At 39.7% G+C, this 72,089-nt stretch overlaps 3 protein-coding genes and 1 long non-coding RNA gene across 5 annotated transcripts; 2 read left to right on the top strand and 2 right to left on the bottom strand.

Moving 5' to 3' along the window:
• Window positions 1–19,846: 19,846 nt before the first annotated feature.
• Window positions 19,847–24,344, top strand: LOC125245850 (gastrula zinc finger protein XlCGF8.2DB-like). 2 transcript variants are annotated; one of them, XM_048156647.1, is made up of 3 exons: window positions 19,847–19,907; window positions 20,513–20,664; window positions 23,174–24,344. In XM_048156647.1, the coding sequence occupies exons 2-3, from the start codon at window positions 20,580–20,582 to the stop codon at window positions 24,133–24,135; spliced, it is 1,047 nt and encodes a 348-aa protein (XP_048012604.1). In that variant the 5' UTR covers window positions 19,847–19,907; window positions 20,513–20,579; the 3' UTR covers window positions 24,136–24,344. The 2 variants fall into 2 exon arrangements, with proteins under 2 accessions (XP_048012604.1, XP_048012603.1); XM_048156646.1 differs by lacking the exon at window positions 19,847–19,907 and adding an exon at window positions 19,958–20,255.
• LOC125245957 lies at window positions 20,603–47,155 on the bottom strand. Its single transcript, XR_007179649.1, has 3 exons — window positions 47,043–47,155; window positions 21,380–21,386; window positions 20,603–20,659 (listed from the first exon to the last, which is right to left on the bottom strand). It is a non-coding gene; the product is annotated as an uncharacterized LOC125245957 (long non-coding RNA).
• Window positions 39,206–40,740, bottom strand: LOC125245920 (putative nuclease HARBI1). The gene is made up of 3 exons (XM_048156751.1): window positions 40,063–40,740; window positions 39,624–39,985; window positions 39,206–39,380 (listed from the first exon to the last, which is right to left on the bottom strand). The coding sequence occupies exons 1-2, from the start codon at window positions 40,421–40,423 to the stop codon at window positions 39,624–39,626; spliced, it is 723 nt and encodes a 240-aa protein (XP_048012708.1). The 5' UTR covers window positions 40,424–40,740; the 3' UTR covers window positions 39,206–39,380.
• Window positions 42,532–48,707, top strand: LOC125245868 (gastrula zinc finger protein XlCGF7.1-like). The gene is made up of 3 exons (XM_048156677.1): window positions 42,532–42,594; window positions 43,197–43,406; window positions 47,041–48,707. The coding sequence occupies exon 3, from the start codon at window positions 47,046–47,048 to the stop codon at window positions 47,946–47,948; it is 903 nt and encodes a 300-aa protein (XP_048012634.1). The 5' UTR covers window positions 42,532–42,594; window positions 43,197–43,406; window positions 47,041–47,045; the 3' UTR covers window positions 47,949–48,707.
• Window positions 48,708–72,089: the final 23,382 nt, after the last annotated feature.

The raw sequence follows: 72,089 nt of genomic DNA on the forward strand, positions 1-72,089 counted from the left end.
TTTTATGACAGTGGAAACAGCGGTATACAGATAAGTAAATTATGTGAAAAATACTGTTTTTTTACACGCGAAACATGAACACATGTTATATTGCACACTATAAACACAATCAAAGCTTCAAAAAACCACGAAAAACGGGACCTTTAAAGAAGTTAATACTTGCATTTGGTTTGGTGTTGTGGTTTAAAGTTTCAGAGCGCTCAGTTTGGTGATGGTCCTTCTTCAGGAGGTTGTTTCTCCGGCGGGTTTTTCGAACGAGGGTTTAAACTGAGGAGTAATTATGACCGGAAAATAAAGAAGCGAGTTGGACTCCGGGGATGGAGCGTCGAAAGCTTGACGACAGGAAAACTTGTGCCCTGACGACAGGAAAAACTTGTGCAACCAAGAGACGCGTGTCATGGTGTTTTAAAGACAACAGACCAGAACGCCTTCATGATAACGTCCGCCAATGATAGCGCTGCAATTTTGGTGGTTTTCCACCTTCCTTTGTCCTGTCTCACGGATTAATTTGCATAATTTATGGTATGTCAAATCGGGTGTATTTTCTTCATAGTACTATTAAAAATGAACGATGCATTTGACAGAAATGCAACGTACATGAGTGAATAGCTCAGACTCACAGCTTTACGGAGAGTTCAAACTCGACACGTGTCGCCCATCATCTAAAGAAGATACACTTTATACTCTAATACTATCGTTTAACATGAAAACTACAGTCAATTCTACGCTTCTACACTAGTAATACATATATGCAACAAGCACTACAATGGCAGATACAATCATATTTGCAGGTACAATCATATTTGTGCATACAATCTTTATGTAGGTCTTTGTGTGTGTGTCTGTGGGTGCGTGCATATATTTTCTCTTTATTGCTGTTTGGAATGCGGGCCTGTCTTGTAGCAACCAGATCCGTGGTGTCCGCATCCCCTTTGAAGTCGCAAAGGGAATGTTCAGGAATCTATCGAAGCAGTCATAAAAGAGGTCTCGTGATCCGTTGGTGTGTGCCAGGCCGGAGCCAAAGTGAGATTTATGGACCAAAGTTTCTTGAATTGAGGCTTAAACACAGTTTATGGGGGGAATCTGCTCACTTTCGACACTGTGCAGATGTTACAATAGTCATATTATGCGCCAAAAAAAGCTGCTGAAGCGTGCGCGCAGCAAAGTCTCGCGTCACGAAGCCTCTCGCGACTGGCTTGAACCAGTCACATGATTCGCTCAGAGAACCGAAGCAGTTGCTTCTTCGGACGTCATCAGTCACGTGTGTTTTTCCGCACCAAAGCAAGCTTTGAAGCAGTAGTTCAAGAAAAATGCTGCTTCAAGTTCAAAGCTTGTGTCGGAGCATCGGTGTCAGACGGCCATCACTACAATAAACTTTTTTTGCACTCGCTACTGGATCTTGTGTTATTGCCTGTGTAAGATTTCTTATTGTTGTAATACTGATTTTATAATGTATAAATATAAATGGAAAAACTCAGTGGTTTTCCATATATCCAACATATATTGGACTCTCTGTCTAGGAGAGAGTCTACAAGGGTTGGATCCAATCCAAGTAATACAGGATGCACCTCACTACTCCAAGGCAAATAAGGTGCATATAATCAAGTAATCATAGCTGACAGGCAGGATGCCTGCTCTAAACATTGGTGTCTCCTCATTCTGGTGTTTTGCTCTGTAGGCCATCTAGTTGAACATCAGGAAAAGCCTTTGCTGAAGCATCACAAATAAAGGCTTTTATGTGCATCTATATGAATTTTCCATCGTGTTGTATTCCATTTTTCTTGAGCCTCCTAATATTTTCCACAAGGTCTTGGACATAGTCTTCCATAGCTCAAATCCATCAATCTTTGTCAACGTGGGCCAGAACTGGGCAGCACTATTAGATTTGAATAATGGTATTCACCATTACATCTAGCCTGCCACTCAACTACTTCATTGTGTCTATGTTTTAAAGAATTTGGAGCAAGTCATTTGTCTTGTCCAAATACCCACACTTGAGGTCCTGGCCACTTGAGAGCTTGTGTACGCGAAGTAAGTGCGCAAGACTGTCCAGTGTCTTAAAAATGCCCAAGTGCAGTGCCCTTAATGCACACTAAACCCACACTACCTTGAATACCGCTTTGGAGCAGTATTCAAGGCTAGCGTATCCCATCAGGCATTATGTTCGGGAACTCACATGCCCTGAAATCGCGAGATGTCAAGGAAAACATAGGACTGTAAGTTAAATTAATTATATATTACATATATGTTGGTAGTAAAATATAAAGTGTCGCATTTTATTGATGCAAAGATGAGTGGGCTATGTGTAATTTGTACAACATTTGCAACTGCTTTTTATCACTTAAAAAAGCGCCACAATTTTAAAATAGTGTCTTATGTTAGTTGCATAGCCACCACTGAGCAGACATTTAGAAGTGTATTTTAAAATAATAATAATAAAAAAAGCTGTAAACGCTTGCATTTTTGCAAGACTGTAAGTGTGTCCCATCGGGCAATCAAAAGTTCTACACACACTTGCGGTCTTCACGCCCACTTGAACACTTGGGCCAAACACAGGAAATACGTCATGTAAGTAGACAAGTGGTCAACTGCAAAGACCACAAGTGTGGGTATTTGGACAAGGCTATTGAGTGATTTGTGTGTCTGTTTATTGGTCACTGCTCAATATGCCAAGTCACTACATAGGTCTAATCTATTTTCATCTAGATGTGCATCGGCTATTTCAGTTGCCTCTTCCATATGAGGTCTAAAGGCAGGAACACACAAAGCCGGCGCTGTAGACTGCGACGAAAGCAGACTGCGGGGTTGGATCACGTCAGCAGCGTCTGGGTTTAAAGTTGGTTTGACACACCAAACCGACGCTCGACAGCCGGCGGCCAAGTAGCACGTTCGTTCTGCGCCTGCGTAAGATGAAATGCCTTTCCGAACCAGCAGGTGGCAGTAGCTAAACAGCCAATCAGAATGATCAGACGGCCCCACGGACTGACGAGCTCCGACGCCGATTTGACATGTCGAATCGGCCGAAAAGCCAACGAGGACCAACTTCAGCCGACGGTGTGAAACACTGAAAAAAAACTTAGTTGGCCGATGAACAAAAACTGATGGCCGACCGTCGGCTTGGTGTGTTCTTGCCTTTAGGCTACTAAAGTTTTACAGACAAGTGCAGTCATTTATGCTGTTTGATTATTATTAGTATTGACATCAGACAGTCTGCATTTACACTACATTACTTTTTTGTCCACAAAGTTTTATACCTAGAGCATGTTTTGAGACATGTTTTAAAAGTTGCTTTGATAGATCAATTTATTATTGTAGCAGGCATTGAGCAGTTGAAGCAGAATCTAGACACAGCAGCATGTTTATTTAATCCAAACAAAGAAGATAATCCAAGAAGAAAAGGTAACAAAGCAACAAGCACATTGGCACAGACCAGTGGTTCCCAAACTGGGGGGTGCAGCAAGCCTATGGGACAGTCAGCAGATTGTTGATGCGACATCTGTACAAGTAATATTTAAAACCAATTCTAAAATGGTATACCAGTAATCCAAACATTACCAAGAACAGCCTGTTCAGCACAACTTCTGTCCCAAAGACTCTTTTTAAGGCCTCTAGTTTTCTTAAATTCTTTGGTTGTGTTGGTGGATGATACTTCTCATGAGGAGGACATGGGTTGATGGGTCATATTTAAAAAGTAATTATTTTTCTTTAATTTCCTAAAGAACTGCTCCACAACCTGGCTATTCAATTTACCAGCAAATTTGGACAAATCTTGTGGAAAGCATCCAGTTTTTTTTTTTTTTTTCTTTTGAATTATCTCGGAAATTTGTCATAGAGGACATAGTGCTTTGCTAAGCCTGTAATTGGGTGGCCATAGCTGTCTGGAACTTGTTTTTTATATTAATACATGGTAAGGACATCTTCAGCTTTCCCTCCTTTGCCATCTTTATGTGGCCATCTGTTGGCTCATCTAGACTACCTTCACGTGGCGTGAAGGTTAATGTCTCCGGATAGCGAAGATTGGTGTGTGTGGCCAGTCCCCATGCTAAATCATATATGTCTACCTTTGGTATGTGTTTCCATGAAAGGAGGACATCTGCAAAGTCTCTCGGACTCTCTATGTGCAAACAGCAATTTATGATGTACACAATTCCACAAGGGCACATGACCACATCCCATCCTCCTGGAACAAACATATATGTTAGGCAGCAGTAATATAAATATAAGGCCTACAAAGGTAAAGTGGCAGTCACAAACATACCAAAACACAAGCATTTGTTTCTCACCTGAGGCACTCCAAATCTTTTTGAATACTTTATCATAAGTCTGTCTAGATTTCATCTCAGATGAAAGTCTCTCTAGGAGGTCACTTTTTAAGCCAGTGGAATCAACACCACATTCCTTGCACAGTTTCCTTATCACATATCCAATATCTACTCTAACGTTGCCCCGGAATCCATGTGGAGTGTGTTTTAATGCAACGAGTAAACAGGGCTAGAAGAATATCTTACCAAAAGAGGCCATCTCACACAGGCTAGAGAACAAAAGAAAATTAAACATAAATGTGAGTGAGACAGAGCAAGTAAAGAGAAGACTAGGGAACAGCTAAGCTTACACGTGGCTAGCTAAGTTTGAGCCAGACAGAACACCAACCTGACCATCAATAAGTATTTTATTGTCTCTCTATATAAATTATATACACCTATATAATAAGACGAACCTTTCACAAACGCTTACAGCGTTTTATTTTCTGTTGGTTACTAGGTTACCAATACCACCGTCATCCACTCGAACAACTTGATGGAAATGCACCTAATTCACATTTGTCTTTGTTTTTTTGCAAACTTTGAAAATATTTGCTTCACATTTGGATGGAAACCCAGCTACTGTCTTTATGTGGGTGCATATAGGTTTTCTCTACAAAAAGTGGGTCAGACAGAAACCGTTTGGGATCCACTATATTGTATTTAGATTGACAGTAACTTTCAACTGAAAACTAACTCAAGACAGCTTAAATACACAACTGTATAGGTTATTATATCAGAGGTGAAAACTAGCAGAATGGTAAGTTATTTAAGTTATTTCGTATTCTTCATAAAGCTTACGCTGGATGTCCTACAGCTTCCCTATTCTACTTACAGAAAAAAATGGAACTGGCACTGCGTTTGTTCCGTAAGTAGAATAGGGAAGGCGTAGGACATACAGCGTAAGCTTTTTGAAGAATACGAAAGTGCGGTTTCGGTGGAAGTACTTGGAAGGCGATCATTTTTTTTATATAAAGCATATACATTTAAAATTTTTACGAAAATGACCAATCGTTTTACTAGATTAGACCCTTATTCCTCGTCTGGTATCGTTTAAAGCCCTTTTGAACCTCTGATGTCTCTGTAGTGGTTAAACATGACATAATTCGTCTTTTGTATATCTAACAGGCAATCTTTGGTCTCATGAATATATAAATGTTTTGGCTGAGGCAAGTGACATTTCATAATTTTATATATTTAGGATATTTAACTTTACAGTTGTAAAGCGCTGATTTTGTATGCTTGACTGAATTGTTTGCTTTCTTATTGTATATTCTTATACCTTTTATAATGGCTATTACTGATCATTAAAACTGCATTTAAAAAAAGAGACAGGGTTGTGTTTTGTTATATTTCATTTTATTACAGTGAAGATAATCAAAGTATGCATATATATTAATGTGTTTAATATTTTTGAAATGTAAATGAAAAGAGGCAGGGTTGTTTATTTTGTTTTGTTATAATCCCTGATAGCACACGTACATCTCTGAGACGTCTATTTGAGGTGTGTGTTTGCTCATCTGCAATACGTAGGACGTTTCCTGTCAGATGTCAAATAAACACTCTTTAAGATGTTTATGATTTAGAATGTATGTAAAACTGACATCTTAACCCTTAAATGCATGACTGTTTCGCCAATCATTCTTACATATTCAGGTTTTTATCGACCCGAATCTATATCTAACACGGAAGGATCTCTACCTGTCGCGATAATATAAAACTCTTCTGATATTAAAGATACTGTAGAAAAACAATTACAGAAGAATAAAATAAATCGTATTTTGTTACCTTTTGGAGCTTGAAAGGGCTCCGTTTGAGCAGATGTTTTATGCCATCTTCACTGTCCTCGTCAGAGCTCATTTCCCAGTAAATTTAGCAAATAATGGGCTAGTTTTATGTTTGAGGTCACGAATATGAGCCCATTCGCGATCTCAAACGTATTCTCAAAACTATATAATTTTCAACATCTTCAAAATCAATATTTCGATCGCTAACAGCTTCACCAGATTCATCCAGTAACAGTTACAGTCATATTTGATTGCATTCAGTACTTGCTCTGCAGTAAATTGCTGAGCCATTTCATGTTTTTCTTATTATTATGTTTTCTGTCTAAATGAGTCATCACTTCAGCATTGTGTGTCAGATATTGCCACCTGGTGGAATAAAGGTGAATTGCACTTATTCCGTCATCTAAGATTCAATTATTGTTGTGCAGAAAAAAATATACATACACTCATACACACCTCGGGTCGTTTGCGACCCTATACAATTTTTACAAAAAATTAATACAAAAATAGGCATTCTTTTATAATTTTTTGATTTTTTTCTTGTTATATTCTTTATAATGAATTGATTGAGGAATACCAAGAAGGTTGATGTCTAACTTTAAAAAATGAACGAGGAGGAGGGTAGTGAATGACGTCCCGGGTCACTAAAGACCTGAGGTATGCATTTAAGGGTTAAAGATGTCTATCTGATGTTTGTAAACAACAGATGCTTTCCAGATGAAGTGATCTTTAACAGACATCTTGCAGACATGCGTGTGCTATCTGCAGACACTGAAGATAATAAATGAACGCGTACCTGAACCACATTTGTGAGGCTATATGTTTTTTTTGTTTATTTGTTTTTAAATAAAACAAAAAGAGGCAGAGTGGTGTTTTATAACACATTTCCTTTTATTGTTGCCTAAAATATATATACAGAGATAAGAAGCCAGAGCGAGAGTAACTTTATCAAGTAGCCTACGCTGCTGTGCCATATTTGAAGAATCACCGGACTTGTGTCCTCCCGTTCACGGGAGTTCGTTCTCCTGACTCGAACTTGCCAAGTCCAACTACCAAGGACACAAGTCCGAACTTTGCAAACTTGGTATTGAGTAATGCCTCTTGTGTACATGATTCCTGGAAAAGTCCTGAAGTGAGTTCACTCACACTGTTGCACTTCTGTTTTTTGAGCGCGAGGCTGACGGACGTACTTTACTCTTGTTGAGTTGAAAGCTCTAGGAGGAGTTTGTTAAAATTGCACAAATTTTGTAAAGTTAATTAAAAATATCTGACTTCCTGTTCAGTTTCAGATTTTGCTCCAAGAGACTTTTTTGTAGGTATTGGGCTGTTATATGTGTGTATCGAACTTCATACCTGTACGTGAAATATAGCGTAAGGGGCACTTCTTTGAAATTTTGTAGGTGGCACTGTCGAGCCATTTTGCCACGTCTAATTCTGAGACCCATAACAGATATAAATTTTAACCACTTCTGACGCATGTGCAAAGTTTCCTCAGTTTGAGCACGTTTAGGCCCTCAAAAATGCGATCCATTTTGGAGAAGAAGAGGAAGAATAATTAAAGCTGCAAGCAGCGATGAAAGGGCCCTCGCACCCGGGCTCACCGCCACCCGTTAGCCTTAGGAAATCAGTTGACAGTGGATTACATGCATGTAAGTGAGAAAATACAGAATTATGGCAAAGTCATTTTAAAGTGGCACACTTCCTGCTGCCAGCAAGTGGCGCTTTTGCCATGTAGAATGTGTTCAGGTCAGGACTATTATCAAACATGTGAAGTTTGGAGCATATCGGACATCATATACCTGAGTTACAACAACTTCCTGTTTCGTTAATCGCATACATTAGCACTTAGCCAAATGTTGCATGATTTAACATGTTTACCAAACACACAATCTTAACTTAATTTAAATCAAACAATGATTTTACAAGATATGGGACACTTTCTGCTTCCCTTTTTTGTCCTTATTTTTTACTCTCACCATGGCAACACCATTCAAAACATCCATCATCCGTTTGCAAATTAACATCTTCAATGTCTTAGCACCAAGTTAAAAAAAGTTTGGTGTAAATTGTATAAACCCTGTAGGAGTAGTAGTATAAAATTCATAGCATGATTTAAATCCACATTCACATCAAAATGTGTTTATATTTGATAATTATCTAATTATAAATCTAATTATAGAACACTATGTTGTCAGTAGCCAACAAATGAACTGGCTTGATTAGCTAAACACAGAAGGACAGTGACAGGTCTCCATGAAAAAGGTTAAAGAACTGATCAAGGCTGTCAAATAGACACACACTCACACACACATAGAGAGAAACTGAAGGAGTGAGGGGGGACAGAGAGAGACAATGTGTGAGATTCAGAAGAAATATTTTGAAGAAAACAAATATAATCATCTGAAATATAGTACATTCATTTAGAAATTTATCCAGGTTCAATTACCAAACATACAATCTTAATTTAATTTAAATCAAACAATGATTTTACAAGATATGAGTCACTGTCTGTTTGCTGTTTTTGTCCATATTTTAAACCTTGGCCATGGTAACACCATTCGAGATATCCTATAATCGTTCACAATTTAGCATCTTAATTATCTTGTCATCAGAAAGTTTGGTGGCGATTGCATGAATCCCCTAAGAGGAGTAGTTAAAATTTCAGTGGTTGTTTATTCAAAAAATACACATTCAAAACAAAATAGCTGGCTTCCTGTTGGTCTGAACTAATGACTGTAAATTAGAAAGTTGTCCGGCTTAATGAGAACAATATGTGTGACACTTCCTGCTGCCAGTTGGTGGCGCTATAACTTTGAGTACGAAAGTTGTTCGGCCCGATGAGGTCTATATATGTACTGAGTTTCATACCATTCAAGGGGGCGCTGTCGAGCCCCCCTGCCATGCCCGGGTACCAGCTTCTGCCCGTCCAAGTCACTACATAGGTCTAATCTGCTTTCATCTAGGTGTGCATTGGCTATTTCAGTTGCCTCTTCATTATGAGGGCTTAGGCTGCACAGCGAATGATGTTTCTCTTTTTCTCAAAATGAATGCTGTTTGATTATTATTAGTAATGACCACAGACAGTCTCTTAGGCTGCATTTACACTGCATGACTTTTTACAATGATACATGATCTGTTTACAATCCCTTTAGACAGAACTTTTTTTTTTTGTCCACAAAGGTTCAAACTTAGAGCATGTTTTAAGACATGTTTTAAAAGTTACTGTGATAACCATCTTATTGTTGCAGCAGGCATTGACCAGTTGAAGCAGAATCTAGACACAGCAGCATGTTTATTTAATCCAAACAAAGAAGTGTGGTAGATTTTCCCCTACGCACCTGAATTAAGTTTACCTGTTCACCTGGGGCGTCTCCTAATCGACACCCAAGCGTCTACTGGCAACACCCAATAATATTTCGGTCAATATCTTGACCCTTTTAAACCTAGTGTAACCTAACTTGTTGCAAAGCAATAACCAGATAGACTCCAGACTATGCCTTAGAATATGCTTTGTTCACGGCCGGAGGATTTTGTATCAATCAAAGAGAATCCCACCAGCAAATAGAATACAACAGTTTATATAGGATAGGAGAATGGCAAAGCATTATACAATATGACTGGTTCTTCATATGTCAAACCCTCATGTTACTAGGTAAAGCAAGATCTGCCCAAATCATGTGTTTATTAGTTTATTAGTTACTCAATATCATGGGGCTATTATATTTAGAATTATATTTAGTTGTCTAGCTGTCCCTAAGTGTCATTTCCACTTTTCTTATGTTTGGACATGATTCAGACACACACTGACTTAGGCCCATGCAAGGTCATTGAGGACATTTAGGTTTTAAAAGCATATAAATGTTATTCCTGCAAGGAAAAAGAAATGTTAGATATGATTAATTAAAAAATTCCATCACAGAAGATAATCCAAGAAGAAGGTAACATCCAAATGGTAACAAAGCAACAAAATGGCAAGCACATTGGCATAGACCAGATGTTCCCAAACTGGGGGATGCAGCAAAGCTAAGGGATAGTGTACAGTCAGCAGATTGCGATATCTGTACAAGTAATATTTAAAACCAATTCTAAAATGATATGGCAGTGATCCAAACATTACCAAGAACAGCCTGGTGGTTTGATGTTCAGCACAACTTCTGTCCCGAAGACTCAAGGCCTCTAGTCTTCTCAAATTCTTCTGTTGTGGTGGTGGATGATACTTCTCATGACGAGGACATACTGTCTTTATGTGGGTGCATATAGGTGTGGGGCTTGAAAATAGTTTTCTCTACAAAAGGTGGGTCCGACAGAAACCATTTGGGATCCACTGTCATAGACAATAACTGACAACCTAAAACTAACTCAAGAGGGCTTAAATACACAACTAAACAACTCAACGAGATGCAGGTGGATGTTAGTAACTTTGGAAGCAAACTAGTAACTGGAACAAAGGAAACAGGAACTTGGACAAATGAAAACAGGAACACTAAGGGTGTTTCTCACATGTAAGGCTGCATCCTAGGAAGGGTGTATTTCTCGGCTGCTACGGCATTAATCGTTGCTGAAAGGCATCTCAATCAGAAGGATCCTTGAAAGGCAGCCTTTGTTTCACATCCATCATTCAGTTGAATTTGAAGGATGCATGGGATGTATCCTTCACGACCTTCAATCCCACATCACAATCCTTTGTACACTTTCCAATTCACAAAATAAACTCACGGAAACGAGTCATAGATGTTATCTTTTGTTGTGGTGTAAATTACTCACTTAACACTAAACTGCCAATATTGTAAGACAATGGGAGACTGATTCATTGTATTGCATTATTATAAAGCCTGGTAATATATAGATTTGTAATACAAAGATTTTTCCAACATTAAGATTTATATGTATTTTCATGCCATGATGGTGGGGGCGGGAACATGTGTGACATAGACAAGCGCACTTACTAGGACCATCTCATTCTAGCGTTTAATGCTGAGGAGGACTTGAGCCTACAAGCCTCTGATAGACTGAACTAAGAAGGATGCAGCCTTTGTAGGATGCAGCCTTCTGTTTGAGCAGCACCCACTTTCTTCATGTCTTAGCTCCACCCCCTTAGGAATCTAGGAAAGGATACACCTCTGTATCATGACTCCTCAGGAAGCTTCCTCACTCCTCATTCCTCACCTCCTAGCAGTGCAATCAGTTTCTGGAGTCACGGTCTGGAGGACATGGGAGAGGAAACAAGGAAGCATTTGTGTATTGAGAAGCACCTAACCTGTCTAAGTAGGAAATATACAGAAATTGAAAGTCTTACAGTTTTTACTGCAAAAATTCTAAATTAAATAGATTAATCCTTAAAGCTACAAGTTATTAACGTCCTCTTTTTCTTTTGTTTATTAGGCTGCCACTTTAAGATCTGCCGCTGCTACACATAACGTGGATCTGACACGCATTCTATTTTCTCACAACTCTCTGTGTTCATTCAATACTTTATTTAACTTATTTAAGACTGTGTTACTCATCAAATACTCATCAAAATGGGCATTTTGGCATAATTATGTTTTTGTTGGAGGTGCTCCAGGACAGGTTTGAAAACCACTGCATTTGAGACATGTTTTAAAATTTAGTTTTGAGGTGGATTTTAATTGTCTTTTTGGTAACTTCATGACGTAATTGATGACAGAATTATGATGTTGCATGCTCGTAGTTTCTTTTTAATGATATACAGTGTGGGTTGCCTCATGTGCATCTGCAATTGAAGAATCATTTGTGTACAGCCTACATTACAAACTGTCCTGGTTGAAGTGTAGCCTTAATGCAACTGGTCAAATCGGCATTGTTTTGAGCAAATGAATTGCATTCCTGCTGAAAAACAAGTGTTTTGGTGCCAAAATTTTGCACGCCTTCTTATTAACATCACTATGGATGATCAAGTTGTTGCATTTGGTGTGGCATTGCTCTACCTGTGGAGAAAACGTCGGTGATCGGTGTGGATGCATGACATTCTCCAAGCCTGTCAGCAGCTTGGGGAATATCACCGGCTGGTGCAGGAGCTGCGGCTGGACAGGGATCAGTTTGACAGCCTGCTGTCAAAAGTGGGGCTGCGAATTGCGAAGCAAGACACCAACTATCGGCATGCAATTAATGTGGCTGAGCACCTCACAATTTGTCTGTGGTGAGTTCATGATTTTTTTCTTTGTTTTAATTGGAGTTGAAATTCTTGGCCACTGGAGACTCCTACCGCACCATAGTTTTCAGCTATCGTGTGGGAGTGAGCACCCTAGCAGGGATTGTTGGAGAGGTCACCAGGGCAATATGGGATGCCTTGGTGCAGGAGGTCGTGCCAGTTCCCACCACTGAGGATTGGCGAAGCATCGCCACTGACTTCCTCCATCAGTGGGACTTGCCCAACTGCCTTGTGTCCATCGATGCCAAACATGTTGTGATCAGGGCCCCAGACAGCTTGGGTTCCCTGTTCTTCAACTATAAGGGGACCTAGTCAGTTGTGCTCCTGGCAGTGGTAGATGCCCAGTACTGCTTCCTGGTAGTGGATGTCGGCAGCTATGGGAGGACGAGCAATGGAGGTGCGCTGGCTAACTCCACCTTGGGCTGGGCACTCAGAGATGGGACCCTTGGCCTGCCACAGGAAGCTCTGCTGCCAGGTTCAGAGCATCTGGGACCACAGCCTCATATGTTTGTGGTTGATGAGGCCTTTCCACTGTGCCAAGACCTCATGTGGCCTTTCCCAGGACACAATCTCTCTGGCAGGCAAAGAGTTTTTAACTACAGGCTATCACGGGCTAGGCTGATTGTTGAGAATACCTTTGGAATTCTCATAGCTCAGTGGCGTATGTACATGGGAGTCATCATCCCAAATCAGCCCTGCCAACATGGATGCCTGTGTGAAGGCTACCTGTGTCCTGTACAACTTCCTGAGGAGGTCCACTAACATCATCAGGACGCCCATACTATCGGCTGGAGATGGGGAAGCTGCTGGCCTACAGGAGGTCACCCGAGTGGGCAGCAACAATGCCACACGGGAGGCCATCCGTGTCCGGGAGAAATTTATGACATATTTCTCCACAGAGGGAGCTGTCCCCTGGCAACCAGTGGCATAAGCCATTGCTTTTAATAGCTCTTTTAAGAGCCATCAATTAATCAAAGAAAGCATAATTTCTTGTTAGGACTGGTTTGCCCATTGCAGTCTGTCATGTGCCATGGTGGATAAACAGAACGGTGGAATGCAGAACGGTAGACTTTAATAATAATCCAGGAAACAATGAAAACACCATCAACACAAACGTACAATACAGACGAGAACCGACAAAGACTGAGGGAGAACACAGGGAATATATATAGGGCAAACAGAGGGGCAAACAAGGCTAATTAACAGAACACAGCTGGGACTCAATGACAGTGACCTGAAGTCCTTCAGGAGGCTTTTAAAAAAATAAACTGTCACTGTCCTGAGGAGCACTAGCTCTCCTACTTACAGCCTACAAAGCTGTTAGCACCCTCTCATCAAACTCTGTGTTGCTGTGTGCTCTTTTCCTTCTCTGCAAGTGTCCTGTCTGTCCCTGAACACACAACATGAGGAATTAATGACAGTGATTGGTGCTCTGAGTCTTGTGACCTGTCGAGTGATAAAGGGCCTAAGTATGTCACATAAATGACGGAATGTGGACTTTCTTATTCTGAAGTTCAGTAGCCATTCTGTACCTGTCCAATGGGCACTTATTTTGTCCCACCACACAGATGGCCGTGGTTGAACTCACACACTCCTAAAAGTCCAAATAATTTAAAAAAATTAGTATTTATAATATGATTGGTTGTATATATTGAATGAAAATCTGAATATATTGAATGAAACTTGAATATATTGAATGAAAGTCTGAATATATGGAATGAAACTTAAATTCAATGAAAACTGGCATCATCAAAGCGGCATCTTGTGTATTCATTTGTGATTGTTCAGATGTTGAACTATGAACAATTTTAAGTAATAACGAATTAATAAACATGCTGGTGAATGCGTGTGAGGGCCAAAATACTGACAACCGGACTTAATACGCTTATAATGATGAAGAAATAAGTTTGCTGTTTAATCGCGGTAGACTTAATGCGGTACACCTCACAGGCCAACAAGTTCCTGCTTGTCCGGCAACAGAAAGAAATATGATGAGGCCTTTCCACTATGCCTAGACCTCATGCTGCCTTTCCCAGGACACAATGTAGGCTTCAGATGAAATTTTCTTCTAAAATTAAAGTGAAATAACTGAACCTAAACATAGGAGCCTGAAATGCTAATTTTAGAAGAAAATTTCAGATGACATCTGAAGTCTTCATACACACACACAAACAAACATATAATACACAATGTCAAAACAAACACCTATTGCGAGCATCAGGAACACGCCATCCCCTGGATATCTGCTAAATTATGCCATGCAATGAACATAAACACAGTTGTCGTTCACTATGCTGTACATAAAAGCATCAAAATAGCAAAAAAATAAAAACTATATTACATTGGCGATTCCCTCAAACCTCCTGTGGTACTGAGTTAACTCAGCTTTAAACGCTGATCTGCTCAAAAACAACAAACTTTAAGAAAAAATTCGACATACCCAATAAAAGGACAAAATCCTACCGTTGAAGATTAACCCAGGGTTTACCACTAAACCCTCTAATACAGCTGTGATGATATAGGAAAACAAACAAATACACTCGTTTCCCCTAAATTTTTACAAATCCAAACATATTTTCTAATCCTGTCATCTGTATATTTAAACAAAAATATTCATAATCTTGAAATATAATTTCATATAAAAATACAAAATTAGTCCATATTTGACTCCTCCTATGCAGACTGAAAGAATGTGTTATCTTTTTTAGGAAAATCAGAGATATTGATCATGACATTCTTAATCATACTATTGGTGACTTTCCTTGGCCTCTAGTGACCAATATAATGCTGTTCTTACATCTATTTTGGATGAGTTTGCCCTTTAAAAAAATGTGTTGTTTCTTTAAAGAGATCATCTACATGGTATACATCCGAGATACGTGAAATGAGGGTTATAGGCAGGCAGTTAGAGCAGAAAAAATACAAAAAAGCCCCACCTGCCCATCCACATCGTTCTATACAGGAGGAAAAAACCAAGGAGGTTGAGAACACGGTTGAGGAGCAACCTGAAGAGGAGGTCGTGGAAAGGATTGAACTGGCATCTTTACCTGCAAGTTCACATTCTCGGTGGACAGACTTGGAGGTGTCATATATAGATGTGAATCCTAATCTGAGCCATCGCCTGGACTACGAATTGTACCTGAGTAAATTAAAGTGATTTTCTTAATGATGTATGGTATATACATTCCTAATGTTTTCTTCAATAGCACAGAGAAAATGGAATTATTTCTCCATCTTTTTATACAGTGATATAGAGGTGTCTAACTTTGTGGACTTTGTCCGCAAAAACAATGATCACATTAGTATTATAATTTATGTTGCCAGATATTACTGGATTATTTGATTTAGAGCTGTTCTGAAACAATTTTACACATTTCTAAAACTAATTTTATCGCTCAGTATACAAACAGATCCAGCAGATATCAATATGATGCCCTCTGACAATGTTTAATGTGCGTTTTACATTACATTATTAACATTATATTTGTTTTCATTGTTTTCAAATAATCAGCTTGGACTGAAGCAGTTGAAGATTGTGTAGTTTTTTTAACAACATAATATAACAGTTAATATGTACAATACAATGTGGGATGGGTTTGTTTGAAGCAATAGTCATTTGAGAAATCTATAACGTCATTTTACGAAAGCTAATGTAAACGTTCTGTAATTTATTGAATCTTTTTTGTTGTTGCTCAGTTGTGAAAGTTCCATCACATTTACAGTGGTCTATTTAGCAGTGTCCATCTCTTTTGAGCTTTTTAAAAATGTATATAATTGATGTGATCCAGGTTTTGGGAAGAGGATTTTGTGGAGCATCACACTGGACAGCAGCAAAACAATCGGCCAAGAAATCAAGCAGCAAAGTGGATGAGGAGGGATTAACCCATTTGTGCCCAATTTTTTCTGAATGGTTTCATGCATATAGTCCTGTTAATAGTGTCCTATGTGAACATGTTCTGCATTTATTTTTCCCAGGTTTTTGTTTTTTTTTTCTTAAAAAACGTTTGAATGTGGGCAAATATGTTGTATGCACCCCTCAATGTAAAATTTGAATAGGAGGAGAACATTTATGCATCTAACTCAAAATAACTGCTTTCAACAGATCAACAGATCAATCAAAGTCGAAGAACATTCAATGTGAACACAAAAAAGTTGCATCTAGCATATAATTTCTTGAATATGAGAAATAAAACATGCAAAACATCTAGAAAAAAACTTACAAATGGAAAATGACAACCATACACTGCGGCAACTATAGTTGCCGGTGGGCTAAAATGGGTTAAAGATTGCTGCCTGTCGCCATGGCACTCTCATAATGGCCTTAAATATGTTTTGAGGAGAAATTTTTGCTTACCCCCTATTTCTTAAGAAAAAACTTACAGACATGTCACAAGGGAGCATCAAATTCTTCTGTTCAGATGAAGCCTGCAAGTACTTCCCATTTCTCCAACGTGTATCTAAGCACTGAGCTGGACAATGCATCCTTTTCTGTCTGAGATGGATGCCAAAGCATGCTCTTGGAAATGTGAGGTATATTACCATGTGTTTTAAGTGTGTAATAATAAGAAAAAACACAACAAGTGGTGAGGGAGTGGAGCAGGTGAACAGCTTCTTATCTTGAATTGCTGTTACAAACAAATACATGTCAGAATCAGGTGTTAGGTATGATTAAAGCAGACAGACTTTTGTTATATGCATAACTAATTACATTTTCTTATATTTATGTATAGGCAGAGCAGACATGATTACAATGCAAGCCATTTTCTGGAATAAGCGGATAATTCTCAATTTGGGACAAGCTCTAGTTAATAGGTATTTAAAGATTTATCTTTATTCTCGGTCACATATTGCAGTTAGGATTTGTATATATTTCCAATTGATTCCTATCTAAATTAAAGGTGTAGTAAACGATTTCTGAGAAACACTGCTGAAAGTGAATCAGAGTAGCACAACATACTTGTAGCCAATCAGCAGTAGGAGGCGTGTCCACTCATGTTGTGGGAGGAGAGAGAGTGAGATCTGAAAAAAAGACTGTAGACAGAGAAATGGCTGAGAGACATTACAAAAGAGAGATGGTCACTGGAAAAAGAGCAACGAAGGGAGGGATGTTTGTTTGGGTTCATTTTAAATATCAACAGTGTTTCTCAGAAATTACTTACTGCACCTTTAAATGCTGGACTTTTAAAGTTGGTTTTCTTTTTTGTAAACTCAGAAGTGCAAGAAGATCAGAAGATCAAGCTATCACTGTCACTATGATGATTGTTCATCAATGGGTTTAGATGTACAGCAAGGTGCAGACGGTATTATTTTGATTTGCTTCATCCAGCAACATGAAATACCACAGCCTGAAATGACAGACAGCAATGCTGAGCAAGAAATACGGGTTTGATGACTTCAAAGATTTGTCTTCAGCATCCTCAGCCAAGGACACACCAATTACACTGTTTAATCTGTCATCAACCTCACCAGACACTGAAGATATTCAGGAAAAGGGGGCAACAAAGGAACAAGACATGAGGATCTCAATTTTATCTCTCTCAGAGTGATGGATCCGAAATGGTTTATATTCATTTATGCATGTTCATTTATTCATATTCTATGTACTCATTTATCATTAATCATTTTTAAATCTTTTTATCATCATTTATTGGTTATGAATTTTAATGTTACTTATGATTTCAAGTATTCATATCATCTTACTCGGGTTACTCGCATATAATCACTTACAGTATATTCAAGAAGAACCATATATTTACTCCATATTATGCTCTTTTGTTGTTTTGATCTCTATTGTGTTATTTCACCTGTTGAACTGTATGACTTTGATGTTCCAAGTGAACTTTTAAGTTTCTGGGTAAAAGAGGGTTTGTTATTTTTGTGGTTGAGTTGGGTTTCTGCCAAAATTTTACCAAAGCGTAAATGTTCTAGCATGGATCACATGATGTACTTTTTCTGCAATAATATTGTGTATCTTTGTATTCAAATGAAAGGGAATTTTTCGTCAAATGTTAACTTGTTATTGTATTATTCCGAAGAAGGTGTTACCCCACCCATTTAGATACTATTTTGGGTGTTTATGCTCTGTTTGATAATGTCAATTGTCACGAGATCACGAAATTATCCAATGATTGTCAGAATAGCAGGAAACCATCAAATGTCATGAATTTCTTTAAAAACTCCGAGCCATGGAAAGGTTCATTTTGACCTTTCTTATCTATCCAAAACAAGACCTCGGAATGTGATGTAAGTTTTTCCAATCTTGGGGTATAAAACTTGGCTCATTCTCTCGATTGGTACCCTTCTTTTCCTGCTATCTTGATTGCATCTTGCTGTCTCGTTGGCGCCATTTCTAATGATTTTCTTGCAAATTACTATACTCAGATTTCGGAATATTCTTATCATAAATGTTCGATTTCAGATTTTAATTTTTACCTTTTGGTTTTATTATACATTTTCATTATTGATTGGAATTTGCGTGTGAGGTTAATTTTAATTGGAAATGAATAAATAATTTTCTTCAACGTCATCCCGGCCTGGACTTCATTTTCTCTAGTTTTTGCATCACAGAGTTAAGCTCCTTTTTCTCTCAAGTAGCAGCCATCAACTACTTTAGCAATGAGGATTACGATGCTATATTATAAGTGAGATGCTTCTCATAAAAGATCCTGTTGAGAAAATGCAAGCAAAGCAGTCCATCATGAGGATTTTGTATGATGCTCAAGACAAAAGCATGTCAAACACCCGGCAGATGTCAACCTACTCCTACCCTGCATCACACTTACTAAATCTGATTGGATTTCAATTGGATATGCACAAAAATCAGATTTGGATTGACAATCTGAACGTAGCTAAAATGATCCCCGTCCACACGAATCAGTGAAAACAAGCACTGTATTGTGCATGACAAGCCAGTAGTTGTCAATGCCACTCTGTTAAGAACCACTATGCACCTGTAGACTGAACATGTGATACACATGGACATGACATCACCGTTTTCACAGATCTTGCGTTTGTGGAAGAGACTCGCACACCAGCTCAGAACACAGAGAAAAAACAGCGCACATTTCGCTGAAGTCTAGTCTATGCAAGAATATTGATCAATGCGTTTGCATGTATACATATACATGTGGAAATAAATAAATGTGGACAATTGTAAAATACAATTATATATAAGGAAATAAAATTATAAATTCTCATTTTGAATTACATTTATACTCGACATTTTATTGCAGCTTTTTATTTATATTCTACTGATTCTTTTAAGATCATAATATTCTACCTTTTTTAAAGGTATTTAGACTCTAATTGACTTTATATGTCTACATTTTAATATTAGAAAAAAAAAAACACTAACTCAAATTCACTTTAATATTGACACATGTATAAAACATTCTTTTTGAACTCCTTTTAATAGGTTTATCACATATTTGCATTTTAATATTAGGATATGTTATGCTTTCTGAACCCAAGACGTAGTCTCATGCTCTTTTCAGCACATCATGGACAACAATAATTTAATTAGGCATTTCACCAAGATTTCAAATTTTAATTCCTCTGCCTTACTTGTCAGGACTTTTATTTTAATCTGGCGATATGACGTCACAAGGGGACGCCGCGCTTCTGCCTCTGTTTTCATTCTGCTGAAGAAAGGTTTGTAATTTTAAGCGTTTTAAAGTATTTAAATCAATGCACGGCGTTCAGATAATTGTACAGTATTAACAAGTGGTGTAAAATGGAATAATTGTTATTGAAAGTATCTTTTTAATGCATTATCTAAAGTAGTAACAGCAAAGATGCGTCTCATCTCGCTCCCTAAACACGAATTCGGTCATTGGCAAGTAGTGATGAGAGAAACGGAGCTTTTGAAACTCCGAGTCAATTGAATCAAATGTTTAGCTAAATGAATCAGTGATTCGAATCGCCGCACGCTGACGAGACCTGATGGTCAAAACATAAACATGACATGACCTGAAACATGAAAGTCTTTAGGATCTATAAGTCAGTAAATATCACCTATAAATACTTAATGCCTAAATATTGAGTGTCTGTATAGGTTGTGTTCTTTTATAAATTTGTAATGCTAGTTATAATTTTTTTATTTTTTTTAAGGAGTGCTAAGTTCATTAAGTATCACTCTGACTGACTCTGCCATACCAGTGCACTAAACTACTGAACTAGGCAGTTGACTGAGGCGAACCAGAGATTTAGTTTGGATTCATTTTTCTTTCTGTTAATTATTCTCTTAATCATGACAGAGAGTCCATACACACAGAAAAACTCCTGGTGAAGCAACTGAGATCCACATGACGCACTATTATAAAGATGGCGTTTATTAAAGAAGAAAGTGAAGACGTGAAGATTGAAGAAACATTTAGTGTGAAACAAGAAGATACTGAGGAACACTCAGGTTGGTTTCATTCTCAAAGCTGAACTCAGTCATTTTATGCTTATAAAAATGTTGAGCTTTACAGAAATTAATATTTTTGAAGAATGTCATATGAGGGTGTAACATTAAACCCAATATCTACTTCTGAAATGAAACAAGTAAAACCATTTATTTCTATCACTTAATTATGCAACAGGAACAAAACATGGATGTTCAAGTAACTAAAATTCATATGGTAAAAACTGTTACTTTACAGGAAAATTAAAAAAACATAATATTAAGTAATAGCAGCAATAGCAGTAAATATTCAACGTCTCAAACCATAAACTAGTCAGTATTTTTTCCTGTCTTATCTCAAAAGCGCTCACTGTTTTAAACCAGTATCTTGTAAAAAACACTTTGATTCCAGGTGGCCTGATTGAAAACACCTGTGGGCTTAGGAAATAAGATATATATATATATATATATATATATATATATATATATATATATAAAGGAAATTAGATAATTATTTGGGTGGCAATGGGAGCCAATGTTTATTATTATTATTATTATTATTATTATTATTATTTATTTATTTTATTTATTTATTTTTTAGAAAAATGCAATTAATGCTTTTTTCCCCTCACCTTTTTGTGCAATGCACATGGAAGGTAACAATATTCAGATCCTTAGCCATCTGGATGAGCGGTATGTTATTTAGTGTTGCTATTGATGGCGGTCATTATCGAGGAACAACAGACCTCGAAAATATGACTGACCAATCAGAATCAAGAATTTTTAGAGAGCTGTGTAATACGAGTATTTGAAGGGGTCATGAACTGCATTGTTTTATTGTATTATAATGTTTCCTGGGGTGCAGTTATAATGATAGTATGCTTTTTGGGCGGGGCTAACATTGCAACGATGAAGTAGGCGTTGATTTCTTCTGCGGAGGTGAGGTTTCACCAGTCTGTCATTGATGGGCACATTCTAGGATCAGTCTTTCGATGGGTCTGGTGTCAATAAAAGCTTTTATTGGACTAACAAGGAACTTTTTAATTCTGAAATTTACAGGATATTCTTATAGTACAATGACCACTTATAAATCAAAAGCTCAAGGAAAGGTTGATTTTTTCCTTTTTTAGTGTCTCTTTACTTTGTACTTTATTCTATTATACTAAAATAATATTGCCTCTTTGTTTCCATTGGGCAGCAATACATTCATTTTTATACAAATATTTCTAAAATCATTTGAAAATAAAACATTTAATCATTTTGGAATTAACTTAAATTTTTTTTTTGCATTTTTTACTGCAAGTCAATCAGTCGAACTGTAAACAAACTGTAATCTATGAATCCTAAATGGATTTTCTTATCCTGTGACACACAAGCACACATTCATCCCTCACTGTAAACCCAAATTAGTTGGATTAACTCAAAAAATTGTTAACAAATAGCATGAGCTAACATTTACTGAACAAATACAACAACTTAAAACATGTAACTTACTTGCTCTCAAACCAAGCCGTGTGCGCACTTATCACCATGATGGTAACTTTCTAAAAACCCACATTAACAGAAACTTTTCTAAATTAGCATAACAAAACATTAATCACTACTAAATCTCCCTTATCCATTAATTTTGCACAAAAAACATTATATAACACTATATATACACAAATTTAGCATTTACTCTCCCTTTTGAGTGCCATGGGCAAAGCATGCTGGGAAATAGAAATCCCAGCCCAGTTTCAGTTAAACTTGTTAGTCTAAATTAAAAGAAATGAGTTCATACAACTCAAAAAAATTAAAATGTATCAGTTCTGTGAACTCAAAAGAAAAAGAAAGTGCTAAATACTCATAACAGTTAAATTTAACTGAACTAATTTGTTAAATTTAAGTTTTTCCTACTCAAAACAATTAAGTATTTTGAATATTAGGGTTTACAGTGCTCACTAGGTGGTGCTATAATAAAGCAATTTAGGTTTTGTATCATAACTGGAACCCTAAGACCTACAAACTGAATCCTTGAGTCAAGCCCTACAAAATGTATATCTTTTAATTTTTAAATTTTTGAGAAAAAAAATAAGTGAATGATACTTTCTGAAGTTGCTCATTCACGAATTGACTCCTCTCCTGAATGCAACAACATCCATGCACAAAAACTGCACCTACAACTGAAAATCGGTTTACACTTTATTTTAGGTGTGCGCGGAGGCTTTGCCCTCTTTTAGGTGGAAATCATTTCCGGTTCATTTCTCCTGTTCAGTTAGTCGAGGTCAGACGAGTGAAAATATGAACACACTGGAAAACTGCTTTATAGTAGAAAATGAAGTTGTAATTCTAATTTAAATGAGACACTGACACTGTGTTTCATGTTTAATTTGGTAAATCCGCTTGATTTTAAACAATCTATTGTATACTAAAGTGCTGAATTGCAGAGCTCGTTCTAACATAGAATGTGGAACTCCAGGAACGTGGTTGGGAACCCCTGTATTAAACCCAGGTTAACTTTTATTTCTGTTTTGTTGTTGTATTTTTGCCTTAGATTTGATGCAGCTGAAAGAAGAGAGTGAAGTACTGGATGAAATGGAAGAGAAAGATCAGTATGAGAATACTGGAAAAAAAACTTTTAGTTGCCCGAAGACCAAAAAGACTTCCTCACGAAAAAAACCTGTGAAAAAGACCGGATCTAGAAGTCGTTACACGTGCCCTCAGTGTGGAAAGTGTTTTGATCAACATGGAAACCTTAAAGTCCACATGAGAGTTCACACTGGAGAGAAGCCTTTCTCCTGCCAACAGTGTGGAAAGAGTTTCAGTCAAAAAGGAGGCCTTAATATCCATTTGAGAATTCACACTGGAGAGAGTCCTTACACATGCAAACAGTGTGGAAAATGTTTCACTCAAATGGGAAGCCTTAAAGTCCACATGAGAATTCACACTGGAGAGAAGTCTTTCAACTGCCAACATTGTGAAAAAAAATTCATTCGAAAAGGAGGCCTTAAAAGCCACATGCGACTTCACACTGGAGAGAAGCCGTATACTTGCACACTGTGTGAAAATAGTTTTACACATAAAAAAAGCCTGGATTCCCACATGACAAGTCACACTGGAGAGAGCTCATACTCCTGCACAGTGTGTGAGAAGAGCTTCTCACGAAAAGAAAGTATTAAGAATCACATGAAAATTCACACTGGAGAAAAGGCATTTGTATGTGGTCAGTGTGGAAAGAGTTTCACACATAAACCCACACTTGACTACCACATGAGAAGTCACACTGGAGAGAAGCCTTTTACCTGCAAATTTTGTGAGAAGAGCTTCTCACAAAAAGGAAATCTTACGGCCCACATGAGAAGTCACACAGGAGAAAAGCCGTTCATATGTGGTCAATGTGGAAAAAGTTTCAGAAGTAAAGTAAACCTTAATTTACACATGAGGGTTCACTCGAGAGAACTGTTAAATGTCATTAGTGTGGAGGGAGTTTCACAAAAGGAAAATGTATCTGTGTGAATTTAAAGACACTATGTAATTTTTCGCCCCTAGAGATAACTTATTCAAAACAAAGGCGTAGCTTTATGACGCCTTGATTTCGTAGAATCATGGGAGGTGTTGTCTTCACGTCTACATCCGGTGAAAAAGAATCCACCATCCTAGTTTTCTGTTGATGAATGTATCCAAACTGTTGCTCACCTGTCTAATAAAACATATAATATATTAAAGCGTCTTTGTTGTTTCAATGGTTTCTACAAAATAAATCAAGGGTAACCCGGGTATGATATCATTGATAGGCGACGGACGGACACAGTCCGTGTCCTGGTTAAAATTGCTGATTTCTCTGGATTTAAACATTCTTGGAAACATTTGGGATAATGGAAGTACACAAGTCAACCAAAATATATAACATTGTGTTAATGAGATGCGACAAACATTTTTTTTGAAGAGTGATATTTCAGTTCTTTTGGAGGAGGTGGCAATAATAATAAAATACAGCTATTCTCAAAGCTGAAAAACAGCATTACAAATGCTGACAAAAATAAAACCTGGGCAGAAATCACACAAAAAATAAATGCTGCTGGCTATGGGTACGAGCGGAGCCCAGAAGAAGTCAGGAACAAGTAGAAGGACTTTGCAAGTGTGACGAAACGGAGGGCTGCGGCACGTAGAAGGGAAGCTAAAAAGACTGGTGGGAGTATAAATTCAGTTCCTACTCTGACTGGTGAATGTTTTGGCCATCCTGGGGCCTGAGGCATTGGAAGGGATCCCTGGAGGCACAGATGCATGTGCGTCAAATAAGCCTTTGCCTTCAAAGGTGAGCTCTCCAACATCAGGCCCCCACCACCCTGGTTCTCCAACATCATGCCCCCACCACCCTGGCCCTCCAACATTTAGGGCCTTCAACATCAGCAATGGGCCCTGGTCCTGAGCTCTTGCTCCCTCCCCCTGACTCACCTCTGTCTGAGGCCTCCTCATGTGTAGAGCAATGTCCTCCAGAAAACCAGCCATTAATCTCCCACCAAAGGAGAAACAGGATGTTGTGGCTGCAGTGAGAAGCTGCTTCAGTCAGAGAGGAGGAAAATATGTGAACTCCAGGGAATCAGGAAAGAATTGAGGGCCCTGAGTGAAGCAACAAGACCGACATCATCAGGAGGTTATGGCTTATAGGAGGGCTAAGCTCCTGCATCAACAGGCCAGCAAGCCCTCTTTTACCTTGTTTTTACCAACTGACAATAAGTGCAAATTGTAATATTTACTTAATATGCATCAATAGCATGTGTACTAAGGACTCTCCTAATAAAACAGTGTGTATCAACATTGTGCTCAACAATGGCAGCTTTACAAAGAATCCTACAACTTGAGCACAGGCGGCGACGCAGACGTTAGTCAGTGTATATAAATGTGTAGATAACAAATTTTACCCCCCTTGACTCTGACTCTGAATTTGATGATGTCATAAGAAAATTCCAAGAACCAAGATTCTTGGATTACATCAGATACTGAAACCACACCTTCAGAGGGCCACAAGAAGAAACTACACCTTAAGTCCAGCAGTGCAGTTGTTAGTTACACTGCGTTATCATGCTATTGGAAGTTTTATGGAGGTGGTGGGTACAGCAAGTCTTCAGCCACCAGAACAGTGACAGCAATAACACCTTTGCTGTTACAGCTGATGAACAACATCCTAATTTTCCCCAAAACTCCTGAAGAAATCTAGCTGGCCAATCAACAGTTCTATAGTGTTGCCAACATCCCCAGAGTGATTGGCATCCTTGATGGCACCCTTATCCCAGCGTCAAGCCCTGTGGTAAATGAGCCCTTGTACATTTGCAGGAATAGCTATCCAGCCATTATTGTTCAAGTGGTGTGTGATCACCAGGAGATGTTCACTAACACTGTGGCAAAATGGCCTGGAAGCACACACAACTCTTTTGTATGGGCCAAATCTGCAATATGCCAGATTGCTGAAGAGGGTGGCTTTGGTGATAGCTGACAATGGATATCTTCTTCACCCATACCTCTTGACACCTGTGCAGCATCCAGCCACCATTGCAGAGGAAAGATTTAATCAGGCCCATGAAAGGACAAGCTCTATAGTGGAGAGGGCTATAGGACTGTGGAAACAAAGTCAAGTCAAAGTCATTAAAATGGATTCAGGTCTTTAGAAAGTGGCAGTCTCAGACACAGTGGATGTCTGAGAAGCAATAGCTGTATCAGATCCAGTGGCAGTTGAGAGGCAGTGACAGTTTCCAATGCAGTGGAAGTTGAGAGGCAGTTTGAGCACTTTTATCATGCTGAATTTCTGACACTGTCAGAAAATGATCGTAGGCTATCTCTGGACGCAATACCGGGAAAACAGCCATCTTTGAAACTCTCTCACTGTACGACATAGGACCACCGATAAAGAGCCACAATCACAGAAATCGATTATTTCACGATGGCAGTCTTTCGTCTGGGACAGCCAAAAATTGTGCAGTGTATCCCGGGGTTAACAGTGATCAGCATAGCTAGATCCAGGGACGTGGGAACTATATTGTGAGAGGGGGGCGGGATTCACGTCTGTGGGCGTTACGCACAGCTCAGTGTGGCCCAGGCACGGCGCCAGGATTCCAGTTTTGGATGGGCCAGACCAATTGTCGGTGGGCCTTAAATTAAAAATGTTAAATTAAAAAAAAAAAAAACGTTATCCAATCACTGCTTAACCTAATAAAAAAATATTGACTAACATAGCCTACTGTTATATTATCTGTGCGTATACATAATATCGATTTTAATAGCTTGATGCTCTTTAAATATTTTGTTGCATTGTTAAAAGTTTCGGTGCATAGGACAGACCTATCTGTGATCGCTCTCCATGGTTCTGACCAAAGAAGAGCGCTTTGGAATCTCCATTACGCATGAAACGCATCATACCTGGGCTGCGTTTCCCGATAACATTGTCTCTTAGCGCGCTACGAAGACTCTTAAGGTATAACTTAACTAAAGGTATACTACCACTACTACCCTTTATCATTGCTAGGCATCTTCAGGGCTATCATCCACTCGCGAGGCATAGGTGCTGAAAGGCAGAGGTGCTGGCGCCCTCCTAGCAACGGCGCTATTTTTGGTAAAACATGATTTTGACGACTTCATTAAGTTTTGTTTTATAGAAAACTCTTTTTAAAAGATATTCGTTTTGTATAAATTGTATCTTAATTTTGATCAATGTTCTATCAATCAATTGCCCGTATTTAACACTCTGAGGTCTGAGGGTATCGCCGGCGATACCACCGCGTTTTTTTTCTTACCAGTGTGAAAGAGACTCAAAATACTCTGTTAATGTTGCACATACAATTAAGAGTTATACACCATTTTAATCTGTCAGACCTGCAAACGCGCTGCCCTTCATCTGCATGCCGCCCTTCATCTGCATGCCATGCGGGCTAGAATTGCAAAACATTATTGGATAATTCTTATAATTGAGATTTCTCTGGGCCAATCGGAATCTTAGCACTTTTCTCTTGGCCAATCGGAATCTTAGCACTTGCGTCAGAATCTTGAAGCACACAGCGCCAACTGAGAGATTGTCATTGAATGGCTACACGCGAGTCTGATGCAAAGAAGCTTATTGACAGTTAAATTCAAGGTAAGTCAAGCTTTTTGGAGCAAAAATAACAGCTATTTGTTTGCTTGATTCAATTAACGTCTGCTACTGCTTTTGCATATTGTATTGTCATCATACCTATGACGTTAGCTAGGCTTATCGTTAGCCGGGTGCTCTGCCCTGAGTTCCAAGATATAACGTTACGGCTACTACTCGAATTCTTAGCTAACGTTACCCTGAATATTAAGTTGTTGTGCGTCCGCATGAGTGCGAAGGTGTCATTCATGATGTAAGTAAGAAGTTAAATGTGACTTTACACAATAGCTGATGTGAGAGTAAGTGTAACATTAAAGGACAACTCCGGGGAATTTTTAAGTTAATTTTGATCGTTACACCTTTGCGAGTACTGTCTATAGAAAAAAACGAGCTGGATTGGTGCTTGCGACACGGAGATATTCCAGTTAATGCCCAGAGCTCCACTCAGCTAAAACGGCAGTTTTGGGGGCATTAACATAACGAGTGTTTTTGTGCCTCTTAACAGACGCAAAATGCAATTAAAATGTCTGTCTAACATGTACAGGGCCCTTACATGACAACGAGATGCGTTTAGCCACTTAGATTGTTAAAATTTACCTCAATAGTAGCGATGTGATGTCCGCTCGCGAACGAATCGTTCTTCTGAACCGGTCGAACCGGCTCACCAAATCGGACTGAATCGTTCTAAACGGTTCGCGTCTGGAGTCAGCGCTGATCCACAATATATTTCAGGATATTAGTTTATTTCTGGTCTGAGGGACTGTCACTCATGTCAGAAAGTGAGTAATTTTAGTAACTTGTGGATCAGCGCTGACTTCAGACGCGAACCGTTTAGAACGATTCAGTCCGATTTGGTGAGCCAGAGTCTGCCAACTTTCAGAGAAGGAGATGATGCTGTCAGCTGGTGGGCAGCTGTCTTTGAAACAGGAAGGTACCCAGGTCTCAGCATGGCAGTAAAGGCAGCGTTGTCTGTGTTCCATGGGCCACTAGTGGAGTCTTCATTCAGTCTTATGTCTGAAATCATTGACTTGAGAAGTGGCAGCATGAACATTTCCACTCTGAGTGCCATCCAAACTGTGAAACACGCTTTGCTGACCCGGAAGCAGACAGCATTGCAGATGTTTAAAAGAGAAGACCTGAAGTATGGGCCAGTGGACCAAAGGATGTGCCACAACATCATGTCAGCCGGAACCAAGGACAAAGCTCTGAGGAAGCAGGCAACCCTAAAGGAGATAGAACGAAGGAGGGAGTTTGACTGCCAGCCATCCTCAAGTGCTGCCGCAGCAAGAAGAGCCAAGGCAGAAGAGGAGGCGCTGGCCAGAAAGCGACATGCAGCCAGGTGCAAGAGAGCTTGTGAAACACTCATCCAAGCTAAGAGACAAAAAAAATAAATGTTTTTCATGTCTGTCAGTCTTTTATTTTTTATTTGTGTCATGCGTCACAACACTACCTTGCGTTTCAATGTTGTAAATAAAATCATTTTAAAAACATTAAATGTGTCATTATCTTTAAGTCGCACTCAGAAATGTGTAATTTGCATATTAAAATCACAAAAAAATCAAGCTTGGGGCACCCCCCACCCCCGCGACACTGTCACCTTTTTTACTCTGAGGAGTTTGCAGGTCTGATCTGTGGAATATCTTCTTTTATTTGTGTACACTCAGAGTAAAAACAAAATGTTGTGCTTTTTGTAAAATAAAGAAAACTAACATGATGCATGATCTCTCGTCTCCCTCTGAAGGAAGTCCAATCTGATAGTTCTCAGAAAATGAACTGTAACTTAGTGAATACTAATCACAAAAAATTAGACTTATGTCTAAAAAAACGTTGAAATGTCAGGTTTTAAATCGAAAGCAAACATTCTGTGTTTATGTAATCTGTATGAAAAGAGAGCCATGTCAGAAATCCGTGATTCAGCTCATTATCCGCTAATGCGGCCACGCCCACGGAGCCAGCGCTATTCAGACGCAAATTCTGAGTCAATACATGCATTCATCGTCTCAATCGTGTATTTATTGTCTTGAAAAGTGTTTTGAATAGCCATAGTTAGCGATCTCTGGCCTCTGTTAGTTCGGTTAGTTCCTAGATTGCCTATTCTTCTTTAGTGCTCAGGCATTTGTGGACTAAAGGTGTACAGAGCGCCCTCCAGCTGCAAGTATGAATTAAAAACACAGTATCCAGCACTCAATGTAATGACAATAAATTCTGAATAAATATTACTCTTCTGTATAGAAAATTGACAAACATATGAGAATCCATCAGTATTTCTCCAAATGTGCATGCTTTTAAGCTAAAAGCCTATATGAAATGCCATAGAGGTAACATAATTGTTCAGACACTTTGCATCACAGAAATACATTATATTTTAAAGAATATAATAGAATACCATTATTTTAAATTGTAATAATATTTCACAGTATTGTTGTTTTTTCTGTATGTTTGATATACACCATCACAGAGGGTTTTTTCACAGCCTACCTGACTGAAAGGCCTCATTAATATGCAAGTCATTTCAGGTAATTATTATGTGATTCTTTTGTCTTCTCAGGTGAGAATCACCCATTATACATGAGGATTCACGCCTCCACGCATACTGTGTTTCTTGACCAAAGATGTTTTAGAAAATTTAAATCTCTCTATTGTTTTATATGAACAAGCAGGCAGCATAATTTTTTACCTCATTTTGAAGCAAAAACTCTAGTCTACAACCTCAAATACCCAGAAGTCTTGTGAACAAAGATGTAATATATATTTTTTGGCTTTATTTCAGTGACTTAAGTTTTTTGTTTTTTCAATAACCACGCATAAACGTTATTCCTTCAAAAACACAAACATGTACATACATGTTCCTCACATATTATTGTAGCCTAGTTTGTGCTGAATACAGTGTAATGACACTTTTTCCATTAATATGTTTATGAACAACTGAAAAAAGAACAAATGTCAGGGCATGTCAGAACTTCTCCAGGGTCCCAAAAATCCTCAGACCCCCTGAGGGTTAATAAATAAGAAGCAAATATATAGCAGACAATGTAATAACCTTAGTGTAATTGACAGAATTACTAAAAAATATTTTGCTACCTAAAAGTTAAAGATTTTTTGTGTCACACATGCATGCATGTCTATTTCCCTCATATTAAATATAAAACGCATGTGGACTGATATGTTTCCAATGTCTGGACTCCTTTATTAATGGAGTATATAAACAGATGGTTCAATATATTGGTGTTAAATGCATTTTCTGAGAATTTATATTTCAAGTTTTTACTGCAAATGTCGAAATGCACGCTCTTTGGTCCATCAGTGCTTGAGTCACTGATCACATTAGAATAAAATATCTCATAATAAAATACAAAATTGGCTGATTTATGAATGTATATGCATAGTTCTCATCAGTCGGAAATACAGATAAACGCTTTGATTTGTTGTATTTTTGATCCTGAAAGAAAACAGAACAACAAAAGAGAGAATCATAGGCCTACATGGAGTCTGTACGTGTTATGCTTCTTACGCGGACTTTTGGGACTCAGTTTTGAACTGGTGTCAAGGCGCAATGAATGAAATGCACAAATGGTAATTAAATAGAACGCCTGAAATGAACGAGGGCGAGCTGTTTTATTTTCACAACATTTTGGAACATGAAAATTCATACCGGTAATATCAAGCCACTAAACGAACATATAGAGCCCTATATTGAAATAGCATTGACAGTTAAAACATTTAAAGCTATGAACATGCTAGTAGACACATACGCTACTCAAAAAGTGCATTAAACCAAAAAAATTAATTCATTTCCAAAGGTGGATCTTCTTTCAGTTGTTCGACTTATACATTTTTTATCAGAGTCGCTATGGCATGAAATATCTGATATTCCGATTGTCAAATACATGCAAGTGGATGTGTATTGTTGTTTAAACACCTTTATAACGATCGCGTTAGTTGAGCTATGCAGTTGTTCATTGTTTTCAGTTGTTCATAAACATATAAATGACAAAAGTGTCATTACACTGTATTCAGCACAAACTAGGCTACAATAATATGTGAGGAACATGTATGTACATGTTTGTATTTTTGAAGGAATAATGTTTATGGTTTATGTTCGTGGTTATTGAAAAAACAAAAAACTTAAGTCACTGAAATAAGGCCAAAAAAAGTATATTAAATCTGTGTTCACAAGACTTCTGGGTATTGGAGGTTGTAGACTAGAGTTTTTGCTTCAGAATTATGTAAAAATTATGCTGCCTACTCCTTCATATAAAACAATATATTGATTTAGTTTTTGTAAGACACTTTTTGTCAAGAAACACAGTATGCGTGGAGACGTGAATCTGCATGAATAATGGGCCATTTACACCTGAGAAGACAAAAGAATCACATAATAATGACCTGAAATGACTTGCATATTAATGAGGCCTTTCAGTCAGGTAGGCTGTGAAAAAAACCCTCCTTAATAATGTCTCAGCTCATCATAAACAGCAATACTGTGAAATATTATTACAATTTAAAATAATGGTATTCTATTATATTCTTTAAAATATAATGTATTTCTGTGATGCAAAGTGTCTGAACAATTATGTTACCTCTATGGCATTTCATATAGGCTTTTAGCTTAAAAGCATGCACATTTGGAGAAATATTGATGGATTCTTATATGTTTATGTCAATTTTCTATACTGAGATGTAATATTTATTGTCATCACTATGAGTGCTGGATACTGTGTTTTCAATTCATACTTGCAGCCGGAGGGCGCTCTGTACACCTTTAGGCCACAAATTCATATAAAGAAGAAAAGGAACTAGGAACTAACGGCATGTCTTCTAGAGATCGCTAACCATGGCTTTAACATCCAAATAAACACTTTTCAAGACAATAAATACACAATTGAGATGATGTATACATGTATTGCCTCTGAATTTGCCTCTGAATAGCGCTGGCTCCGTGGGCATGGCCGCATTAGCGGGTAATGAGCTGAATCTCGGACTTCTGACATGGCTCTCTTTTCATACAGATTACATAAACACAGAATGTTTGTTTTCGATTTGACTTGCAAGATTTAAAACATGACATTTCAACATTTCTTTAGACATAAGTGTCATTTTTTTTGTCATTAGTATTCATAAGTTAGTTCATTTTCTGAGAACTATCAGATTGGACTTCGTTCAGAGGGAGAGGAGAGATCACGCATCATGTTAGTTTTCTTTATTTTACAAAAAGCACAAGATTGTGTTTTTACTCTGAGTGTACACAAATAAAAGAAGACATTCTATAGTTTCAATTGATATATTACTTATGTCTCTATGACAAGAAATGACGGAGTATTTTAAGTCTGTTTTGCTGCAATGTGAAAAAAATCCTGCAAAACGCGCCGGCGCGTTTTTGGACCTCAGGGAGTTAAAGAAAAGACTTCTAGTCCATCTAGGCATCTATTTCACTAATAACCCCTCTGATCTTCCATTGACAGTTGGAGTGTGTGCAGGGCCTTCAGCATGAACCACACAGTGTTGCATCCCATTCAGCAGAATGAATATGCCCTTATCACGATGTGTGCCAGGTTCACTTTATTTTCACATTCCCATAATTTTTGTGGATACCCCTTATTTTTATAATAAGAGTTAATAATAAAGTTATTTCATTGTATTATATTTAAATTTATTGAGTCCCTAAGACAACAGTGTGAAATAACTATGTGGCACTATCACAATTAAAACTGTTCAGTTTAGACACAGTTTAGAAAAAGATCTGAGTTGGTTCTTGTAAAGATTGAACCCAAGTGTGAACACAAAATAACTATTTCTGTTGGCATCAATGTGTGGTCTCTCTTTATGCCTGGTTGTTTTAAGAGAAGAAACATGAGATGTTTTCATATGAGATGAAATGTTTACATATCACTGTTTAAATAATTTCAATATATGACAAAATAATCACAATAGAATTTGGGGGACAAATTGTGCAGATCTAGTGTATATGTACCCTGAAAACATAGCTGCAGAATGAACAGGCTGCAATGTCACGTTTGCAGTACTTGAATATGCCGTGTGTGCATGAGGTGCTAGCACGATTGAACAGCGGAAACATAAAAATTATTGGTCATACAGATATCATTAAGTCAGATTGTAACATGGAGTCAGAAGTCATGGGATCCATGTGCAGCTTTATTGTAGATAATCGAAGTATAACAGACAGAGGTAAAACACCGGCAACAGCAGTAGGCAAGGCAGAATAGTAACAAAGAGACAGGCACAGGGTCGGGGCTGGCAGCAAACAGAACAGGTAATATATCCAGATAAACAGGCAGAAGGTCAATTGGGCAGGCAGCAGAACGTCAAAACAGGATTGACGAACCAAAGTCATACACAAAGAAACAATACACTCAGAACGCTCAGAAATATCAGCCATGGCAAAACAAGACTTCGTAGTGTGTGAGTGTGTATTATAGTCCATGGGATGAAGATCAGGTGAGCGAGTAATCAGCGCCAGGCAGTGGGTGATGGGAAATGAAGTCCAAATAGAATTAGTACTCTGGTGAGGGAGCCCTCAGGTGGCGATTGAAGGGAGGCAGAATTCGTGACACAGATAGGCTATCATTCATCATGTCATCTGTTTCCTTTCCGTGGAGTTGGAGCCTTACAAAAATAAACCAAACTCAGCAGCATATAGCCTACTGCTTGTCACAGTTTTTTTTCCTTTCATTTTGTTAATCTGTCAATTAATTCAAATATATTTAGCGTATTTATTCCTTTTATTTATGGACTATGTTTTATATATATATTTATCCTTTCTGGGCATCTGAAAGTGTTATTTATCTTGCTGGCTATAGTTGCCTCAATGAGCCATCGGATTTCATCAAAAATATTTTAATTTGTGTTCTGAAGATGAGCGAAGGTCTAAAGCCGAGTTCAGACTGCACGATTTTAGCCCCGATTTTGGCTCGCCGACAGGTTTTGAGAAATCGCAGACAAATGCCTGAAATCACAGGCAAATCGGTGCTCATTCACGCGAGTGACAATCACACAAAGCAAAGACGCGATCTGAGAGAATCACAGACGAGTCGCCGACGCCGGTGAGATATTTGGCACGCTAAATATCTGGACCTGTCGGCGATTCAAAATCCTGCTGTGTGAAAAGTGTTCTGACTGAAAACTACATTGGCGATGACCGACAGCCAATGAGAGAGCAAGATACAGAGCAGCGGGGAGTTCGGGGAGGAGTTATAGACCAAAATATCAGCAAGCATGGCTTCGTACATAAACATTACAATTCTATCAAACAGAACCAAAGCACAAATATTTTCACATCTCCCCAAACATTTCCTCCTCCATATTCTTCTTTTCTTTATGTTGTTTTTGCTGCAAATCAACGCACAGGCAATTCGTATTTCAAGCTTCTTGCGGACTACTATTTTTAAAGCAGAACTAAGTAACTTTTTTTACCTTCATAAAAAGTTTTCTAAGTCCTTACGATGGTTAATTGACTTGTAGTGGTGTGTTTGAGGCATGCACTAACCCCATCTGGCACATCTACGCCAGAATACAGCACTTGCAAGTTGAGCTGCATCGACCCGACGCAATCTCGCCTCATGTTCACGTTCACGCGATGACAAAATGCTTTATGGTAATTCAAAAACAATGTATATATTATGGCTTTATAAGACAATTTCGAAGTTACCCATCTCCATCGAAGTGTACTGTATTTACAAATTACCCACCTCCTCTTTCTTGTATTTTCAAAACTACTGCGCTGGTGAGCGTTGTAGTCATTGTAGTCCAGAGCTGCGCTTGGAGTATTTACAACAGTGTGATTCACTGAAGGAAACTGTAGGGGGAGCTTCGCAAATCTTACTGATTTCCGCTTTAATAATAATCCCACCGTTTGTCTCAATCAGCTCCCTAATTCAGTAGTCAGGGCACTGATCAGGGTATCAGCCACATTCACTTTCATACTGATTCACGACCTAGGGAGCTAGGGAGCTGATTGAGACACAGGGCCAGTCTCACGTGAGAACTCCGGTCTTAAGCGCGTGATAGCGCGTTGTTTCTTTGTCATGTCTCACGTGTGTTTGGTTGTGAAATGTAGTTTGCGTGCCAGACAGAGTTGTCGGTGATTCTTCCTATTGTAAAGTCATGCAGTGTAAAACCTTCTGTCGCCGATCCATCGTGCAGTATGAACACAGCAGCGACTGAACTGTGAAAAGAACAGTGACCCGACTACTTTGAAAATCGTGCAGTCTGAACTCGGCTTTACCCTTTAAATCATACTGGCGACCCATGGTCGCAACCCAGGGTTTGAAAACCTGTGATCTAAAACACTACATCATACACATTATGTATAATTAGATATGTGTATTTAAATGTTTAAAACATTGTGCGATGTGATACATGACTGAGTACAAACTATATAAATGAAATGAAGACCCAAATAGTCTCTGTGCATAATTTCTACTAATGTTTCTGTCTATTTAAACATTCCATAATATGATTTTGTCAATGCAACAAAAAAATAGCTCAGCGCCAGCGGTTATGTTTTGTGTAGATCTTACAAAGCTGTTTTGGCTTATGATTTCGGGTTCAGGTCGGGTTCGGGTTAAGTCACAGTTTGTTGTTTTTGGTCAGAAAGGATGTGGGATTCTTATGACAACCTGTTATTGCTTCCTGGAAAAAAAAAAAATCTTTGTGAAAAACCTTGGCTTTTTGGAGAAAGTTGTTCATGCCTTTGTGTCTTCTCATTTGGATCACTGTAACGCTTTGCACTTGGGTGTGAGTCCTTTCTCCCTTTCTCTCCTGCAGCTGGTTCAGAACTCAGCTGCTAGGCTTTTAACTGGTACCAAAAAAGAGACCATATTACTCCTGCATTGATTTCATTACATTGGTTACTGATTCGATATAGAATCCAGTATAATGTGTTGTTATATGTTTTCAAATCTCTCCATGGCTTGGCACCAGAGTATATTTCTGATTTAATTAGTTTACATAAATCTTTGAGATCGCAAATGATCAGCTTTGTCTGACGGTTCCTTGATCATGCTTGAAATGTAAAATGTAAAGTGTTGAAATGTAAAGGCTTGTGTTCCTGGTCAAAAATCTTTAAAAGTCAAACTTAATGTTGTTCATTCCTGAAAAACTTCCACTCCTGTAAATTCTATTCTACTCTGCTATATATAGCATACCTGTTATCATGACCCTGGTGTTGTGCATGTCTTCTCTGGACATTTGTTGTGTTTCATTTCCTAGTGCCATGTTTGTAGTTCATTGTAGGTTTTCATGTCGATTAGTCTCCCCAGGTGTATCTTGTTTACTTGTTACCTTGTTAAGCCTGTTTGCCCCTGTGTGTATGTATAGCTCTTGTGTTTCGCTAGTTGTTGTTTTGTGGTGGATCATGTTCATGTTTTTGGTCAGATGTTTCTGTCTGTTCAGGTGGAGTTTTGTTATTAAAAGTGTGCTTGCAAGTGGATTCTCTTTCTGCCTCATCTCTCAGCGAATGTTACAGAACAACTAGCCACAATGAATCAAGCTACACAGATAATGCGTCTCCAACAGGGAGACCGCCCAATCGAGGAATGTGTAAAGGACTTTATTGATTTGACATACAAAACCACAATAGACAGTATGCCCAATTATATTTTTTTCAGGGTAGACTATCTGAGCCACTCAGTTTGATCATGCCTTTGCATGATCCTAAGTGAACTCTGGAATATTACATTGACATTGCATTACAACTGAGCAGTTCAGCTTTTACGGTTTGTGTCGTCGAGGAGGAACGCATCATTCACGTTGTACCTACCATGAGTCCCAATTGTCATGGCAGCCACACCAGGGTCTTCAGCCAACATGGCTGACATGCCTGAGCCTCTTCACATTGTGGACACCATGCCAGAGCCTCCAGCCGTCATAGATGTCTCGCCAAAAAACATTTTGGAAACAGAGCAGTTTGGGGTCACCGATGGTGAGCTGCAGGACTGATGGCAGATGAAGGAAAACCACTTAAAATCCTCATTATGAGTCCTAATCATAAATACAGTGCATTTTCACAATAACAGTTTAAATTAAAAAAAAAAATATTTGGAAACTCATGTTTTAATTTTGATATACACATTTACATTAATATTACAAGAAAATGTTGATCCAGACACGAAAAGACCTCCAGCAAATCAAAGAAGCCCTTTTTCAAGCCAAAGATGACAACAAAGGGAATCCCCAGTCAAAGACACCAACACAAATGCAAGTAACTTCCAGATCTTAGCTGAATTGGTGCATTGATAAAATGTAATAACATTAGGATTACATTAATGATTGATGGTTCATTCAGGTCAGGTTTTACAAAGTGCATACATTGCTAGAAACTTGGGATTTCATCATTTCATTCTCTTAAAACTCATTCTTTTCTCACTACCTTTCTTTCTGCAACTCGTGTGAATGTGTGTGCATGTGTTTAAGTATTAGATATTAGTTTGTGTTAGAATAATCAATAAAGTCTCATTTATATGGTGCTACAACTACTTACCTCAAGCTCCATTTGAAAAATTGGCATTTCACTAGCCATGACTGTGCCCATTTTCTCCTCTTTCAATCACTTCCTCCTCTTTTTTCAGTGCACATAAAAACTACAACAACCAAACAGCCAATGTGTGATTCATCTTGATCTATTTGTTTAACACCAGTATGCTGATGATGTATTCTTACTTTGCTGCGTTCCAGGGGTCTCATTTATCAACAGTGCGTAGAAAAGGTTCTATATTTTGTGTTACGAATGAAATTTAGAATGTGCCTAAGTACAAGAAAATCCACATTTATCAAACGTGCGCACGCAGTTCTTACGCACATGAGTAAGCAATCATTGTTGATAAATACCACATGTGTGTAAGTACCATGCTCGTTCACGTTCATGGTCATTAGCATTTGGAAACGCCTCCAATTAACCATATATGGTGACAACACTTCCCTTTAAAAATTACGTGATTGTGTTTTTTCCTCACCGCAATAATGGCAAAGAGAGCAAAGAAGAGGAACTTCACAAACACAGAATTAGAGATACTTGTAAACGAAGTTGAATCCAACCAACAGATATTGTTTAGTTCATTCACTGCAGGAGGAATTACAAATAAAAGAAAAAATGCTGCATGGGAGAATGTCACCAATGCAGTTAATTCCGTTGGGTCTGAGGAGAGAACTGTCCCAGAAATAAAAAAAAAATGGTTTGACATTAAAGTATTGGCTAAAAAACGTGTCACAGCACACAGACGAGAAATGTCCGCAACTGGAGGAGGACAGACAACAACGGAACTTTCCCCATTGGACAACCGCATAGCCTGCATCATCAGAGACACAGCTCTGTCCGGGATTACTAAGGATGGTGACACTGATGCTCTTGAGACAGAACAAACCGGGCCATCTAACACCCAAAGTGAAGGTAAAACAAACCAACTGGAATAGGATATTGTATTTGCATACATTTTATTTCAATTTGTAAACTTTTTTTTTTTTTTTTTTTTTTTAATGAAATCATTCATAGATAAACTCAGTTAAATTAATGTGAACATGTTTGTCCTTAATAGCGACACCCGTTGTGCCTGAGGAGCTTGAGGAGCCGGGCCCATCCATTGCCCCTTCCATGCGCCGTGCGCCAAGAGTGCTGAGTGAGGCGGTGCTACAAAATCAAGAGGAAACAACAAAATCCATTAATGACCTAAAGGATCAACTGAGCAACATAACGAATGTATTGATTCAAATCAACGAGTCTCTGAAACAGATTGCCTCTTGCGCAAATACAATTGCTAATAAACGATAAACCGCTGACTAATGTGATTTCAGTTATTTGTTTCCAAGAAGCTGCAAAACACAAAACGAAATCACTGTAATGTTTCTGCACTCGAGCAAAGGCCAGACTTACTTAAAATGTCTGTATGATCCTCTGTCTTGTCTGAATGCCAGCGGCATTAAGAGGTGGCAGGGGCACTGCATCGGGCATAGGGCCGTCTGGTCTTGGGGGTTCCTGCAGGGGGATGCCCTGTCTGATGGCCAAGTTGTGTAGCACACTGCAAGCCATGATGATTTTGCACGCTTTTTCTGGCTGATACTGCAGTGTCCCTCCCATGCTTGACAGACACAGCCATCGTCCTTTCAGCAGGCCTATTGCGTGCTCAACTGTGCTCCTTGAGCGCGCATGGGCACGGTTGTACGCCTGTTCCTGCTCGGTCCTCGGGTTGGTTAGGGGGGTCATTAGCCATGGCTTTAGCGGGTAACCTTGATCACCTAATGATGAAATAGTTTTAAGTAATTGTACATAGCCCCACAATAGCATTTTAAACATGTTGTAGCCTTAAATTCACCAATGAGCCAGCCATCCTCAACAGCGCCTTCTTGGAGACGCACACCCACAGAGCTATTCTGCAGAATGAACGAGTTGTGTGTTCCTCCAGGCCACCGCGCAACGACGTTTAATAACAACAAATTTGCATCACAAATTATTTGCACGTTAACAGAATGAAACCCTTTTCTATTTACATAATTAAATTCGTTGGTTGATGGTGCTTTTATGGCGATGTGGGTGCAGTCTATGGCTCCAATTATGTTTGGGAATCTTGCAATAGCATGAAAGTCCCGTTTTATTGCGGCTTGTTGAGGATTTCGATAAGGGAACTGGATGTAGGTTGGGGCCAAGGAAATAATTGCATCCAACACTGCCGGCATGATCCTACTCACTGATGGCTGGGATATACCACATATGTCTCCAACCTCACGCTGAAATGTGCCAGTAGCTAAAAACCCAAGGGTGGACAGGAGTTGGATGTGCACGGGAATGGCTTTCGTGTGATTTGTTTCTCTCTCCAACACTGGTCCTAAATCACGACACAAATCCAGCAGTACATTTTTGGGAAAGCGGTACCTACTTAGAAGCCACTCTGTGCTCTCGCCAAGCAGATCAGCGCGATCTTGAAAACGCGCTCTCTGCGGAGCGCATTGTTTGCCAAGTCTTCCAATAACGCAAGATAAGCCATTGCACTGAGACAAACATATTTCACAGCTGTCTTTTATAGGGTTTGACACCAATTAAGCATTGTGTTTAAAACTAGACAAATTATAAATTGAGTGTTTTTTAACTAGGAAACACAGGACATATGTGGATTGCTTAATGCTTACTGTGACACTCTTAAATGCTTTTTATGTGTAGTGTCGCTATTCTACCACTAGATTATCTGCGTAAGCATGCTCAGAGGTGTGCTTATATTTACACACATTTCTACGCATAAGTACAACTTGGTGAATCCCACACTTTGCATGAAACTGTTCTTACGCACTCACTACGCACAAATCTGTCCGTACGCACCATTGATAAATGAGGGCCCAGGTGAAGTTGGACATGGGAATATCCCAAATTAAATGTCCAATTTCAGACCTCAGTGAGTTCCAGTCAATCAGATGTCACTTTCACATGTTGACCACATGATGTCGCCACGACACAACAAGAGAGAGAGTGTTTTAGTGTCAATTATGGCAAAAACAGAATAGAAATGACATAAATCGCTTTGAAAACAGCTGACGAATAACATTACTTAAACTTGATGTTTGTTTTTACATTTATTCTCATTGGAAGCAGGAATTGCCGACATCTTGGAAGTGACTCACTGAGGTCAGGGTTGATCGATGTACCCCGAGTTCACATGCAGAATGTCTGACTTTGAGAGGTGTTCCAGACGTTATTTCTAGGGTTGCCACCCGTCCCGTGAAATACGGAATCGTCCCGTATTTACAGCCAAAATGACGCGTCCCGTATCAAATCAATACGGGACGCGATTTGTCCCGTATTTTACATAGGTCCACATTATGCAGCATCCCATGCAAATCACCCCACCTGCATTGTGTGAAGACACGTCCTATTCTGCCCCTGATTGGGTAATACTCGCTGCCATCATGGTTTGATTGGTTTGTTTCAGGTTCACGGGCCGTGAATCACGGCCAATCAGAGTCAGAGGAGGGCGGGCCGCCGGAATGGAATAAATAAATACATAAATATATTTACTTACCAATAATAAAAATGTTGTTAAGTGTTTTACTTAAATAAGAAATGTTTGTAGATATTATATCATTTCCAGTTATTTAGGTGTGGTTTCACTGTTTGGATGGTGTTACTGCAAACAATGACAAATATTTTAGCCAAAATCTTGTTCACAACAAATGACAATTTACAATTTGTTTATGGAAGTTATGGATCTGTTAATTTAATAAGTTAATAAAATATGGTTCACATCTCACAAGTTCCTCCAAAAGCTTATTTTTTGTGGTCTCAGTCACACTTTGTTGGCCTATGTTTATTATTGTCATAGCTGTGTATTCAATATGACCACTTAAGTTGTGATAGTGAGAGACTGATTGCATCTGTTCACACTGATTTCAATAGCAGATATCTTACTATAATGTCCATTGGTATCAATCTTAATATTTTTATGAAAATATGTTTTAAGTTATGATATACCACCACTGGCACGCCATCGGGACTGTGGTCATCGTGGCCCCGAGGAGTGAGGCCCCCACTGCGGCAGGCGTCCCTTATTTTTCTGTATTGAAGGTGGCAACCCTAGTTATTTCCAAGAAGGAAGTGAGGGAAAAATCCACATTCCGAGCTGTCTGGAACGCTGCATAACTTCGTAGCCTACAGTTCAATAGTTGTCATCATTGTACAGTCTATGTCATACCCTTTATAAATGGTTAAATAGTTCAGAAACTATGTCAATTCCTCTGACATCTTACTACATATTCTATGCATTGTGATTTTAGCGTGTGAACAGGGCTTTTATTTTGGTGTGGTGACGTCATATGCCTGCGCCCCGCATGTGCATCTGTTTTGATTCAGCTGAAGAAAGGTGTGTTTTAAAACATTTTAAGTATTTAAATCGATACAAACCATTAAATCAATTGTATAGTTTTTACAAACGAAGCAAAATTAATTATGTATCTGAGAATTTCGCTTTAATGCGTTAGCTAACATTAACTAACGTTATTTTTGTAAGTAAAGCGTATCCACACACGAGTAACAGAAAAGGTGCGTCTCATTTCGCTCCCTATATGAATCAGTTTATTGTAACACGAACTTTTCGAAACTCCGAGTCAAATGAATTAAATGTTTTGCGAAATGATTCAGTGATTCGAATCATATGCCTGACGAGGATTCAAAACGGTGTAAATGCAACGAGAACACAAACATGTAACTTCTAATATTTATTTGTGTAATCTATTAAATATAGCATACAATCATTAAATAGTAAATCATACATATGAATTATCTGTATAGTTTGTGTTCTTTTATTCACCAGTGTTTTTGAGTAATCAGGTCATTAATTCTCACTGACTGAATCCCTTGCCAGTACACTGATTACTGAAATAGAGAGCTGATTGAGACACACCCAGAGATTTAGTTTGAATTTATTTGTATTTTTATTAAACATGATGATATGTCTTAACACAGAAAAACTCCTTGAGAAGCAATTCTTGTGACACTATTATAAAGATGGCATTTAATAAAGTGGAGAGTGAAGACATGAGGATTGAAGAAGCATTCAGAGTGAAACACGAAGACACTGAGACACAAACAAAGATGTCGTTTATTAAAGAGGAGAGTGAAGATATGAAGATTGAAGAAACATTCAGTGTGAAACAAGAACTGAGGAACAAACAGGTTGGTTTCATTCTCTAAGTTGAATTCAGTCATTTTATCCTTATTAAAAATGTCCAGCTCTACAGAAATGAATGATATATTTGAAGAGTGTCAGATAGGTGTCTGAATTAAAGTAGCTTTATTTTACATGGAGCTGGTCACCTCATGTGGACAGACAAGCTGATGCCGATATCTAAGTGAGCTGTGTGGCCAATGGCCTATGGGAATCGTATTATTTCAAACAAAGACATGATAACACTAATTTTACATGACAGTGGGCAACTGAATATAGCGCAGCACAGTTGGAAATCTTATCGGCCGACATTTTAAAAATGCTAAATATGTTGAGATCACGTGACAAATACGAGTGTTGCCTTCAAGTGTGTCTGAGAAGATCCCACTTCAAAGTTAAGCATTCATGATTTTGACACGTCATGTCATTAAATTAGTAAAAGTAATTTTCTGTAACATTTACAGAACTAAAAACTAGAGATGCACTGATACTAAATTTCTCCGCCGATACAGATAGCCAATTATTCGGAATATCTGCCAATAGTTTGATTTTCTTTAGAAAAAAATCTTTCCCAAAATAATGCTGCAAATTATACAGAGAACCTTCTTATTTTATAAATTACTATAATATTAGAGGTTAAAATTGACTACAGAGCTCAAGCTTTTATATTCAACTGCTATTTATCTTCAGATATAACAGTTGCACTCAAATAAATTGAAAATGTTTGTATACACCTCAGTTGCACAAGGCAGTTTTCATAAACACTTGTCTTCAAGGCAGATTTATTCAAACATACATAAATAATTAACAGTAAATAAGCTCCTCTCTATTGTTTAATCATAGTTAACTAAAACTGTGAACATTGGATAACTGTTCTTAGGTTAATGCAATGTTAAGTGACATTGTTCACAAGCTTATTGACATCTTGAGACATGATTCATTTCGGTAAGTTGTACCGGATCTGTCAACTTATCTTTAAGGATTTTTTCAATCACATTCAACCACAGTTACGCTAGCTGTCTCTGCTAGACTGTTTGTTCTGCCTCTGGATATACGATATAGTCCAATCAGCGTCAAGTCACGCTCTGTGGAGTACCGGCTCTAATTTTAGTAAATCGTGGCCATGCTTTAACTATATTAAAGTGAGAAAAATGAATAAGTTTTGAGAACGAACCTTACCCGGGCACATTTGACTTCCAAAGTCTAGTTCATTTGACTTGTGTGATTGCTCCTGGACACTTCAAGAGGTGGATTGTGCATGGGTTGATCGGACTCGGGTACACATGCAGCGTGATCAGAGGAGCACACAATGGCTACTACTTGTCTGTGCGCTACTATCATCATTATGACAATGATCAGGGTCACCAAGTTTGCACAACAAAACCCGCATAATTGCTACTCAAAACTAGCCCAGTCGCGTTTCGGGGGTAAAATATTAATTTTTTTGACGGGGTTCCTCCGGTAAAATTTGCATTCCATGAACTTGGCAGCATTGACAATTTTATTATAACTTGGATAGTACACTTTTCAGTTCATTCAAGTATATTTTAAAGGCAGGAACACACCAAGCCGACGCTGACGAACTAGTGGCGACGAAAGCAGACTGCGGGGTTGGCTCACGTCGGCAACGTCTGGGTCCAAAGTTGACCTGACACACCAAACCAACGCTCGACAGCCAAGTAGCACGTCCGTTCTGCACCTGCGTAAGATGAAATGCCTTTCCGTACCAGCAGGTGGCAGTAGCTGAACAGCCAATCAGAATGATCCGATGGACCGCCGAGCTTCGACGCCGATTCAACATGTCGAATCGGCTGAAAAAAATCCAACGAGGACCAACTTCAGCCGACGGTACGGAACACTCTGAGAAAACTTAGTCAGCCGACCATCAGCTTAGTGTGTTCCTGCCTTAAGTTTTGAATGGGTCTCACCTTATTGATGTACAGGAATTGTATTTGAGTAAATTTACGAGTACCTCCGTAATAAATGTGGAGCATGATTAAGTGAAAATCACTGCACTGTTTAAGTAATCAATCTATTTGGGAGTCTATTAGTGAGAACATGTTTCTTCCTGTTTTCTTCAAAGCAAAAAGTTAAATCAAATAGCATAATCATTGTACAAGGCAACCATGCCTAGTGTGAGTCAGTGAAATAATCTAGCTCTCTAGATGCTCATTTCCCTTTCAAGTGGAATTCAACACTGCTGGTATCTGATCCACACATAAGCAGCAACGTCATTGGACCATTTGACATCCAGAAAGGTAGTTGAAATCATGGTTAAAATAGTCAGTGGACTACAGTGGTTCAACCTTAATGTTAGGAAGTGACGAGAATGCTTTTTGTGCACAGAAAACCTCCCAAAAATAACAACTTTATTCAACAATTTGAACTGTTGTCATACGTAGTGAACTAGTGCAGGCTTCCTTGTTTACATCTGAACGCCAACTCAGTATTGGTCGAAGCTGAACACGTGAGCACCAGGACGCATGCATCCGGCACAGGATCCGGCTAATAATGAGCCGGCATTTGGACATTTTTAACAAACTTTCTGGACATCAAATGGTGCAGTGACATTGCTGCCTATGTGTGGATCAGATACCCTCGGATTTCATCTAAAATATCTTGATTTATGTTCTGAAGATGAACAAAGGTCTTACGGGTGTGGAATGACATGAGGGTGAGTACTGACAGAAATTGAGTTGTTTTGAACGATGTATAACACTTAATTGTTAGACTGGGTAAACCCAGCCTGATCTGCCGGCAATTTGATTTCGCCCGGCAACTCAGTCTGGAAACCCGTACATTCATTTCTACTGCTTCTGTTACACTTTTGCGGGAACCAATCACAGACAGGCTTATCCACCTTGCTCGCTATTGGCAGGTATAACACGATGACGATAGAGAAGCGATGGCAAGCACGACCGTCAATCCAATTCCTTTTAACCTCTCGACGATGCTGAATGACTTCTTTAGTTTAGCAAACAAATCACTCGAGTGGGTGTAAATACCACTCACTTTCATGTTTGTTTTTTTTGCACAACCTGCAAAAATCGCTCTATGCCATTGCTGCTTCTGCAAACCGCTGATCAATGCTACAAACTAATACAAACTAAACCTGTCTGGAGTTTTCACGTCGCTCTGCAAAGTACGTCACCCGGATCGTTGATCTGATTGGTTGAAGGACTATCCAATTGCCTGAATAATGCTCGTTATAGAAAATATATACAGACTCCCCAGACCAATGTTCAATTTTAAATTGATCTTGGTCTGGTGATTGCCAGACAACTTAATTGTATGACCAAAGAGTATTTTGAGTCTCTTTTGCACTGATAAGAAAAAAAGCGAGGTGGGGATTAAACTGAACAGCCAATCAGAGTGATCTCTCTCACTGACTGCCCTGACGCCAATTCAAATGCTGAATTGGGTGAGCTGCCGACATGTGGAACACGCCACAAAAACTACCTAACGGACGCTCACCAATGGCCAGATGTTGGTTGACGGTAACTGTCTGCTTAGTGTGTTACGGAGGTTCTGAAATTGCAGGAAATAAATCTTTACAGAGTAGGTTTTAGTGCTCTATGTTGGTTTTGCCATTGCTTTGTGCCATTAAACTGCTGTTAATTTGCATGTCTTTTTTCACTTTAGACTTGATGGCATTGAAAGAGGAGAGTCAAGAACTGAATGCAATGGAAGAGAAACGACACTATGAGAAACATCATGATGTCAGGACTGGGGATAAATCTGTACAGTCTGAAAAGACATCCTCAAGAAAAAGAGCTCAGAAGATCGAATCTAACACTTCTTTTACTTGCTGTCAATGTGGAATGAGTTTCAATCACAAACAAAACCTTGAAATCCACATGAGAGTTCACACTGGCGAGAAGCCTTTCACATGCCAACAGTGTGGAAAGAGTTTCACTCAAAAACAGAACCTTACAGTCCACATGAGAGTTCACACTGGAGAGAAGCCTTATACTTGCTCTCAGTGTGGACAGAGTTTTATGCATAAAAAGAATCTTGATATCCACATGAGAAATCACACTGGTGAGAAGCCGTTTACATGTGATCAGTGTGGAAAAAGTTTCTCACGTGAAGTAACCCTTAATTGCCACATAAGAATTCATACCGGAAAGAATTGTTTTATATGTAATTACTGTGGAAAGAGTTTCACTCAAAAAGGAAACCTTAATATACACATAAGAGTTCACACTGGAGAGAAGCATTACACATGCTCTCAGTGCGGAATGAATTTCACATATAAACCAACCCTTGATTCCCATATGATGCTTCACACTGGAGAGAGTCCTTACCCTTGCAAACTGTGTGGGAAGGGCTTCTCTCAAAAACAAAATCTTAAGACTCACATGAGAACTCACACTGGTGAGAAGCCATTCACGTGTGATCAGTGTGGAAAGAGATTTGCACGTAAAATAACTCTAAATTACCACATGAGGATTCACTCAAGAGAGAACTGTTTTATATGTCATCAGTGTGGAAAGAGTTTCCCAGACATGGAACGCCTTAACATGCACATAATAATTCACTCTGGATAGAAGTGTTTCAAGTGTCATCACTGTGGAATAAGGATTAGTGCTAAAGTAAATGCTGATTTATACTTCTGCATCGAGCGTACGCCGTAGGCTGTGCGTACTATATGTAGCCTACGACGTAGCCTGACGTGCACCTCTTCAAATATGTAACAACGCGCCAATTCTACCGCATGCGCTGTGATTGGTCTGTTAGATCCCCTCCTTCAGGTCAAAAAACTGGCGCGGCGCAATCTGAGAAGAGCGAGCATTTTCAACTTCCATGGGAAAAAAACGCTCTGTTTCAGGGGACACATGCAGTCATACTGCAATAAAAGTTGTTACCTATTTGCCGCTTCTATTTGTAAGCTTCTCTGGCGTATATGACAAGCTGCTGCTTCTTTGGCTTTTGCCTTGATCCTCAACATTACTGCGGACACTGCCTACCGCACGTTAATGCGGACAACGACGCAGAGGTATTAATGAAAACGGACACATAGCCTACGGCACAGAGGCTCCAGTGTAGGTCCAATGCAGAAGTATAAATCAGCCTTAAGCCTGAAGATATTCAAGGGTGGTTTTACACATATCCTCCATTCATAAAGACTTTAACTTCTAATCAGGGCTGTGCACAGACATTTTGGAGGGCAGGGGCTCAAGCAAAAAAAAGCGAGCACCCCTCTCATAACTGCTATAAATATTACATAAAATATGAAGCTTGTTAAATACTGTAGAACATCTTTTCATTACTTATATATTTAAATAAATAAATGTCTTTTGTTGTCACACTGGAATTGTTAAATGAGCAAAATCTATGTTGTGGACTATAGAAAGTACTATTTATTATTACTATTGTTATACTAATACTATTTAGATGTATTTACACTGCAGTTACAGTTGCATGAATAATGTTATGAGATTGTTTTAAACTTGTGAATAATTGTGAAATGTTGGGAAAATCAAAATGTTTACACCTGGTATTAAGATTTTGGTTGATCAAATCACAAGTGGACAATGCTAAATATACAGTACAGTCCAAAAGTTTGGAACCACTAAGATTTTTAATGTTTTTAAAAGAAGTTTCGTCTGCTCACCAAGGCTACATTTATTTAATTAAAAATACAGTAAAAAACAGTAATATAGTGAAATATTATTACAATTTAAAATAACTGTTTTCTATTTGAATATATTTCACAAAGTAATTTATTCTTGTGATGGCAAAGCTGAATTTTCAGCATCATTACTCCAGTCTTCAGTGTCACATGATCCTTCAGAAATCATTCTAATATGCTGATCTGCTGCTCAAGAAACATTTGTACAAAATATTTGTGTAAAATATTTTTTTTCAGGATTATTTGATGAATAGAAAGTTCAAAAGAACAGTGTTTATCTGAAATCTAATCTTTTGTAACATTATAAATGTCTTTACTGCCACTTTTGATTGATTTAATGCATCCTTGCTGAATAAAAGTATTCATTTCTTTAATTTCTTTTCAAAAAAATAAAAATAAAAATTCTTACTGACCCCAAACTTTTGAACGGTAGTGTATAATGCTACAGAAGCTTTGTATTTCAGATAAATGCTGTTCTTTTGAACTTTCTATTCAAGAAATCCTGAAAAAAAAAAGTACACAACTGTTTTCAACATTGAAAATAATCATAAATGTTTATTGAGCAGCAAATCAGCATATTAGAATGATTTCTGAAGGATCATGTGACACTGAAGACTGGAGTAACGATGCTGAAAATTCAGCTTTGCATCACAGGAATAAATTTCTTTGTCAAATATATTTAAATAGTACACAGTTATTTTAAATTGTAATAATATTTCACAATATTACTGTTTTTTACTGTATTTTTAATTAAATAAATGTAGCCTTGGTGAGCAGACGAAACTTCTTTTAAAAACATTAAAAATCTTAGTGGTTCCAAACTTTTGGACTGTACTGTAGGTTTAAAAGGGGTCAAAAACATTGAGATTTCAACCACTTCCAGAGATAGTTGAAAACGCATTTGACCGCCACAAAAGACCCGCCTACTGACCTAATGCGTTTCCCAAAGCGAACTGTGGTCGCAAGTTCCGTTGTTACCAATAGAGTTCAATGGGACTTGCGACCATAGCTGGCTAACGATGCTTTCGGGAAACGCACACCAGATGGGATTTAAACTTTGTTGGCTGAAGACCCAACTTTGAAGACCACAAAATGTACCAAGCAGAATGTTTTCACCATGTCTCGATTTCTAACACGCACTCGCAGAGTCATCTTGCGGCTGTTACAGCAGAAACAAAAGCTGCTGCTCTTCGTATGATTTTCCATCTTCACCAGGTGCATTCATATGTAGGGCCCTATTTTAACTAAGCACATGGCACAGGTGCACTTAGAGCACATCAAATCCACTTTTGCTAGTTTAATGACTGAAAAAATGGTTGGCGCATGGTCCAAAAGGTAGAACCTACCTAGTCTCTTAATGAGTCATGGGTGTGTTTTGGGTGTAACGAGCAATAAACCAATCAGAGTTTCATCTCTCATTCCCTTTAAAAGCCAGAAGCGCTTGCACTATGGCAGATTACTATTACTACATGGTGGAATTTGCAAGCGGAAAGACTGAACGCTTCCCGAGAGAGGAAACGGATCTGCTTGTGCGCAAGATTAAAGCATGCGAGCAGACCATCTATGGGACAAGCTCATCACAAGAATGGGTATACAATGCCAAAAAAGATACAGTGAAGTCAGGAGATGGGGAAAACAAAAGCTTGTTGCTAACAAAAAACAGCAAGTGGCCACAAGAGGAGGATCACATACAGCCACTCAGGATATAGCGTCAGCAGAGGACATCGCTCTACCCTCTACCCTCAGCGCTGAAAGCATTGCAGGATTTAGGGGCCCAGAGGTGGACGTCCATACAATGAAAAGAAAAAAAATCAGTGTACAAAACATTCTGGCTTCTTATGAAAGTATTTTTTTTTTTTTTTTTTTTTTTTTTTTTTTACAATAGGGGTGTCCAACCCTGCTCCTGGAGAGCTAACATCCTGCAGAGTTCAGCTCCAACCCCAATCAAACACACCTGAACTAGCTAATCAAGGTGTTCAGGGTTGCTTGATAATTACAGACATGTGATTGCCACAAAGAATGATCCAATCTTCTGTGGGCTGTATTGCAATGTCTCCCCTGAATCAGACATGTCTTTCATGGATAGCCATTGTCCCCTAACAGCCACCCGTCCAGGGGTTGGTCACCCTCAAAGACTGCAGTAATTTCAGAATAAAAGAGTCATGGCTTGATCCAGGATAATTTGCAAATACATGTGTAACCTTACGTTGCATCGGATATTGATGGAATGGGTTACCTTACGATTCACATATATCAGAGCATTCTCTGACAGTAAACGTAGTTGTATGTGTGTGCAATCTACTGCACCCAGAACCCCAGGGAACCCAAAGTTGGCCCAAAACTCTGCTAACCAAGTATATAAAGCTCAACTTTTTTTGCTTTGTTTCCAGTTCTCATTGACATTACCTGTCAACTTTAATTCTTCTGGTGGACAGAAAGAATTCATCACCTTTCATTCTCCTGGTACCATGTATTGACAAGGCTTACACACCATGTACTCTTATCAGAATAGGTTTAACATGTTGCCCGAACTAGGCTGACCTGTTGTATTATACTACCATTTAGTAGTTATCGTAGTATGCAAAAACCCATATCGATACAAAGCAAGATAAATGGGCAGTTCAAATACAAATGCAAAATGAAAGTAAAACGCCAGCAGTTCCTCACGGACAACTGCCGGCCACGCAAACATAACAAAACATAAAATAAAGTCCAGGCCTGGTCCTCTCTCATCCGTCACTGTTGTCGCTCCCCTTTTAAGCTTCCGGAGCTCCTCCATTAGAGATTCGAGGCCATTGCAACACGCAGCTGATGCTTGTTATCACTCGGCCTCATGGTTATCATTCCCTCACGGCTCTTGCCAGGCCCTCCTCGTCACAATTATTTAGTATGTTTATTAATCCATTTCCTTCATGGCTGGTCCCCACAATGTAGGTGATCTCAGGTTTTACTATCCTTGTGGAGACCACAATCAAAATTTTACTGTTACTAATGTGTTTGCATGTTATTCTTTGAAAACATAGTGAGTAATAAAATGAAAGAAGCTGTAGGTGAGGCTGTGGTTGCTGCGACGGGGAAGACGGGCACCTACCTGAATTTATGCAAAGAACTACAGTGGAAAGATTTACAAAGCTTTCAGAGTTTTGCTCAGGTTGTCCCTAATCAGTATCTACTTAAAAAAAAAGGCAAAATACAAATTTCAGAGATGCCATTTCACTCAGTGAATGCCTTATAATAACTATCTGCCTCTGGCAACAGGTATTAGCCTTCCATCAGTTTAAGTAATTCTACAATATATCGTTTGAAATTTTCAGTATTGCAATTCTAAAAGCATTTTCTTTATCGTTTTATTCACAGAGGAATAATTTTGCAGGATGCTCAACTTTAAAGGTGCCCTAGAATTAAAAATTTAATTTACCTTGGCATAGTTGAATAACAAGAGTTCAGTACATGGAAATGACATACAGTGAGTCTCAAACTCCATTGTTTCCTCCTTCTTATATAAATCTCATTTGTTTAAAAGACCTCCGAAGAACAGGCGAATCTCAACATAACACCGACTGTTACGTAACAGTTGGGATCATTAATATGTACGCCCCCAATATTTGCATATGCCAGCTCATGTTCAAGGCATTAGACAAAGGCAGCCAGTATTAACGTCTGGATTTGTGCACAGCTGAATCATCAGACTATGTAAGCAAGCAAGGACCCTAGCGAAAAATGGCAGATGGAGCAATAATAACTGACATGATCCATGATAACATGATATTTTTCACGAGTTCACATTTACATATAATTAAGTACAGTAAGGGTTATGCATATTTGGCGTGCTGTCCGGGGGGAGGGCTTCGAGCTCGGAAATTTTGGCCCGAACCCAGAGTACTCCCCCCCCCCTTCGTTGAGATAGAAGTAGATAGAACTGAAGTGAGGAGAAGGGGTGGAGGAGGGATGCTGATGAACTGTCAGACGAACAGAGGTAAGTCTGCTGTATTTATACCTCTTGTCCTGATTGCATTGATTAACTGAATGCTCTCCACCTGAGCTAGTTAGGTTAATTATCTGCACCTGTTCCTCCCGAACCTTGTTTAATAAAACATCATTTCACGAGTTCACATTTACATATAATTAAGTACAGTAAGGGTTATGCATATTTGGCGTGCTGTCCGGGGGGGGGGGGCTCCGAGCTCGGAAATTTTGGCCCGAACCCAGAGTACTCCCCCAGATGCAAAAGAGCAAAGGACAGCCGCTAGACCAAATAGCCCCCCAAAGTCTTAAGATTGGCGAGCTGGCGTTTCGAGAAGCCTGGTTGTTGAACCAAGAGGGCCCATGTTGTCTCTGATGGGGGCAGCTTGCAGCGCCGGGCCTTGATGGACGTTGTTAACTGATGGACGGAGGGAGGAGTGGTGAGGTTCAACAACCGGCCTAAATGGCCTATAGAGCCTCCAACGGGAGCGGCTTGTGGAATCGGGTGAACAGGCCCTGTTGGCCGCCTGCGGATGAAATAGTTTAGAATGCATGGCAATACTCAACTGGGAGGGTTAACGTTGCATCCGCTGGGAGATCAATACTCGCTGGATGGATAAAGAAAAGCATATTTTCACCTGGGAGGGTTAACGTTACATCCGCTGGGAGATCAATACTCGCTGGATGGATAAAGAAAAGCATATTTTCACCTGGGAGGGTTAACGTTGCATCCGCTGGGAGATCAATACTCGCTGGATGGATAAAGAAAAGCATATACCTCGGAGAAAGAAAAGCATATTTTCACCTGGGAGGGTTAACGTTGCATCCGCTGGGAGATCAATACTCGCTGGATGGAGAAAGAAAAGCATATTTTCACCTGGGAGGGTTAACGTTGCATCCGCTGGGAGATCAATACTCGCTGGATGGAGAAAGAAAAGCATATTTTCACCTGGGAGGGTTAACGTTGCATCCGCTGGGAGATCAATACTCTCTGGATGGAGAAAGAAAAGCATTTTTCACCTGGGAGGGTTAACGTTGCATCCGCTGGGAGATCAATACTTTGGATTTTTTTTTTTTTTTTTTTTTTTTTTTTTTAACCAATGAGGGTTTGATGGGCTTTTTTGATGTGGAACTGGTTGGTTCTGATGTAACTTTGGAAGGCGTCCGATGACCATCTTCCAAGAGCTTGGATCTGCTGCTGGGAGAGGCCTTTTTGGGCTGCCGAGGTTGCTGCCCCAATGCGGAAAGAGTGGCTGGAGTAGTTTTTTGCTGGGATGCCTGACTGTTGAAGAACGGATTTGAGGTGCTTTTGGAACCAAAAGCGAGTGACAGGTTTGTTGGAGTCGTCTATGAAAAGGGGTTCGTAGGGGGATTTAGCCTGAGAGCTTCTTAGTTGGAGGTACGCGAAAATGGACTGGAATGGTTGGATTGGTGAGGAAATGTTGAAAATATAGATGAAGTGTCCTTTTTTAGCTTGATCTGTCTTGCTTTGTTTAATTAAATATGAGATTGTATTGTTATCGAGAACAGACAAGTCTGCAATGGTGGGGTGGATTTTTGGATCGAATTTGGAAGTGATTGTGAGTTCCGTGCATCTTAGAAAACCTAAGAAGGCCAGAATAAACATAGCGTCAAATGTGCGGGCGGTATTGAGAGGCTGGTAGCTTGAGCGGAGGGTATTGATGCATTTTGTGAGAATGTCTAGTGTTATGGGTTGTCTGGGGTCGGGACGGGTGGGCTGGGAACGTTGAATCCCTTTGATTAGGAGAGAGGTTTGTGAATTATTAATCTCAGTGGAGGGAGTGCCAAACATCAATTTGTGAAAAAATTGGATGCCGCTCAAGTAGCCTTTGATAGACCCAACTTGGAACCCTTTGACAATGTTGAGATATGAGATGAAAGAGGTGATTGAGAGGAGAGAGAAATCGGGAAACGGCGTGTTATATGACAAATGGAATGCTTTAAAACATCTCCAAGCTGTCACATAGGATTGCAGTGTCCTCGGGGAGACTGCTTGGAGGATTGTGTCGAGCGACGCGTCAAGGAGGGGTTTTAACGGGTGGGTTACGGGAATATGAGTTCTGAAAAGTGAGGTACTGGAGTTGGAAATTGGTCTGCCTCTGGAGCCAGCATCCTGAATTTCTGAAACAGAAAGCGAGACAGAGAGTCAGCAATTTTGTTTTCTGACCCGGGCACATGTTTAGCAATTATGATAAATTGGTCACATGCTGAGATCCAGATTAGACGTCTTAAAAAAGGCATCAAAGCGAGTGAATTGGAACGGCCTTTATTAATGCACTGGACTGTTGCTTCGTTGTCACAATGCACTAAAATACTGTTAGCCGTCCATTCTTTCCCCCACAGGAAGGCTGCTACTACGAGAGGATAGAGCTCAAATAGCGCTGAGGACTGTGGTATGTCCTGAAATTGAGGGGCCATGGTGACGCGAACCAGCGTCCTTGGTAAAAACCTCCAAAGCCTATTGAGGGGGCTGCATCTGTGAACAGCTGGATATCCACAGGGGAAGAGACAAGATTATTATAGAAAAAAGATAGGCCATTCCACTGTTATCCATAACCTGATTTCATCGCGGCACGCCTGTGTTAAGGAAATTAAGTCCTTTAGCGCGTGAACCGAGGAGGCGAGTGAGAGGAGATGCGCGATGAACGGGCGGCCTTGTGGGATGATGCGCATGGCGAAGTTTAAGTGGCCGAGCAGGGACAGGAGTTCGCGTTTTGAACAATTTGAACTGTCTAGAAGGGTAGAAGAGACGAGGATTATCCTATCGATTTTTTCCTTGGGCAGGGAAGCTTGGTATTTGACTGAATCCAAATTAATTCCAAGGAATTCGATGGATGTGGCGGGACCCATCGTTTTTTCCTGGGCGATGGGAATTCCGAGCTCAGAAAAAACGTTTTGAACCGTAAGGATATGGGCCGCTGGAATGGCGTTGGGGGGCGAAATGATTAAAAAATCGTCTAGCAGGTGAATGAGGTGAGGAATTGCGTAATTGTTCGACAGAATCCAGCAGACCGCTTCTGATAACATGTCGAAAATTTTGGGGCTGCTTTTGCATCCAAACGTTAAGCGAACAGCGAAATAGAATTTCTCGTGCCAGCGCACCCCGAATAAGTGCCATGAATCAGGATGAATGGGCATCACTTTAAAAGCAGACGTGATGTCGATTTTTGCGAGCCAAGCACCCCGACCTACGATTTTTATCATTTCGATTGCATGATCTATATCATGGTATTTGAGAGAGAACTCGTCGAGTGGAATCAAGCTATTTATGCTTGGGAACAGGGAATTATGTGGAGCTGAGAGATCAATTATGAGGCGTTTCTTACCTGAAAATTTTCTCGTAGCCACTCCAATAGGGCTGATGTGAAAAATGTTGAATGGAGGGTTGTCAAAAGGGCCGATCATGAAACCTGACTCGACTTCTTTTCTAATCAGGTTGTTTACGGTGTCAGGCTCAGCGAGAGCAGATTGGAGATTATTACAGATGATGTTTTGGGAAAGCGTGCTTTCCACGCCAGGATTAAAACCATGTTTGAGACCAGATAGCAGATAATCAGTGAATTCGGCGTCCGGGTGGTTCGCAAGTTCAAAAGATAGGCGAGAAATATTCACAGGAGTCGATAAGTAATTTTTTGGTTTTTTATTATCCGCTTTAGACACGGGACATACAGGACGGGCATGAGCACCGCCACAAAAATTGCAGATGTGCAAATACCGACATCTTTGTCTGGTGCATATGCCAATATTAAAGTTATTGCAGGGCTGTCTGTTATCTGAAGATGATGTTCTGCGTCTGAAGTCAGAGTTGTATGGGTTGATGATTGCTGGTCTTGGAACATAGCTGGTGGATTTGACGGAGGCTGTGTCTGGGCAATGTGGAATGGAAGGGTTAATCTGTGGGCATGCGACGGTAGAATGAGCTACTGACCTGCAAACAGCGCATGAAACATTCCTGCAGCCGAGGAAAACACTGCTGTGCAGGTCAGGGTCGAGTGCACCCCAGTAAGGGCACTGGTTCCACTGGGCGACCCTGACCGCGCATTTAGCAGAGAAGAGCTTGTGGTAGGTGTAGAAATGACCTCCCCCATAGGACAACGCGAGCTCAGCCATGAGCGATAGGTAGTCATTCAGTTCGCGTCGCCTATGGGGGAATGCTGAACAAATAATTTCTGTGAAACGGCTGAAAGCAATAGCAAATTCGGAAAAAGAAAGTAAACGTGATGTATGAATGTTTTGGTTTTTTAACGTGACAGAAAAATCCCCGTAGTCTATCTGGCGGTTAGAGTCACCTACTGGAAGCTGAGAAAGAAGGTTAGCCAGATCTATGTCCGCACCTGCCAAGATCTGTGCTCGGATGTTGTGGGCCACTGGAGGTGGTTCCGCGGCGACTGCGTTTGATGGGACGGGCATCGGAGTTGCTGTGAACAGAGAATATTGTGATTTAGAATGTAGAAGAAGATTGTAGGGGAGAGAAGCCGGGGCTGCGACTGTTGGCGGAGGCAGCCTCACGCTTGAGTCGGCCTGTGGGGCTTGAGGAGGAAATTGGAGAGAAGAAAAAGAGGGAAATTGAGGGAAAGACTGAGATGTGTAGGCCTGCGATGCAAGCGGAGGCAGCCTCATGCTTGCTTGTGCTGCTGGAGCTGCAGGCCACTGAAAAAGGGGGGGGTTTGCGGCAATCGCAGGAAGGTGATGGGATGCTTGAGCCGTTAACGGAGGCAATCTCACGCTGGCATCAACTACGGGAGCTAAAGGCCACTGCAAAGGAAAGGGGTTAGAAACAGTAGGAGGACAAAACTGCGAGGCTGAAAGAGGGCCGGCGGGCCTGGCTGCGTGTACGTTGGCGGGAAGAGCCGCGGTGAAATGCTGCTCCGAAGAGGGAGGTGCACAATGCCTTGATGCTGCGGAATCTGGGACGCGGCCCAGGCTCGCTGAAGGCCCGGCACCATGGCCCGACACACGCAGAGCGCCGGACCTTGTGCGGGAGGGAGATGGTGGAGTTGGATGAGGCGATTTCTGGGCATCACGGGATTTAGTTTGCCTGTTGGATGCCTTGGAGGCTGGAGTGGACTTAGGTGAGAGGTTGGCTGATTGCAAGGTGACATACAGCTTGTATAAATCTGCCTTGTTCATTCTGCGTGACGGTTGCACATCAGAATTAATCAGCGCTTGCCTCAAACTCAAAACTGTCCACTTCCCAATAGGTGGAATCATTGGCACGGCCGAATGATAGGAGGACGCCGGAGAGAGAACTGGGATTCTCTCCGGTGGAGGCGAGGGTAGACGTCGGCGTCTAGGTGAGCGGGAGGCTGATTGTGCTGACCGGCGGCCACGCGAAGAAGCCTGGGGTTCAGGTGTGATGTCGGGTAGAGGAGAAGTGGTCCTGGGGCCGGCAGTTGGCGGCGCGGGATCCGGAGAGAAGTCGGACTCGTTGACGGATGGGAAAAGCTGGAGCTGAGACATTGTAGCAAGACGGTCAAACCAAAATGCTGATGAACTGTCAGACGAACAGAGGTAAGTCTGCTGTATTTATACCTCTTGTCCTGATTGCATTGATTAACTGAATGCTCTCCACCTGAGCTAGTTAGGTTAATTATCTGCACCTGTTCCTCCCGAACCTTGTTTAATAAAACATCATTTAGTGATATTTGTAAATTGTCTTTCTAAATGTTTCGTTAGCATGTTGCTAATGTACTGTTAAATGTGGTTAAAGTTGCCATTGTTTCTTACCATATTCACGGAGACGAGAGACCCGTCACTGTTTTCATTTTTAAACACTTGCAGTCTGTATAATTCATAAACACAACTTCATTCTTTATAAATCTCTCCAACAGTGTGTAATGTTAGCTTTAGCCACGGAGCATACTATCAAACTCATTCAGAATCAAATGTAAACATCCAAATAAATACAATACTCACATAATCCGATGTATGCATGCAGCATGCATGACGAACACTTTGTAAAGATCCATTTTGGGGGTTATATTAGCTATGTGAACTTTGTTTATGCAATGATAGAGTCGAGAGCTCAGGAGGGGTCGGAGGGGGTGGAGAGCGCAAGCAATTAAAGGGGCTGCATCCTGAATCGGCGCATTTCTAATTATGCCCCAAAATAGGCAATTAAAAACATAACACCATAGACTTATATTACATCTTGTAAAAAAACGTTCGATGGCACCTTTAAGTGAGCTTATTCCCAAAATGTGTACAGCCATCTATCAGGTTCTCAAAGAAAGACATCTTAAGGTAGGCACTCCAATCCTCACCATTTTGGTTTAATTGATATGTCGATACAATTACCTTATTGCAAAGAATATGTCGGTGTCCATTCTGTTCTTCTTGCTTTAAGTGAAGTACACACATCGTTATGGGAACTGTCCGGTCCGGTGGTGATAAACAGTGCTGTCAGTGCTATAAAGTATAATAAAAGGGCCAGTGCTACCCTTACAAAAATTAACATTGGTATTACTGCAAATTAAAAAAAACGGAAAAAAAAAATTGTTTTAGTAACACCATGGTAACCACAAATTAATAATGATTTATATTAATTCATGGTTTTCCAGTGCCCTACAACAGCAGATGAGTGGATGAAAGTATCCAAATGATTTTAAACCAATGCAAAATTTCCCACTTGCTTAGGGGCTTTGGGGTGAAATCAATTAGTCTACTGGTAAGTTTCCCTTCAGTTCTTGGTAAGTATGGCCTGGAGATAATTTTGTAAGTTTAATAACTTAGCTGGGATTTCAGCTAGTCTTTACATTGCACTGGTATTATGCAAATAATAACTGGATAGTTTAAAATAAAACAATGTTGAAGGATCATGATATGTTTGTTTTATTCTACTGTACCCTATAAGCCCATCTTAATAAAACAATGGTTTTAGAAAACAATTTCAAATTTAGCTTTTGCAGTACTGCGTTATATGTAGCTGTACTGTCTAGACCGTGCAAGAGGCTGTTGTCACAGTTATGTTCAGTTTAGTTCAGATTAATTATGGATTTTAGTTTGTGTTTCTTCAGTTCCTGTTTTCCTTTGTTTGTTTTCTGACCACTCGTTAGTTACTACGGTCACCATTATTTTGAGTTCTGCGTTTCAACTGCGTTTGATTAATTACCTTGTTTAGCCTTGTTCTGTCTATTTAAGTCAGAGGTCTTCAAACCCTGCTCTTGGGGATCCACTGTCCAGCAAAATTTATTTAAAATCCTGCTTCAGCAGACTTGCCTGTGATTTTCAAGTGAACTTGATTAGCTGGTTCAGGTGTGTTTGATTAGGGCTGAAGCTAAACTCTGCAGGATAGTGGATCCCCAGGAGCAGGGTTGAAGACCTCCGATTTAATTTCCTCCTTCACAGTCAATCATTGTCTGGTCGCATTTACGTTAATGTGTGTTTCTCTACACGTTTGGATACTTCTCATATGGATTATTGTTATTAAACTTTGTGTTGGAGAAGATTATCATCTTCTTGCCTTCTTCTGCAACGCACTGTGACAGCTGTAACATATCTATGACAAGTCTGATTTGCCTGTTTGTCTATTTGTTAAACACTGTCATATCTTTGTTTGCATGGTTTTCTTCTACGTAAGGGGACCTGCTACACCCTTTACAACCATACAACGGATGGACAATGACTGGAAAATTGTGATCACTGGAAGAGGGTTCTGTCAAATAAGTCTCTCTTACAACGGCTTTGTTGCTAAGAACTTATTTATTTAACGAGTACCACAGACACCGACTCCACTTCTTTATCTCAGGCCACTAGTCTCCTAGTCCCTCCCCCGGACTTCTTCCTCATAGGTTGTCACACAACATACGTCATTATTCACTCTCTATGACACCTCCCCCTTTAACTTTTTCTAAGGAAAAGCATTATTATAACCCTGCTTCTTTATTTACTAACTAGCATTTGCCCGCTATTCCTTTTAACTATAATGAACATTTTAAACATTTCACATTTTTCTTTTATCAAATAAGCATTCAACATCACATTCACTTAAGATGCATAACTCACATCTACTACACCTAAACGTGCATTAGAATTTACTTAACTACAAATTTAGTTTAACAGTAGGCTTTATCACTCTGCCGGACCTGGTCACAGTCACTCCTTGCGTTTCACACGGTGTCTGCGACTCTGGCTGCTCCGCGTTGGTGGTGATCCGCTTTTCAAGCTCCTGCGGACTCTTCACTGTTGTTTCACAGTTATTATCAGCCTTTAGACATTCCGCAGGCACTGTCTGTAGATGTCTACGATTTCGCCTCATCTCACCTTCCCCTTTTGGAGCCTGCACCACAAATGAGCGCGGCGCACTCTCTTGCGTTCTGACCTGCACTGGACCTTTCCACGTCTTTTCCCCGTCCAGTTTCACCAGCACTGCATCACCTGGCTTCAACACAGGTAAGTCACGCACCCCATGTCTCCGATTAAAGTAGAAGGCTTGTTGTGTTTTAGCTAAAGCGTCTCTTTCTCTCACCAACATTCTACTAGGCCACTTTGGCTGCAGGTTTTTCTTCAATGTAGGCAGTGTTGTACGAATTTTCCTGCCCATCAACAATTCGGCAGGGCTAACCCCTGTAGATGAATGTGGTGTTGCTCGGTAACACATTAAAGCAAGGTGGGGGTCATCCTGTCTAAGGATGCGTTTGGCTACTTGGACCGCGCGTTCGGCATGCCCATTTGCTTGCGGGTTATGTGGGCTCGATGTGACGTGTTCAAAGTCATATTTCCTCTTAAAAACAGTCCATTCTTCACTAGTAAATTGCGGACCGTTATCGCTCATAATCTGCTCCGGTATTCCAAACCTCGCAAATGTAGCTTGCAATCTGTTTATCACCTGCGCTGTCGTTATCTTTGGCAGATGAAGGATCTATATGAAGCGTGAGTAGTAATCCGAAACAATCAGATACATCTGGCCCTTGTTTTCGCAAATGTCTATAGCCAGGCGCGCTGGAATGTAACGTCCCATATAGTTTATCATCCCCAAGACCCGTTTCAGTTCACTCACATTTCGTGGGGCTTGCAGCTCCGAGATAGCCCTTACTTTCCCCGGGTCAGGCCTGACTCCTCTCTCGTCTATAACATGTCCCAGGAAATAAAGCTCCTTCTGCCTGAAGGTACATTTCTCTTTGTTGAGCTTGAGCCCTGCGCGCTCGATCCTCTCCAGAACGCGCCTCAGATGCTCGTCGTGCTGTTCCTGGGTTTCGCCGTGAACGATTAAATCGTCCATGTAGACTGCAACTCCCTCTAAACCCCCTAAGAGTTCGTTCATTTTGCGCTGAAATATTTCTGGCGCTATGCTAATACCAAAGGGCAAGCGCTTGAAACAGTATCTGGCAAACGGCGTTATGAATGTAGTGAGCAGACTGCTCTCACTATGTAGGGGTATCTGCCAAAAGCCGCTTGCGGCGTCCAACGAAGAGAATATTTTGGACCCTGCGAGTTTGGCAAGAATTTCATCAGTCGTGGGTAGGATGAATCGTTCCCTTTTTACATTTTCGTTCAACTTTTTCAAGTCTACGCAGATGCGCACTTTCCCGTTAGGTTTCATCACTGGTACCATCGGCGCGCACCAGTCCGTGGGTTGCGTTATCTTTTCAATAACTCCGTTCTCCTCCATTCGTTGGAGTTCAGCCTTAACTTTGGGAAGTAACGGTAACGGCACTCTTCTCGCTGTGTGGACTGCGTATGGCTCTACGTTCTCTTTTAGATTTATTTTGACAGGTTCGGTTTTCATTGTGCCCTGTTCACCGAATGCTGCACTGACTTGCTCGATTCTTTTAACTAAGCCCATTTCTACTGCTTGTTGTCTGCTAAGCAGATTGTTCACGGTGTCACCCTCCATGACGTGAATTGCGAACTTGAACTTTTTATCTTTATACTCCGTGATTGTTTCAAATTGTCCCAAACAATTTATCCTTCCACCTGGGCTATCATATCTCGCATGTGTCTGACTCAGCTTCACTTTATTTCCAAGCGAGTTAAAAGTCTCTTCATTCATAACAGTCACGTCAGCTCCGGTATCAATTTTAAATTCTACTTGCGAGCCTTGCACGTTCAATTTCACGAACCAGTTCTCTGTGACGTCATTCCCTATTTTGTTTACCGTTCCTAGGTAATATGAATCGTCATCACTTGCCTGTGTTTGTGTTTCTCTTATTAACGTTACCTCATTAACTGTCCTTGAGTAACACATACGCTCCCAGTGTCCTTTCTTTTTACACTTTCGACACTCACTTTCTGTTGCGGGACATTTTTCCTTATTGTGATGTTTCGTTTTTCCACACTTTCCGCATCGGCCGCCACCGGTCGTTCTTTCATTTTTCCCTTTTGCTGGCTTCTTTTCATCCCATCTTCCTTTTCTTTCAGGTCGTCTGTATGTAACCTCCTGAACAGTGCTCGGTGCACCCTCCTCCTGTTGGCTCACTTGCTGGGCGATATCCTCCGCCTGCCTCACCATCAGCACCGCCGTGTCTAAGGTAAGGTCTGTCATCAGCTGCAACTTTCTTGAAAGCTCTTTATCTTTGATGCCCACCACAAGTTTATCTCTGATGTTCTCTGTTTTCTGGGCACCGAAGTCACAGCTCTCTGCCAATTCGTATAGTGCACGTATGAACATTTCTGCTTTTTCCCCTGGCCTTTGAATGCGTTGGTAAAAGCACGCCCTCTCATGGATGATGTTCTTTTTCGGGATGAAATAGTCATTAAACTTGTTCAGCACGACGTCGAATTCGTTTTTCTGCTCGTCTCTCTCAAACGTAAACGAGCTGAATATGTTCTCTGCCTCTGGTCCCATGGCGTATATGAGGGTACTCACTTGTACCTCGCCATCCTCCTCCTTTAGCTTCGAGGCTATCCTGTACCTCGTGAAGCGTTGTCGCCATGCGGCCCACTCTTGAGGTCTATCAAAGATGAAGTTCGTGGGTGGAGCGAATTTCGCCATTTCTACTGCTCCACGACTTCTGACACCATGTCAAATAAGTCTCTCTTACAACGGCTTTGTTGCTAAGAACTTATTTATTTAACGAGTACCACAGACACCGACTCCACTTCTTTATCTCAGGCCACTAGTCTCCTAGTCCCTCCCCCGGACTTCTTCCTCATAGGTTGTCACACAACATACGTCATTATTCACTCTCTATGACAGGTTCAATGTGGTGAAAGGAGATGGAGTAGACATGTGCCATTGCACCAGTCTTGATGACGTCTTTATAACAACCTTTAGTATGCATTTTGTTCACCACACCTGAAAAACACACTTATTTTCCTTCAGCATCCATGGTGCATTGCCAGTAACATTACTCCAAATGATTAACCTTCTGTATTAAATCCGCATGCCTCGACTGTACCAGTGCCCAAAGTGTACTTGAAGGACATTCACTCTTGTGAGGTTAATGCAACATGTTGGAGTTGTACATGCACATGAACCAAATTTTTGTATCGTCTGTGTTGAAGGTGATTGCCAATCAACTTTTTTCCTGATTATTTTAGAAAACATGTACAAGAAGCACAGATGCTTTGTATTTAGGCTTTCTGCTAACAAAAAATACTGTCCCAGTGAAGAGTTCACAGTACAGAATCTTGAACCTGGATCAGCAAAATTCTCAAATACTTCCTTAAATAGTCAAGCCACTTTCAAATAAAATATTAGAAGATTTCAGAGATAATCTGTTTGGTTTCATTCTTAACTGCTTGAGCGGTACGGTCCCACATGTGGGATTTTTATTTCTGTGCCCCTGGGAGTACAGTCCCACATAGCGACAAGGAAGCACACTTCCTGGAAAACCTTGAAAACCCTGATGATGCCAGCCCTCTCAGTCCTGCCAGTCCTGCCAGTGAGGGCACTGTTGTGGAGGACTTACTTCCGACCTGTAAATCTGATCCTTTCTCTCCATCAGATGACACTACCAAGAGTGTTCAATGTAGTTTGACAAGTTCTTCTGAGGTAGAAATTTTAAGATTATTTATGACAGATAATTTGTGGAGCAAGTGGTGCTTATCAACTGAAAAAGGTGGCTGTTGTCCCTGGGAAATCGGCAAAGTGGTCTGAAACAACTGTATATGAAATATATAAACCCTTTTTTCTTCACTCTCTTCTCTCTGGAATGCTTTTATCTCCTGCTAAGGGACCTTCAACTTTGCTGGCAGATTTACCCTTGGGAGACAATGGTAACCGTCCAGGGGTGCGTTTCCCAAAAGCATCGTTATCCAACTAACATTGCAAGTTCCGTCGTTACTTACAGAGTTCAATGATTTGGTGTTTCCCGAAACCATTGTTCAAACGAGCATTCGCAAACTGCATCACAAACTTGTGTGGTTGAACGACAGCTCTCGACCTGTGTTAAGAAGCATAGTTTCTTGTTTTTATGACATGTGGACTTAATAAATCGTTATCTTGAGCAAAATAAGCCAGCTGACATTAAGTACAATATATATCTTTTATTTCGAATATAGACAAATGTCATTTATATGTTTTAGTTCGTCAAGAGATTTAAAGCACCGTTTTTGAGGAGTGCGCATGTGCGTACGTGCTCTGGTACATCAGAACAAGCATTTGATTTAATCTGGGGAAAAAAGCACTGAGGAAAATGAAAATTAGTCCACTAATGCCATGTCCGTTATTTATAGCAGAAATTCTAGCATGAATTCAATCTCAAACGGGTTTATTTAAAGAACTTATTACTCCACCAACTACATGGCGTCATTTAACAACATGGATGAACGACAGGTTTGCGACAATACGGTTTCGGGAAACAGTCGTGACTAGCTAGTTGATTTGTTCAACGATGTATCGTACTATGGTAGTTCAGCAGCGAGTTACATCGTTGTTCGGGAAACGCACCCCAGGGCAGTATGGGGCACCTGCATGCAAAAAAAGTCATTAAAAATCATTTGCAAATCATGTCACTGTTAACCTGGTCAGGACTGTGCCCAGAAGTAAATTGAGTGAAGCAATCATTTTCAAGAAACACAGTTTGCTTATAATTTGTTTTAAAACAAACTAGTGTTGTAACAATGTGTTGACATGCATGAGAAAGTTACATTTATTTCATATTTTAGAATGAATACTTTTTTTCTTGCTCAAGTTAAGCATAAAAGGCAGTGCTAAATCTTTTGTCCAGTACAGATGTTAAATTTAGTTAGGAATATGATGGGTAATTTATCACATTATTGCAGGAACCATTTAAGTTTAAGTTTCCCTTTGTTTAGACAGAAAGCAGCTGTAATACATCTGACCTGGACTTTATTCCACAGAAAGTGGGCCATGTACAATGGCTTTTTCTCTAGACATCAGTATGACTGAAATAACATGATAACGTTTATTGTTGTAATTAAGACCCCATCAATTAAATTAACTATTTGAACTTTAAGGCTTAATATTGTAAAATTTAAGACATTAAAGGTGCCATAGAATTGAAAATTGAATTTACTTTGGCATAGTTGTAGTGATTTTTACTCCATTCACCTGTGACATAGTGATTTTTGATCATGTGTCACTTAAGGTGTGGTTATGAGTGTATCAGATGACCCCTCCCCCTTTTGTAATACAGGGCACCAGTTAAGAATACTATCTTAACAATTTAAGAACACTCCAAAAGAGCTGTTCAATAATTCAGAATTAATATAAAATGGAGGGAGTCGGTCAACTGATTTATCTGAAGGATTTGTGAGTCTGGTCAACTAGTAGAATCTTTGATCATCAACACAAGGCAGACACAGTTATAATAAAATCAATGAAATTTATTAACAATAAACATGCAAGAGTAAATACCACAACGATTAATAATGAAATAATGAATATGCACTTCTAAAAGATAGTAAAATAATAATCAAAGGAGAATACTGAATTAAATCAAAGAAACAAATAAATGAAGTGAACACAGAATGGATAAATGCAATGCTGTTGAACTGAATGTAGGATGGAAGAGAATCGTATGGGAATGCTTATGGGAGCCACCCAATGGCTCTGGTAAAATGGTGATAAATAATTGCTTATTTATCATTCAACAAATAATATCCCTATTATTTGTAACAAACTGACCTCAAATAACTGTTATCTAAACAGGTTAGAAAAACATATGCTGCATGTATAAACTAATGCCAAGGTCTCTAGAAAAGAGGTTTGGTAAGTTTATATTTACGTTCCACACAGTCGGGTGATCAATCCGGTAGCAGAGACGTCTTCCACTGATGATGCAGGCTGCGTGCAGTGGGAGGGTGCGGAGTTGCAATCCAGTAGTCGTGCCACGCTGGGCTGGAGGATGCTGAACTTCAGTTGCACCAAGAGGGTCCTTTAATCTTCACAGGTTCCTTTGCAGGCTGGCTGCGTCGCTGAGGAGCCGTGTGGTACAAGCAATGTCTGCCGATGCAGAGGTCCTTTGCGGGCTGGGCTGCGCTGCTGTAGGAGCCGTAAGGGTCAGATGAAGTCCCTCAATGCTGGGGCCCTTTTTGCAGCTAGAGTGCAGCTGAAAGCAATGTAAAAGGTTTTGCTCGCGAAAGCTTCACCTTAACCGTCTTGTAGTCTCTTTCCTCGTCAGGTCAGAAACTCAGGACGTGGAGTGTCTGTTAATGTCTCCTTCCCCGTCGAGCTGGAAATGCAGAACAAGGGTGTGTCTACCCGGTGTCTACCCTTTCTGATGAGGAGGAGATTGAAATGTGGCACCTTGCTGATCCTGGAGTGTGATTGGCTACTGTTATCTGAAGCAGCCCCGGTGTTGCCCACCCTAGTGTGGAACTCATTTGCATAGCATAAAGTACAGTGTTAAAATTGCGTCTTTAACATTTTACCCATGCATTATTTCTTTACCAAACCTCTTTCAAATTATTAAAGGCATCGTAGGGAACAGATAGACACCAAACACGATATGAAATGGCTAAATCATCGTCCATGCATCTGTTTATCTGTTAACAGGTCTGTCCCATGACCTGTTGGTTTAGCAGTCAGTAACCATTAACATAAACTGTGCTTTGCATGAAGATGGAGTGGATGTGAAGCAGTTTAGATCAAATTAAGGCCTCCAAACATAGGTATGAATGGATTTAGATAGATCTCTGTGGCCTTTCTTTATTTCAGTCACTGCTGCTCCAACCAGGAGGTCCTGAAGGAATTTTTATGGCAGTCCTTGCCTAAACCTTAGGAATGAGTTTGGTGGTTAGAGTCAATGTGTCATCCAATGAGAAGTCCTCTCCTTGGTTTTGGTGGGTGCAGAAGGTCCCCCTTCCTGTTCTGGAAGAGGTGTCTGGTAGTTGTCCCAACATCTTATCTGATGTTGCTGAACATTTGTTTATGTTCATTCACCAAAGATCCAATCACGGTGTGGCACATCTTCTTACACACCAGCAGTTAGAGAGGGGCCCTGTCGTAAACTGGTCCCTGGAATGCCATCTCGACTGGTGTTCACAACATAGTTGAATAACAAGAGTTCAGTACATGGAAATGACATATACAGTGAGTCTCAAACTCCATTGTTTCCTACTTCTTATGTAAATCTCATTTGTTTAAAAGACCTCCGAAGAACAGGCGAATCTCAACATAACACTGACTGTTACGTAACAGTCGGGATCATTAATATGTACGTCCCCAATATTTGCATATGCCAGCTCATGTTCAAGGCATTAGACAAGCCAGTATTAACGTCTGGAACTGTGCACAGCTGAATCATCAGACTAGGTAAGCAAGCAAGGACAATAGCGAAAAATGGCAGATGGAGCAATAATAACTGACATGATCCATGATAACATGATATTTTTAGTGATATTTGTAAATTGTCTTTCTAAATGTTTTGTTGGCATGTTGCTAATGTACTGTTAAATGTGGTTAAAGTTACCATGGTGTGCATTCGAAGTGCTGCGCTCACTCGCACAGATCGAACTAAGTTAGAGTGCGACTTTGTAGATAGAACCTTTTTTGTTTTCTAAAATGTACTCAACTTAAAAGGAACCACATCATGTAAATAAGTTGTCACAGAATATGAATATGTGAATAACTCAATTTTGACAAAAATGTCAGATAGAACCTTATAATTCCAAGGGGACATTGAAATGCCAGGTTTTAAAGTGCCCCTATTATGACATTTCAAAGGTTCTTATTTTGTTTCAGGAGTCCTCAACAACATGTTTACATGCATGCAAAGTCAAAAACATTTTCATTGTCTCATAATATGCATTTATTTTTACCTCATCTGCTCATCTCCCAAACAATTCGCTCAACGATTCATTTTTTCAAATCCCTCCGTTGCGTGACGCTAATCTGCTATGATTAGTCAGATGACCCAGTCAGTTGTATAGAGTACAGTATATAGTGTTTGCCTCACTAACATTGTATTATAATAATGATGGTGCTCTTTTCTGTTCTAAAAATAAAGACTTAAAAATAAAAAGAGAAAAGAAGTTCTTTTATGTTTCTGTTAGTGAACCTAGCCCACAGCTCGGTGGTAAACACACAAACAGTCATGGTTTATGCGTTAGCCCAAAGTATTGATAAAGCACTGCAGTTGTACACCAATGTACTGCTCTATTCTTTATCATAACTCCAAGTAATAACAACAACAAACATTTGACACATTTCTAGACAATTGCGAGCAAACACATATTGCTGTTAGCTGGTTAGCCGGAGACCTACAAGCTGCGCGGAGCGTACACATCACACACAACTAAATAGGAATTGTGCATGATACAGAGAAAATAACAGCAACAATTATTAATCATATTAATTGTAGGAACTGTGGACGAACCAGACAATTGAATCATTCAGATGATTCTTTTAAACATAATCCTAATTCAGAATCAAGTTCAGACTCCAGCTCGTCTGCGGAGTAAACCCAGGCGGATTAATTTTATGACACCCCATGCTCCTGATAGCAGGAGGAGTGACAAACCAAATGGTCACCAGGAAGATAAGATTCTTTGATCACCCAGATCAAAGAAACAGAGGAAACAATGCAGGCCCCATTTGTTCTCTAAAAGACCTAACCTCACAGAAAACTCAACAGAGACTGTTCTACAAATAAAACTGCTTCGAAATTGTTCCAACAATTTTAATGGACTTATCAAACATCTTTTAACTACATACATTTTGCATTATGTGTCCACAAGTACTACCTGTAAACAGTTAGGCTTTAGAACACTCACAATTCATGTAAATATGTTAACTCTTGACTGAATGACTGAAAGTATGCCTTATTTGGACTTGATTTATTTCTTTTCATCTTTCTTAAATCATGGCTTGAATGAAATCTGTTTAAAATTTATCATATTCCAGTTAATAGAAATTATGTTAAAATGGCACTCTGCTAAAGCAGAGACAGACCGGGATGTAACACTTATGTTTTATTGGGGGCAGAGGAAGGCCCTCTTGAAACAGGACAATGTCGGATTGGCCAAAACTCCTCAGAGGTGTGACAAACAACTAAGTTTAAATGATCATATTGCAAGATAGTGAACTAGGAGTTGGTTAGTTCTGGTCAAAGAAAAACAGAGCAACAGAAGAAAGAACCGGTCAGCCATGACCAGAGTACCAAGAACAATGGAGTAACAAGAAGAACAGACAAGCTGCTCATTTCAAGCCATCCAACTTCCACTCACTTTTCTTTTCTTTCTTTAATTTTCTTTTCCGTTGAAAGTCTCGTGTTCTAAGTTTCGCACAAAGTTCAACCAACGACTTCTGCCGCTTCAACTTTAACTCCAGCGACAAAGAGACTTCCCTTTAATTTTTCAGCAAGCTCAAACGTGATTGGGTTCTATCGAACACAACATGGACCTTGAATACCCTGCGACAACTCATCGACTTGGAAAACTCTTCTCTACACGCCAACGAGGGATATTCACATTCAAAGTCGACGCAAGCAAGTACCTCCAGATTAAAACTGAACTGGTGCATTTAGAATGATTCATGGTTCGTTCAGGTCAGATCTTCTGAAAAGCATAACTTTGCTAGAAATTCATCATATCACACTCTCTCTCTCTCTCCTAAACTCTTTCTCTCTCACTTCCTGTCTTACTGCAACGCGTATGAATGAATGTATGTATGTATGTATGTGTGTGTTCGTGGTAGATTAGCTTGTGTTAGAATAAATAAAGTCTTTTATAGATTTTAAAAGAAAGTGTCTTGTATTATGTGCTTCTATGATTTAATGTCTTAAACTGTGATCTTAAAAAGTTACCGTGCTCTAATCAGTGTTTTCACGATACAAGAGCTTATTACGGCTCGAGTAAATGAACGCTGGACGACTCAGTTGCTCGGTCGTAATCTAAACAACTCTTTATAATTCCCTATAAATATTTCATTTGAGCTAATTTTACTTTCTAGGGTGTTTTCCCTACATAATCATAATTGTGATTCAGAAGAGGAAGAAGCTGGTCCAAATAAACTGGGTACTGACCCATCCTTCAATACCAACCAGTTCGCGAATCCCTCATTGAATGCATTTAGGTTGAAGAAGCAGTCATCAGTAAAATGACAGGAATGCAGCACAAGGTTCAGGCTATAGCCTACTGCTGTGGTATTGTTGTAACCACTTATTCTTCGTGTGCTATCCAGTATCCACAGGAATCAGCTGCAGCAGAAGTTTCCCTGGTGTCTGCGCGTACAATAAGTGGGCGGGCAAAATGCTAATGTTTCGTTGTAACGTCTTGGGATTGGGAATGGCTTGGGATTCATTTTACTTTTACAGCTTTTATTCATTTTTAATCAACTCAGAGTCGACTCTTATTTTTGAGAGACAATAACTTTATATACGGTGCACTTTCAGACTTAACCCTTTCATGCATAGTGGTCACTATAGTGGACAGCTATTCAATAGTTGTTTTCTCCTATATAATTGAGTCTGAATGTCACAGTTGCACATCAGCCACTACAGTGGACGCTAATGTGTCATGCAATACACTGCCACCACCCACTGGTCAACTTTTGCAAGTGCAAAAAAAAAAAAAAAAATCTCTAAAACAAGATGGCGGAAGAGCGGATGTGCCTTGCAGGGGAGGAATGTCTGTCCATTCCTTCTATTCTAGGAGACCCTTGCGGGTAAAAAAATATGAGGACATCAAGCAACAACTAAGGAGCAATATAATTGTTAAAATATCC

Source organism: Megalobrama amblycephala, linkage group LG14 (assembly GCF_018812025.1).
Source record: "Megalobrama amblycephala isolate DHTTF-2021 linkage group LG14, ASM1881202v1, whole genome shotgun sequence".
Classification (NCBI taxonomy): Eukaryota; Metazoa; Chordata; class Actinopteri; order Cypriniformes; family Xenocyprididae; genus Megalobrama; species Megalobrama amblycephala.

Coding starts and splice junctions, on each gene's coding strand:
- LOC125245850 (XM_048156647.1), top strand. CDS start 20,580: ATGGCGTTTATTAAAGAAGAAAGTGAAGACGTGAAGATTGAAGAAACA. Junction 20,665..23,173: donor AGATACTGAGGAACACTCAG/GTTGGTTTCATT, acceptor TTTTTGCCTTAG/ATTTGATGCAGCTGAAAGAA.
- LOC125245920 (XM_048156751.1), bottom strand. CDS start 40,423: ATGCCGGCAGTGTTGGATGCAATTATTTCCTTGGCCCCAACCTACATC. Junction 39,986..40,062: donor TGAGGATGGCTGGCTCATTG/GTGAATTTAAGG, acceptor TTTCATCATTAG/GTGATCAAGGTTACCCGCTA.
- LOC125245868 (XM_048156677.1), top strand. CDS start 47,046: ATGGCATTGAAAGAGGAGAGTCAAGAACTGAATGCAATGGAAGAGAAA.